We start from the raw sequence: 72,089 nt of genomic DNA on the forward strand, positions 1-72,089 counted from the left end.
AGGCTGCAGCAAAGGAAAACAACCACGACACCACAGCAAAATTTAGAGTCAACTTAATACTTGACCAGTATTCATTAAGCAACTGACAAATTCTCAGAGCTGTGAAAATGCTATAGGAAAGGGAATGACATTACTGCTGTTCCCAGTCAGCTTAGTCTAAGTGTGAAAGAGAAAACTAAAGCACATGAAGGTGTCTTTAGGTTGTGCACTCAATTCCAATTCATGGGTGTGGAGGGAGTTTCCCCCACACCACCAACAAGCAAGTCTTGGACTCCAGCTGGGTGTCCTAAAATCCAACTCAATTCTGACACTATCTACCAAGAGAGGGTGTCAGATCCCATAGGGTGAGGGCTCAGTCCTACAAGACTGCCCCTGCCCTCCACTTCAGAGACCAGTCCAGAATCACCTGTGCTTCTGACCAACTGGCTATATATTCGGAGGTTCTAACAAGTCCCTCCTTGGGTTTGATTAATTTGCTGGAGCAGCTCATGGAACTCAGAGAAACATTTTACTTACCAGATTATCAATTTATGATAAGAGGATGTAACTCAGGAAGAGCCAGATGAAAGAAATGCAAAGGGCAAGGTATGGGGAAAGAACCTGGAGCTTCTGTGCCCTCTCCAGGCAAGTGACTCCCCCCAAATCTCCATGTGTTCACCAACCCAGAAGCTCTCCAAATAGTCCTTTTGGGTTTTTATGGAGGCTTTATTATGTACTCATGATTGATTAAATCATTAGCCACTGGCAATTGATTCAACATCCAGCCCCTCTCCCCTTCCCAGAGGTCTGGGTATGGGACTGAAAGTTTCAACCTTCTAATCACAAGGTTGGTTTTCCTGGCAACCAGCCCCCATCCTTAGGTGCTTTCCAAAAGTCACCTCATTAGCATAACAAAAGACACCTTTATCTCTCTCACTACCTAGGAAATTCCAAGGGTTTTAGAAGCTCTCTGCTAGAACCAGGGGTGAAGAACAAATATATATTTTTTATTATAAATCACAATATCACAGTGTGTCAAGTTGGACTGTAAATGTCGATTTTATCAGTGTCAGGACAATTGCTTTGCTCCAGTTAACTTAGTATGTATGAATATGTGTATCAGAGTGTGTGTGACTATGGGGGAGGGGGCCTAGTTCTCTGTGTGCTCAGACCCCACTAGGCGGTAAGGGAAGATACCAGGAAATCAGAGACAAAGCCCCTCCCCTCAAGGTTCTTACATACAATAGGGATTTGAAGACAGGAAAATACTTAGAAAACTACTCATCACAAACAACAACAAAAAATTGAATACATTTATAATCAACAGCAGCTGGACACAGTTATATACAAAAAAAGTCAATTAACTAATCAAATTACTTAATAGTCAGGTTTTTATCACATTCTACGTTTAATGAAAAGGCAATGACAAAAGAAGCTAATACAGAAAATTTCAATAATAATATCTGTTAGGTCAAGAGCCAAAAGAGACCTCTTTCATTTAATTAACAATCCTGCATAAGTTATTGAGAACAATAAAGTATCTTTTCAGATCACTATACTGTTGGCAAAGTACTATTCATATATACTATGTCCTTTAAATCTTACACCAGCCAGTGAAATAGGTATTTTTTTGACTCACATATTACAAATAAGGAAATCGAAACTCTGGTAATCTTAAATCAGTTAAAAGATCCTCAGTCATCAAAAATAATTTCCATTTTACCTGGTGTATTATAGTTATATAGAGGAGGAAGATAATTCCTCTACCTTCCAGGTCCTTCTGGCTGGTCTAAGAATTAAATTGACATGAGATAGAATAACATGATAAAATCAAGCAAAATTTAATAAAATGTATACATGAGAGAAACCCAGGAAAACTGAGTAACTCAGTCAGAATGGACCAAGCCACCACCTTAAATGCCATCTTCAGCTAAAGAAAAAGGAGGATGTTGGGGGTAGTGGTTTGGGGCTTCAAAGGGGAGGAAGGCAATTTACATGCAGAGAGAAATGCAAATGGGCCAACTATGGACAATGTGACCTAAGAGACACATTTTACATTACACTGCAGTTATCTTATGGTATTAGCTCCTTCCTGGAACAGGCCTCCTATCTTAAATTCTTTTAGGCAGTTAGGGGGAAGGTCAAAGTTTCTTTCAGAGTCTTTTGTTCTTAAAAATAATCAAGGCAAAGAGACACATTTTGGAGTGGCCAATTCTGATCCCCCAAAGTTACTAAGATGAAAAAGTCATCCTAGATACTTTAAAAGGATTTTAAATAAGAATTGAAACAAATAAAAACATTTAAAAATTTTTTGGTTAATTTGAAATTTTAAACTCAGAACATTCATACAGGTATACAATGACCAAATATCATGGATAATCAAGATCAATCAAGATCTTACTGTACATAATATTTGGGGAGTATTCCATTGTGTGGAGTGATTATTACTGCACAAAATGTAGTTCTCCTATCTGATGTGTGTAAAAAAGCCAATTAATTATGGTATCAGTTTTTGGGAAAAGCAATCAACTTTATTCTGGGAGATTGATCTTCAGGGAGACAGGGGGCATGTGCCCTCAGATCTATCTCCCCAATTCAGGATTTGGGGCAGAATTTAAGAGATTAATGAGAACAGGCTGGCAGGTGGAAACACTGGAGGGATAGGTTTTGATTGGTGGGCTTCAAGCATTTATGGTAAGGTTCTAAACATTTACAGTAATGTACTAAACATTAATGATAAGGTTCTAAACATTTATGGTAAGGTTTTAAACATTTATGGTAAGGTGGGGAAGGAATTTTAACACCAGATCTTCCTGAATGACAGACCTCTTGCTTCTGATAAGAATCCAACTTTTAAGTTCCAGTCATGTCCCAGTCCTTTGGTTCCATGGAGAGGAGACACTTTGGTTCTATGGTCATTTCAGGTCAAGATTTATTCTTCTGCACATGCTCTGGCTACGTGACTTTGCAAATTTTCTGAAAGACAATTTTTAGTCATTCTGTTGATAAGAGATGGGGTTTGTTCAAATTGGCTCTAAACAGGCCCATGGTTACAAATCTGCCTTTTTTTGTTTTTCATTCCTTAATCTTGAGGGAATGGAGTGATGACCACTACAGCTGCTTCCTGCTGGTAAGGGGCATAGGCCTAACAAGGATTTAAGGAATGACCAGTTTTTACTTGTAACTGCTGACAAGTTTTGGAGCATTGTTCTCAGGAGGAATTGATATCCTTGGGTCTCTGGAAATAGATTTGACAAGAGAATTGAGAATCTCGAGCCCTAACAGAAAGTGTAATGAGACCATCACCAAAGGACCTACCAGTAAGTACAGCCATGCCTCAATGGGAAGAAATTCTTATTTATAGAGAGATGCCAGTGTGGAAGGGAAGGCAACATCCTATCTTGGCTTTGGGACATTGTAAATCTTTAAAGCAGATGTACAGTGCATGCCATTAGGCCATGTCATGCCCCTTTATAAAAACAAGGTTAGGCCAAATTAATTTTAAATCAGGGCCGCCCCGTGGCTTGGTGGTTAAGTGAGCGCGCTCCACTGCTGGCGACCCGGGTTCGGATCCCGGGCTCGCACCGACGCGCTGCTTCTCCGGCCATGCTGAGGCCGCGTCCCACATACAGCAACTAGAAGGATGTGCAGCTATGACACACAACTATCTACTGGGGCTTTGGGGGAAAAAATAAATAAATAAAATCTTTAAATCAAATGGCTCCCTCATATATTCTAATATATCCTATTGCTTTCCATTTATTTATCATTTTCCCCCTTTTTGTTTGATAATCTTTCAGTAGGAATCATTAATGATCAAAATATCATCCCTCAGCACCAGGGTGGTTGCTGCCTACCCTGGGTCCATCAAGTCCTTCAGTGTGAGACCATTATCCCATTGATTTGCCTAGTTATCCATGTTGGGGGGAAATAGTGGACAAGCATAGATATATACACATTAGCAGAGGAAGCTTTTCATATGTTTTTCAACTAACTTTAGATTGCTGCACCACCATCGTACATGTGCTTTTTATGACTCTTAATGCTTACATCGTTTACAATTATAGAAAAGACTAGTTTTAAAATAAGTTCTTAAGCTTTATCAGAAATAGTCTTTATCAGAAAGGGAAATTCGTCCATAGTCATAAAATTGACTGACCATCTCAAGTTGTTGAGCCATCGTTACTTTAGCTTGCATACCAGTCTTACAACACTGAGTAAAGAAAACAGCAATGAATTTGAATACTATGACTAATACAAGAATTACAAGGAGTAACAGAAATAGGAATTGTAATCTGGATTGCAAAAAGGAACCGATACCTGAGGTTGGTTCCTGAGGGAAGCCAACCAAATAAATCAAGACCGGGTGTGGGATCACTCAAGGTATTCACTTGTTTTCTCATGTGCTCTAACAGGGATGACACATTGGAAGATTCATCAGGTATATAGAAACAACATTTAGTTTGAATAATTGAACAGGTACCACCTCGAGAGGCTCTTAGAATATCTAAGGTCATTCTGTTTTGAAGGACAGCCTTCCTCATGAAAGACACTTCAATATTTAACAAAGGTATTCCTGCTTAACTATCATTAAGGCCTTGTTGAGTAAATTTAGTCAGAGCTTCTGTATGTGATATGACATCTTCTAGCCCCAAGGGAGCAACAAATGTAGCCACTAGATGGTCACACCAGTGGAACATTGAACGAGCCCATCTGGCCTTAAAGAGAGGAACATTGGCAACGGATGTTAACTCAGGGCGAATCTTTCCCTGCACCCAAGGGAAACTCAGGGTGCAGCATCCTAGCCATCCGAGTGATAGCCAAGGTGAGAGGTGTGTTCCCCATAACCACTGAGTTCCATTAGGAGCCACCCAGTAAATGCCTGACCATCAAGACCAGTCTGTTCCAAGCCAATCACTTTCTTTCACTATCATACGATAGTATTTTGACGTGACTCAGGGGGTGTCCATTCCATATTTTGAGTGCAATTCAGAAAATTTTGTTTGGAATGATTTCTTTGTTCCCAAACATAAGGGTGCCAGTGCATTTAAAGATCCATAACTAGGAGTAGGCCGAATATATCCATCCTAAAAGTGTATAAAACCTCGCATAGTTCTCACAGTATTATCTATCTTCTTTTGTTCCATTTGCAAGTTGTTGGGATAATTGTATGGTCCAAGTAAGAGAGAAAGAGTAGCCATGCCCTGTATCATTAACAGTATGGGCTATTGGCCATGTTTCAGGATCATAACTAGTAATACTGGACATACTACCAACACTAGATCTTTCCATCACAATAAATTGCTTTAAAGTTTTCCAATCTGTACCTTGTAAGGGAGAAACCCGCCAAGGTAACCTAGGTGTACTAGAAAGGGGAAGTTAGCCACATATGCAACAATTGGACTGATTTTTGTGTGTGGCAAAGGAATGTACCCATTGTAAAAAAACATTGCCATCAGAGGCCCATTCAGATGCGGATTGGAAAAACAAATATAGTATCAGGAAAATCTTAAATGGTATTTTTGTGATTAATCAAAAAGGGTTTTGTAATCAGGTTTAATCTACCTTTTAGAATTGGAGGGGTAGGGTATTTGGGTAGGTAAAAAGTAAAGCAATCTAGAAATTAATTGTTCAACAATTATATAGAGTCTAAATTTCACAAGGATTTAAATGAAGAGCTATAAGGTTAAGAATACAGGCCTGGGGCCGGCCCCATGGCTTAGCAGTTAAGTGTGCGCGCTCTGCTACTGGTGGCCCGGGTTCGGATCCCAGGCGCGCACCGACGCACCACTTCTCCAGCCATGCTGAGGCCGCGTCCCACATACAGCAACTAGAAGGATGTGCAACTATGACATACAACTATCTACTGGGGCTTTGGGGGAAAAATAAATAAATAAATAAAATTATAAAAAAAAAAGAATATAGGCCTGGTCCAGAGACTTGGGACAGCTGTCTACAAGAGATGTTGTCTTCTTCTCATCCTGGTTTGGAGATATTTGTATTGGTCAGTCAAAGTCGGGTGTCAGAAAGGGAGTTGAAACCCACTCAGCCTGGTACCTGGAGACTCAAGAGTTTCCTCAGTTTTTATTACTTTTTCTGAAAAGTAACTTAAGATCAGTTAGAGATTGACAAGAAAACTCTCAAGTAGAACTGCTGGCTGTAGGCCTCCACAGCCACCCAATGTTTGGATGATTTGTTCTTTCCATTTCCTGTTGCCCATGAAGGGCATTACCTATTTGAGAATTATAAAGTGGTTGAGGGAGGTCCTGGCTGGAAATGGGTACTATTTTTGCTCTTGAGTGGTATATCCAAGGTTTAACTCCCTGTAATTTTACTGAAGAATGTGTAACCAGAAGGACTTCATAGGGTCCATTCCACTTAGGTTGCAGTTGGTCCTCAGGGTGTTGACTTTTCCAAGTCTTGAGGAGGACTCAATCCCCCAGCCTTATGCAATGCAGGGGAATGTTGGTAGGAAACATTAATCAACTAGAAGTGTATTTATGTGTAGCAGATAAAGTAGCACCTAGAGACGGTACACATTTTATAGCATCCAGTTCTTTTACAATATGACCATTTTCAAGATTGCGATAATACCTAGTCTTAAGGAAGGGTCTCCCACATAACATTTCATAAGGGCTTAATTGAAGCCTACTTCTAGGGGCTACTCTTACCTTAAGCTGGGCAACTGGCAAGACCTTATCTCATGTTAGGTTGGTTTCCTGACATATTTTGGCAACTGTTTTCTTTAAGGTATGATTCATCTTTTCAGTCCTTCCTGTAGCCTGAGATCTCCATGAAGCATGTAATTCCCACTGTATCCTGAGGGCTCCAGACACCTCTTGTGTTACTTTGGCTATGAAAGCTCCTCCATTATCACTTTGAATTGAAAGAGGCAGCCCAAAACTAGGGATACTTTCTTTTAGTAAGGCCTTTGTTACTTTGGAAGCCTTTTCTGTCCTGCATGGAAAGGCTTCAACCCATCCTGTGAAGGTGTCAGCAAATATCCATAATTTCCCATAGCTCTTGGCATAACAGTAAAGTCTATTTGCCAATCATCTCCTGGTTCTGTCTCTCGGGTTTGCACCCCCTTGATTACCGGTTTTGGGATTGTATCTGGCACAATTCCAAGCAATTTTGTACTACCTTTTGGATACTCCTTTGCATTTGTGGACCAACAATAAACTTTTGTAGCCAATGCATATCTCCCATAATGGGTTCCCTGATGTAGGTGAGTAATGACTTTTTCCATTAACTGCTCGGGTATGAACACTAGTCCCTGTTCCTTATAAATCTAGCCTTCTTTAGTTGTTTGGTACTGATTACCATCTGAGCTTCAAGAGTCTGTATGAAATCCCCATTCACCTGCTCAGTTTAAATCTGTTTCTGAATACTGAGGCTTAAACAGGTATAGATCCACACTCAGGATGAGTGCTAGGGCCTTAGGATTTGGGTTTTTGGTTCTGGCTGCCTGACCAGCCAAATTATTTCCTTTAGCTATATAACTATCAGCCTTTTGGTAGCCCAGGCAATGTACTATGGCCACTTTTTCTGGCATCATAATAGAATCTAATAAGGCCAGTATTTCTTCTGCGTGTTTAATTTCTCTTCTTTCTGAGGTTAGTAGACCTCTGTCTTTCCGTATAGCCCCATGTGCATGCATGATAGAGAAGGTATATGTGGGAGATCAAGATTTGACCTTGATCTTGAAATATATCTCTTTACCTTGATTGTCTTCTCTGACGGACATTTGACCTCCCCCACTAACTGCCTAAAGAATTTGACGTAGTAACTCCTTCCTGGAACAGATCTTCTATGTGATCGCTGTAATATAATGTAAAATAGATGTTACAATAGGAAAGGCACCAACAAGCACATCTTATCAGAAGTTCTGTCTCTCTGGCCACATTCTCTGGATGGCCCTGCGAGGAGTTGCCAAACAAACATTTACATTTATAAGGGAAATCTCCATTTGTAAAGGTATCTCCCTCTCTGTATTGGGAAGAGGGGGGATGACCTCATTTCTAGAAACTTATCAATGTGGAAAGTGAGGCCTTAAATCTGCATAGTAACCTTACTCTTGTTTACAGTGCTTTAGTGGTAATCTCCTGTAACTGACTCCCCCGCCCCAACATCCTCCTTTGTCATTGGCTGAACATGGTATTTAAGACGAGAATTTCTGCTATTGTGTTGAGAAACGCAGTGTCCCTGCTTTCTCCCATGTATACATGTTATTAAACTTGGTATTATTTTCTCCTGCTAACCTGTCTTGTTAATTATTTGGCCAGCCATAAGAACCTTAGGGGAAGGGGCAGAGGGGGATTCTCCCTCTTCCCCCAACACATACTTAGAATCAGTATAAATGGTTACCTTTCTCTTAGCTCCAAGATGCATGGTTCTCATGAGGACTATGAGCTCCGTCTTCTGGGCAGACATACCCAGTGGGAGTGCTTCTGCTTCTAGGACTTCCTGATGAGTTACTATTGCATACCCGGCCTTTCAAAGTCCATGGTCCACGAAGCTGCTCCCATCAGTAAACATTTCCACATCTGGATTCTCCAAAGGCTGGTCATTCAGGTTGGGTCTGCTAGAATAAACTTCTTCAATTATCTGTATACAATCACGGACAAGCTCTCCTGTCATAGTGGGAAGCAAAGTGGCTAGATTTAGGGTGGATACTGCCTTTAATTTTACATTCGGGTTGTCCAGTAGTATGGCCTGATATTTACCCAGTATCCCTGAAGTAAGCCAATATCCACCACTTTGTTCAAGTAGAGGTAGCACACAACATGGAGTGTACACAGTAGTAGGCTGGCCCAGAGTAAGTCTTTTAGCCTCTTCCAAAAGGTCACAAGTAGCGGCTACAGCCCTGAGGCAAACTGGCCACCCTTGAGTTACGATATCCAATTGTTTGGAAAAGCAAGCTACTGGCCTTCTGGCAGCACCTAAATTCTGAGTGAGTACTCCAAGACTTACACCCTGTCACTCACATACAAAAAGATCCAATGGCTTTCTAATGTCTGGGAGACCAAGTGCTGGGGGTGTTAAAAGTTTTCCCTTGATGGTATGAAATGCCTTATGGCATTCTGCAGTCCAGTTTAATGGCTCATTGTCATTTCCTCTAAGAGCCTCATATAGGGTTTTGGCCATGAGTCCAAAGTTAGAAATCCAAATACAACAAAACCCAGCCATTCCTAAAAAGTCTCGCAATTGTCTTCTGGTGGTGGGCACAGCTACCCTAGCTAACGTCTCCCTTTGATCTGGCAATAAGTTTCGTTGTCCTTTAGATAACTCAAATCCTAGGTACTTTACAGTTGTTTGAGAAATTTGTGCTTTTCTCTTAGAGACTATATATCCCCTTTCTGCCAGAAAGTTTAAAGTAAGGATTGTATTTTGGTCTGAAGCTTTCTTAGTTTCACTAACAATCAGTATGTCAGCCACATATTGGAGTAAGATTCCTTCACTTAACTGAAGATCCCTTAAGTCCTTGGCTAAGGCTTCCCTGAAGATGGTGGGGGCATTTTTAAATCCTTGTTGAAGTACCATCCAACAATATTGTTGTTTTACATTGGTCTCTGGATCATCTCATTCAAAGGTGAACAGTGTCTGGGACTCAGGACTTAGGGGTATGCAATAAAAGGCATCCTTTAAGTCCAGAACTGTAAACCAGCAGAAGTCTCCGGATAAAGTTGCAAGCAATGTATAAGGATTTGGGACCACTGGATGTATGTCCTCTACAATTTGGTTAATGGCTCTCAAATCATGTACAAAATGATAGTCTTTGGTTCCAGGTTTTTGTACTGGCAGGATAGGAGTGTTATACGGAGATTGACATGGTCGGATTAATTGACATTTAAGAAAGGTGGCTATCAGAGGCTTTATACTCTCTTTCGCATGTCTCTTTAAAGGGTATTTGCTTCAAATTTGGAGCCTTGGCATCTGGGCGGAGTTTAACTACTATTGGATCAACTGTCTTGACTCTTTCTGGCTTCCCGTCAGCCCAAACATCCACTCTTAACTTTTGCAGAATTTCTTCAGGGATTTCTGATTGAGGCTCTTCTCCCAATTATAACAGCACTGCTTGGAAGGCACAGGCTTGATATGGGAGGACTTTAATGTCTATTTTTTTTCTGGTGAAAAAGACAATTGGGAATTTAATTTTGTTAGTAGATCTCATCCTGACAGTGGGATAGGGCACTCAAGCATATATAGAAAGCTGTGCTTTAGATATGTTTTCCCTATGTGACACTCAAGTGGTTGTAGGAAAGGCTTATGAGAGACTTCTTTAGATACACCAGTAATGGATGTGGTCTTAGGGGAGAGGGGTCCCTGCCTGATGTTTAGCACATAATAAGTAGCTCCAGTGTCAACTAGAAAATCTATCAGTTTCTTTCCCACGGCTATTGTTACCCAGGGTTCCTTGTGGGAAATGTTGATGGAGCTAATAGAGTTTAAAGAAGCCCCCAGGCCCCGTCATTCCTAGTTATTATCTGTGAGCTGTGGCATTTGGCGGGAGGCTTTGAGGCAGGCCTCCTTCCCTTCCAGCCAAGGAAGGTTGGGATATTCTCATTTCCAGTGTCCCTCCTGCCTAAAAACAGCACATTGCCTTGGCCCCAGGCCTGAGTATCTCTTGCGATTGGAAGGTGGGGGCCCCAAGGGTCTTACCTGTGGCTGTCTGTCTTTTCTCACTGGCCTTGGGGGATTGCAACTGAGGGCTGTAGCGAGTAGGGTGGCTTGCTTCCTCATCTCCTGCTGTCTTTGTTTCTCTTGTTCCTGGTTGCAGCTGTTAAACACCTTAAACGCAATCTCAACAAGCTGTGAGATGGGCATCCCTAACCCCCCTTCCAATTTTTGCAGGTTTTTCCTTATATTAAGGGCACTCTGGCTGATAAAGTTCATATTGATCAGCCTTATGTTATCCGGATGCTCTGGGTCAATGTCAGGATACTTTCTGTAGGCTTCAAAAGCTCTCTCTAGGGCCGGTCCCGTGGCTTAGCTCTTAAGTGCGCGCACTCCGCTGCTGGCGGCCCGGGTTCGGATCCTAGGCACGCACCGATGCACCGCTTCTCTGGTCATGCTGAGGCTGCGTCCCACATACAGCAACTAGAAGGATGTACAGCTATGACATACAACTATGTACTGGGGCTTTGGGGGGAAATAAAAAAACAAAATAGTAGTTATTAAAAAAAAAAAACTTCAATTTAGAAAAAAAAAAAAAAAGGTCTCTCTAGAAGATGCCCTATGATCCAGCCATCCCACTACTGGGAATCTATCCAACGAACCTGAAATCAACAATCCAAAGAGGCTTATGCACCCCTATGTTCATTGCAGCATTATTCACCATAGCCAAGAAGTGGAAGCAACCTAAGTGTCCCTCGACTGACGATTGGATTAAGAAAATGTGGTATATATATACAATGGAATACTACTCAGCCATAAAAAAAGACAAATTCGTCCCATTTGCAACAACATGGATGGGCCTGGAGCGTATTATGTTAAGTCAAATAAGCCAGAAAGAGAAAGACAAACACTGTATGATCTCACTCATATGTGGAATATAAACCAACACATGGACAGAGAAAACTGGACTGTGGTTACCAGGGGCAATGGGGGTGGGGGGTGGGCACAAGGGGTGAAGGGAGTCATATATATGGTGATGGACAAACAAAAATGTACAACCCAAAATTTCACAATGTTAGAAACCATTAAAACATCAATAAAAAAAAATGGAACAACAACAAAAAAAAGTAATAATTATTGAACAAATTCAAGGGAATGTTTATACAATGTTTCTAAAATATGTTTATAAAAAATTGTAAAGTATAAAGAACAATAATTAAAAAAAAAAAAAAAGCTCTCTGTAGAAAGGTTGAAGGAATTTCTTTTGGCCCTTATTGTACCTCCTGGACTTTATTTAAGCTCTTCAGTTTTGGGAACCCTCTCTGCATTCCAGTTATTAAACATGCTTTATAATGATTTAACCTTGCCCGGCCTCCGGGGTCATTGGGGTCCCAGCCTGGGTCAACTCCTGGGTATGGCCTCTACCACTGGAGCCCTGATTGGATTGCTAGATTGTAACTCATGGAGTCTCTGGGCTTCCTGATGAGCTTTGTCCAGTATCACCCTATGCTCCTCTGGGGTAAGGAGGGTGTTCACAGGGCCTGCATGTCGGCCCAGTTGGGGTCATGAGTAGCAAAGATGGACATAAATAAATTTTCCATCTTTTTGGGATCATCTCAATAAGTAGGTACGTTGTTCTTCCAGTTATATAAGTCCAAAGTTGAAAAGGGAGTGTACACATGCAAAAACCTTCTGGGTTGTCCTTCGTCATTGAGACCTGCAGGGACTTGTCTTAAGGGGAATTGCCCTGCCTGGGGTGGAGTGTTTCCCGGGCCAAATTGAGTACCCTGATGGGTATGAGGAGGGGAGACCATTCCCATCTGACTGTTGGGTAAAGAGGGGTATAAAGCCAAGCCAGTGGCTTCAGGGGGGTCATTATGCCCTTCCTGGTTATCTCTAATTGCACCTCTGGCTTATGGTGGGGACGCTGTAGGAGACAGTACACACGGAAAGACAAGGTCATCATCTGACTTTGATTCTGGGAGAACAGATTTTTTTCTGTGGATCCTCCCTCGGAATCATTATCCTACATCTTTTTTCCAAATTCTTATTCTGATATGAAGACATAAAAGACTGCACATAAGGGATCTCGTCCCATTTCTTTTCTCTTTTACAGAATTGGTCTAATTGCAAGATGGTATTATAGTTCAGAGACTCATTCTGGGGCCATACCTCATCTGACCCCAATGAGTATTGGGGCCAGCTTGTATTACAAAAGAAAATCATTTTCTTTTTCTTCAATGTTATAACTGAACATTGCCCAGTTTTGAAGAATGTATTTTAGTGGGCTACATTCTGGTATACCATTTTTATTTCCCACTTTAGGGGGGCTTTTATCAAGGTGGCTGCAACAAACAAAGTCTTTCTAGGGAAACGTTTTTAAGGTCTGATAGTGTGCTTTGTAGGAACAGCTCCCCCAAGAATAACCAAGGGGGTGGTTTTTTTCCCTTATGTGTTCTGACACCCACAAAGTTCGGGAGGTTGAGCCCCGGACAAGCTGCCACTGCTGACTCACCACGAATGATGGGGGCTCAATAAGATATATTCTTCAGGAGGGGTCCCTATGAGGCCGTTACACATCATGGGCAAATGCCCTGACACCTCCGTGAAATGCCCGGTCACCTGGGAACGTCCCGATGGACTGGAGGGAACAGTGCCTCTTTTCTTTGGGGTCAGAAGACCCTCATAAGATTAATCTAAAAAGGGAGTTTGTTACTGTCACCAAGAAATTCAGTCTTCAAGCAGCCACTTTTAACAAATAACATAGACAAACATGAACAGACACAGAAATCCAATACTTTGGGACTCTAACCCAGGGTATTCTGGGACCCTACCCCAAAGTTTGGGTCTCTAACCTCATCCTTTGAGTGCCACAGCAGCTGTAACCCTTGTATATTGTCTCTCTTGAGACCACAGTTCTAGCCTTGGGACTTTAACCCAACAAAAAATCTCCCCAGTGGGGACTCTTAACCCACAATCCTGATGAGATATTAGACAATTTTAGGCACAGGCACATTTTAACGAGGTCGGTCACACAAAAGATGTTTGATCCTGGAGCTGTTTCTTCTCCCAAAAGAAAAAAGAGTGCTGAGGGGGCCTGGGGCACAATGGTTGGAAACGGGAATCCAATCAGCCAAGCCTCCAGACAAAAATGTCTAGGCAGCTGCTTAGGGTCAGTGAAAAGACCCCTCATCCCACCCGGGGCTCCAGAGCCTTGGGCAGGTGGTCATAGGACCTGGTCCCTTTGTGGTCACCAAATAGTTACTGCACAAAATTGGGGTTCTCTTGCCTGATGGACATATACAAGCCAATTAATTATGGCATCAGCCTTTGGGAAAAGAGATCAGCTTCTTTATTCTGCAAGATCAATTGGCAGGGATACAGGAGGCGTGTGCCCTCAGATCTGTCTCCCCAATTCAGGATTTTATGTTAGGGAGAAGGGGCTGGCACACAGAAACGCTGGTGGGACAGGTTTTGGTTGGTGGGCTTCAAGCATTTATGGTAAGGTTCTAGATACTTATGACAGGGTTCTAAACATTTATGATGAGGTGGGGAAGGAATTTTAGCACCGGATCTTCCTGAGTGAGGGACCCCTTGCTTCTGATAAGAGTCTAACTTTTAAGTTCCGGTCGTGTTCCCGTCCTTTGGTTCCGTGGAGAGGAGAATCTTTGGTTCCGTGATCATTTCAGGTCAAGATTTCTTCTTCTGCGCATGCTCTGGCTATGTGACTTTGCAAATTTTCTGAAAGACAATTCTTAATCACTCTGTTGATAAGAGATGGGGTCAGTTGAACTGGTCCTGGAGGGCCTGTGGTTACATTACTGTACATAATCTTTGGGCAATATTCCAACATATGATGTGATCAGAAGAGTGGAGTTAGTCAGGGATGCTAGCGGGAAGAGTCTGGAGGAGGTCCAACAACAGAGGTGAGATGGTGAAGAGCAATTTCACAGATAGGAAGGGGGAGTAAAATCCAGGGACGGGTGATGACAATTAGACAAGTATGGGACTAAGAAAACCAAAGTTAAATATGGACAGGTTTGTTTGGTTGAGGACGAATATGAATTAGGGGATAAAAGTGGATAATGGCAATGTAATGAAGCCTGCTTAAAATTTCCAGCTAAACGTTATTGACAAGGCCACATTTACTCTTTATTTCAGAGTAAAAAGCCCAGAGATTTTCCATTTTGAGCTGTTCTATTGAGCTGTGTGTAACCTATTCACTTTACAGTGGTAAGAACATGAGGTTCGGAACCTGATATACTTAGGTAGAAAATATAGGTCTGACGCTTACTATCCAAGTGGTCTTGGACAAGTCACTGTACTTTTGTGGATTTCTGTAGAGCAGAATGGTTAGAGTCTGGGGTCTATAGTAAGACCTTGTCTGAATTCTAGTTCTTCCACTGACAAGCTGTCTGGTTTTAGGCAAGTTAAATAACCTCTCTGTGCCTCAGTTTCCCCATCCATAAACTTCACAGGGTTGTTATTAGGAATAAATAACATAGTTTATGCATCCAACACAATACTGAGCACCCATGAGAACCCGATAAACAGCAGTAATTATTATTTCTCTTAGTCTGCGAGCCAATGGGAGTTGGCAATTATTAGACAAACACAGATTGCAGGCTCGGCTGGTAAATTCAACCAACATACTTGCATTTATTGTGCCACAAATCCCTGCCACAAAAGGCAAGATTCACACCACAATGCATAGAAAACCTCACTTCAACCTCAGTCAATAGTATATTTCTACAACAGTACATTTCTACTGAAATGTCTTCCTGGAACAGTTTGGATTTGCTAATAAGGAACACCTATCTCAGCCTAGAAAATGGATCTGGCACTCTCCCTTCAAAAGTGTGGTACCAATTAAAACACATAATAAGTGAGGCTGACCTCAGCTGAACTCAATAACTGGAGAGACGCTAACTGCCAACCAACTGCTGTTTGGTTAGCCCAGCAAGCTAGCACAGGAAAAAGGGATATGATTTGGGGCCACAGAGACCTCAGTTGGAGTTTTGGCTATTAGCTTGAATAATGTCTCTGAATCTCAGACGCCTCATCTGTAAAATATGGATAATATCTGCCATTCAGGAATTTGGGTGGGGATTAGAGATACCTAATGCACCTAGCTAGGGCCAATAGTAGATGCTCCATGAAGAAAGTCTTTACTATTATAAACTGTATTTACCTTTTGGTCTCCAAGTTAACTGAGGTGGCAGGTAGTTTGTTTTATTCTTAATCACACTTTTTGATGGTCCCTTAATGAGAACTGTTCCAACAAACTGAGGATAGCCAACCAACATTCAACCACCTTAGTTTAAAACAGTACAATGTGTAATCACCTTATTTTTAAAATAATATTATATAAGTATGTATAACGGAATCACTGATAATTCTTAAATTTGTTTTAGCCAATGCTTTCAAATTCTTCAATGAGTCTCTTGATTTGTTTTTTTTTTTGGTGAGGAAGATTGGCCTTGAGCTAACATCTGTGCCAATCTTCCTCTATTTTCTATATGGGATGTTGCCACAGCATGGCCCAATGAGTGATGTGCAGGTCTGCACCCAGGGTCCAAACTCATGAACCCCGGGCTGCTGAAGCAGAGCATGCGAACTCAACCACTAGGCGACACAACCAGCCCTGAATCTCTTGATTTTTGCAACGCAGAAACAGCAAAAAAAAAAATTACTGTCAGTTTCTATCATTTTTATTTCTTTTCCCTACAATCTGAAGATGGTGAAACTAAATAAAAATATTCGGAGGCAATAGAAAAAAATAAAAGAAATTAACATTTATTAGCTCCAACTATGTGCCAGGCTAGTTGGAGGCGTTTATATACATCATCTCATTTTAACAGTACAATATCCCAAAAAGCATAGAAATTCAGAATTCTTTTTATCCCCATTTTACAGATGGTGAACTGAGCTTAAATATCTCGCCCAAGTCACACAGCTAGTAAGTGGCTAAGACAGAAATTGAAACGAATGCTTTGCTCTTTTCATTACAAGAGTCTGAATTGGAATTGCTGACCGCTCTTAGATCTGAGATAATCAGCCTCAGGTTACCAAGGCAACAGCAGTGGCAATTTCACTTCTAGAGCAAGGTGCATTCTGTGTCCAGCCATAGTGTTATCAGACCTAACTCCTAAAGATGTGGGTCCATTGCCTTTCCTAGTTCCTGTTAACGTTCGTAAGTCAGTCAGAGCTGTGCTGCCCATGGTTCCCTTTAGCTTATTTGTCCTGAGGATTTGTTAATTCAATTATTTTATTCTTCCAATATTGATCCTCACATCATGCTCTAAGCTTTTGCTGGTCCTGTTCCCTGAAGCTCAATGATTTCCTGTCAAGTTTTAATTCTGCAGTGCACTCAACTAGATCAACATCACCTTCTCCTTGGTATTCATCAGCCCAGATTTCCTTATTAGACTTTAAAATTAGATTTCTCTGCTGCCTGAAGCAGAGCCTTCTACTTCACTGAAATGGTGGAATTATTTCAACACCTTCTCAAGGAAGCTGTATATGGAGCTACAGCTCAATTTTTAAAGAAAGGGATCATATGACCTAAGTTTGATGCAGTTCAGCGGTTTCAAATGCAGACCTACCCCACAAAAAAGTCATATCATAATGATTATTAATTCAAGAATCCTCAACTTTTTGTAGAATATTATGAAATAGTTTATTTTTAAAATTTCTTAGGAGAGCATAAAGTAGATGAAGGGTGATAAGATTGACAAGAGTGGGAGAGTGAATGAGAATGATCTGAAATCAGGTCAGAAGCATTGGATTATAGTACTTCAAGGAATGACACTTGAGAAATTAAATGTCACTTTTTCTGTTGAAGGCCTATCTTGTCTTTTCTGATAACCTACATAATGACAACTGAAAGACCCATCTTTTAGACCCAGATAGATCATGTATAATTGAAAAAATATGCCATGGAATCAGCCAACATATGTGACAGGAGGCATTATGGTATAGGTGATTGAGCATTGGACTAGGAATAGAAAGATTCAACCTCGTCGTGAAAGCAGTTTTAGTCAAACAGTGAGAACAGAAGTCTGTGGTTTTAAGGATGGGTTGCTGGGAATAGGCAGCCTTCTTTCAGTCAGAGTTGTGATTAAAGGTAACTTGAGGAGATATCAGGGGTGAGAGAGAGTTGTTCTAGGACAGGGGAAACTGAGCTTCCTTATTTTGGTCAACATCATTATTTTTAGCATAATCTCTAACAATTTAGTTCTTACTATATGCCAGGCATTCTGCTAAGCATTTTATGTAAATTTTCTCACTTAATCCTTTGAAACAACCCTGTTTGTTTACAGATAGGTAAATAAAGCTCAGAAAGGCTAGGTGACTTATTCAAACTCACACAGCACTTAAGAAGTGGAATTGAGGTTCAAGTCTAGGTATTCTGACCCCAGAGTCTGTGCTTGTAAACACTATGTTATATTGGCTTTCAAGTGTAAACAGGAGGAAAGAAACCAGGAAGGAAGGGCCTAAAAATGCTTGGAGAAAGTTATAATTGATGGAGTATGGTCCCAGAGGAGGAATGAAGGGAAAGACGGGGGATATTTGTCTTGGAAATGACAAGGAAACTTTTTTCTCTCTTCTAGAACAAGAAGGAGAGAAGCAAAGCAAACGAAAAGAAAGAGCTTTTGAAATGGAGAGAATAGACCTTGAGGGAGCACACAATGTACAAGTCAAGTAGGAGGCCATAATCTAAAAAGTCTAGAATGGTAATGGGGTACTGGGATAGAGAGTCTATAAAAATACAAGCATTCTTAAGTATAATGAGGGCCCTCTAAGACTAGAGAAGATGGATTTGCAATGAACCCCATGAGCATTGTTTGATAATTTTCTCAATGTAAATCCCTATAGCCCATGATATAGTCTGTGGAAGGCAACAGGTGTTAGCCAGGACAGGATAAAAAAATAAATAAATTCAAAGTGACTAGAGATTCTTGGAAGGGAACATGGGGAGAGGGGGCCTATGGCATCTACTAGCTCAAGCCGCTGCTTCTGTTCTCCCTTGGAGGCTACACTGTACTGGACCTTCAGACCTCCAAGACTAGCAAGACAAGTACTAGTTTTTTGGGCAGCCCCTGAGAAATTGGGACACTGGACATGGGGATCAACTTTCCCTCCACAAGGGGAAGCTGAGAGCTGGGATTTTTCATCTTCTCACTCTGTGCTGAGCAGGAATGAGGATCAATGGCACCTAACAGCCTAAGCTACTGCCTCCATTATCCCCTGGGCAGCTAATCTGTGCTGGACTCGTCAGATCTTCAAGACTAGCAAGACAGGAGCTAGTCCTCAGGGAGCCCCCTCAGAGTAGTTGGGCCACTAGATGAGGTTGGGAGCTAGGGAGTCTCTTCCTGATCTTATGGTGCTGAACTTATGGGCAGGGTCTCCAGTGTAAGGGTGTCACAAATCTCCCTACCAGCTTCAGTGAGTCTGGTTTCACATTCTGCTGGGGTGTAAGAGACTTTCAGTTGGTTTCTGATCCCTCACAAACTGAGCGTGCTTGTGAATTATTGCTCAATCAATGTGTTTGTGGAGGGACAAAGGGTCTAGGACCTCCTACTCTGCCATCTTGCTGATGTCAACTCCCTCCCAACTTATTTTTTTAAATTACTTTTTGCTATCCTTTCACAGTATTCCTTGTTTTGCTGGAACATATCTTTCAGTAGATTCCTACAAAAAGGTGCATGCAAGTTAAATTTTTCAACTTGACATATCCAACACATGTTTATTTTACTTTCTTGCTTGATTGACATTTTTTCACTGGCTATAGAATTCTAAGTGGAAAATAATTTTCTCTCAGAATTTTGAAGGAATTGCTACATGGTCTTGTAGCTGTCAGTGTTGCTATTGAAAAGTCAGATGTCATTTTGATTCTTGATCCTTTGTAAGTAACCTACTTTTTCCTACCCAGAAGCTCTTAAACTGTCTCTTTGTCCTTGTTCTGAAATTTTACTATGATGTGCTCTTTGTGGGTCTTTTCTCACATATTGTTCTCAGTGGGCCCATTCAATCTGGATACTCATGTCCTTTAGTTCTGGGAAATGAAAATCATCTTGAATCACTTCTTTGAATTAATTCCTCTCCATTTCACATTTTTCTCTCCCTATGGAATTCCTGTTATTCAAATATTTCACTTCCTAGGGTGATACTCTAATTTTCTTATATTTTCCATCTTTGTATCTTTTTTATCCAGTTTGGTTTTGTGTGCAAGTTTCTCAACTTTGTCTTCCATCCATTCATGAATTGTTTTATTTCTGCTAACATGAGTTTAAGAGCTAGTTTTTATAACTTTGATATTAAAATTGTACAAGAAAAAAATAAGATACAATTATAGATTAATTTTACTTATGAGTATACATGTCATATAGCTTCAAGATTTCTTAAAAAATGTTTGGTCAATTGAATCTAGCAATAGTTAAAAAAATAGTAATAATAATATATCATGGCCAAGTAGAATTTATCCCAGGAATGCAAGAATTGTCCAACATCAAAAGTTCTATTGGGGTTAGTGATTACATTGTTAGATTAAACAAGAAAAGACATTATCGTCTCAAAGTATGAAGGAAAAACATTTGAATCAATTTAACAGTCATAATTTTTTAAATATATGCATATATTATTATTAGCAAACTAGGAAGAGAACTTTCTGACACTGATTAGTCAAACATCATCCTTAAGCATGAAACTAAGGAAGCATGTTCATTAAAGTAAAAAAACACAAGTATTCCTGCCAACACTGCAGTTACTCAACACTGTGCTAGAAGGCTTAACTAATGTAATGAGAAAAAAATAAATAAATAAGACATGAGGATTGAAAAAGAAGAGAAATTCTTAAGCTAAATTATTGGAGACAATAAACTTAGCAAGTTTTTTGGGTACAATATCTATATACAGGAATAAATAGCAGTGATAGCACAGTAGAAAGTGTAAATGAAGAAACAATTCTATTCAGGATAGCATTAAAATATTTTAATAATTCACCTTGCGACCTTGAACTAAAACAAGCAAAAGCTATAGAGAGCCCTTAAAAAGAGAATTATGAAACAGCACTGAAGAACATAAAAGATGTCTTGATAGAGAAACACAGTGGTCATGAATGGGAAGACTCAATTCTGTAAAGATGTGAGGTAACCCAAAATTAAGCAATCCATCGTTCTTTCAATCCCAATAGGATTTTAGTATAAAGTGATTAGAAAACCCACATGGAAGAACAAACATAAAGAAGAACAAGTATAATTCTTGGGGATAAAAAGAACAAGTAAGGAGAATTTTCCCTACAGAACACAAAACTTACTATTATGCTACAGTATTTAGTTATTCTATTTCCGGTTGTATAGTGAACTAGAAACCCACCCAGTACAAAATAACAAAATATATCTTAAAAAATAATTTCTGCTATATTATTTGTATTATAGGAAACACGAAAAGTCATATAAAAGAAAAACACATTAAAAGAAAAATTTTGTTTTAATGAGTACTGAAATGGTAGCTATAAGGAGTAAGTATACAAGAAGGATAATTGGCCTGAGAGGAAATGCATTTTGACACTATGATCTGGAACTCAAAGTTTGGCCTAGTTATAAAGTAGTTGTTAGGTTGAGTGACTATCAGATTAACTTGAAGAGTGGAAGAGGGCTGAAGTCCCTCTTGGTCTCAAGTCAGTAGTGTTCCTGAGACTACTTGCAGAAAAAACATCAAATTTCCTGTGAAAGAAAGAGCCTTAAGTTTAGAACCTCAGTATTTCTGGAGATTAAATTCAATTAAATTTGTTCACAATGAAAAATAACCAATTAATAAAAGAAAATGATCCAGGTGATATAACAAATATCAAATTTAGATAGCCCTCATATAAGGAGTTTATGTCCTGAAATTAGGTTCAAAATATAAAATACCAATAGATTTTTGAAATGAAGGAGTATATCAGTCAGAGCTGAACAAAAGAAGCAGAACCAGTAGGATATATATCCCTCCCCTCCACTCCTGAGTGCCTGTCTATGGATTTTGGACTTTCTTAATCAGTCCCCATGGCTGCAAGTCCAAAATCAATAGGGCAGGCACACAGGAAGTGAACTTCATGGGCTGGCTCAAATTCCACAGTCATGGGTTGAAGCTGTAGTCCACAGATAGTATTTCTTCTTTTTCTCTCAAGGAAATGTTAGCCCTGCTTTTAAGCTCTTCCAACAAATTCCGTCAGGTCCACCAAGATTATCCTAGATAATCTCCCTGATATAAAGTCAACTGATTAGGGACTTCAATTGTATCTGCAAGATGCTTTCAATCCAACACATAGATTAGTGTTTTATTGAATAATTGGGTACTGTAGCCTAGCCAAGTTGACATATCAATAAAGCCATTACATAAACGCTAGATAAAATACAAAACTCAACCACTTGAAGGCTCTGGAGAATGAATAAAAAACAGCCGATTTTAAATAGGAATTGAAATTTGAAAGAAGAGACTAGCATGGGTTAGTTTACAGTTTTTACAAATTTTGCCTAAGTATAAGTCACAGTTGAGGAATAACGTGAGGTCACAAAAATTGTACTTTATAAAATGCACCTATTTTCTCTCCTGAAGAACCACAGAACGTAGCCACTAAAGAACAACAACCACTGGGAAGTGAGGAGGGAATCCCAGAGAAGAGAGAACCCGTGAAAGGGAACTTTAAATTATGTGTATAAACTCTGCCTAAGTTTCTGTCTGATGGGTGAACCAAGCATGTGTAGGACATCTAAAAGCACCTTGCAACTAATACTAAAAGAATAGACCTGGGATTCGAATTTCTGGCCACTACAAGCAAGACAAAAATTGTAGTTTGAGCCTAAAGAAGGTAATTGCTTGCTAAAATAAAAATGTTAACACTCTTCAAAAGATGTTAAATGAGGTAACAGAACAGATACTTGTAATCAACAAAAAGATAGCGAATCTAAACAGAAAAATATGAGCAACAAATTGAACAAAACTTTACCTAAGTTTCACTCTTTAATCTTGACCTAAGTCTTGCACATTATACAAAAATTAACTCAAAATGGATCATTGACTTAAGTGTAAAATGTAAAATTATGACATAGAAAAAAACAGAAGAAAATATTTAGAATATAGGGCTAAGCAGCAAGTTTTTAGATTTGACACCAAAAGTACAATTCATAAAAGGAAAAATTGATTATCGAATTTCATCAAAATTGAAAACTTTTGCTTTGCAAAAAACCCTGTAGAGAGAATTAAAAGACAAGCTATAGACTGGCAGAAAATATTTGCAAAACAGATATCTAGCAAAGGATTAGTATCAAGAATATATAAGAAACTCTTAATACTTGGCAGTAAGAAAACAAATGATGCACTGGGAAAATAGGGAAAGTACATGAAGAGATATTTCACCAAAGAGGATATACAGATGGCAAATTAGCACACAAAAAGATGTTCAACAACAATACCATCAGAGAAATGTAAATAAAAAAAAAACACAATGAAATATCACTATATACATCAGATTGGCAAAACTACAAAATAATAAAAATACCAAATGCTAATGAAGATGTGGGGAAACTGTGTTAATCATACATTCCTGGTTGTAATGTAAAATTGCCAGTCTGGAAAACATTTTGGCCACTTCTCTAAAAACTGAAAATGCAACTACTATACAGACTAGCAATTGTATTCCTTGGCATTTATGCTATAGAAACAAAAATTCATGTTCACATAAAAACTTGTACATGAATGTTTATAGCAGAGTTGTTTGTATTAGCCAAAAACTGGAAACAACTGAGATGTTCTTCAATGGGTGAATGGTTAAAAAAATGTGTTATATACATACCATGGAACATACTCAGCAATATAAAGAATAAGCAAATAAAGTGATGTCAGCATCATGGTGGCATAAGACACCCTTGCTTTTTGTCTTCCCTTTTTAACAACTAATTTGGCATCCATCCACAAACAAAAGTACATCTGTGGGAGTTGTGGGATCCAACACCATATGTCAAGTGACCCGGGAGGAGTCTGAACCACCTGTACATCAGGTAATAGGCAGAAAGACCTTGGAATGGGCTGCTTGAAGCTTGAAAGGAGCTTGAAAAATGGCCATAGCTCCTCTCAGTCACAGTCTGGGAAAACCAGGCGAGTGCTGACTTGAGCAGACACTCAAGGATGAAAAGCCTTTGTAAAGTCCAGCCTTTCTGAAGAGAGATTCCAGTAATCCATTGGAGCAAAAAGAATGTGAATTTGGATGCATTGGAGAGGGTGGGAGGAACTTTGCCAGCAATACCACTCCCTCTAAGTAGCACAGCAGGGGGCTGAACTAGCCAACAGTGGCTTCCTCACTGGGGAAAGGGGAGAACAGTGAATGAGTGCTGGCTTTCCAAGAGCTGGTTTTTTGAAAAATAAACAAAATTAACAAATCTTTAGCTAGACTAAGAAAAAAAGAGATAAGACACAAATAAAATAAAAAATGTGGGGCTGGCCTCGTGGCTTAGCAGTTAAGTGCGTGTGCTCCGCTACCGGTGGTCCAGGTTCAGATTCTGGGCGGGCACCAATGCACCACTTGTCCGGCCATGCTGAGGTGGTGTCCCACATACAGCAACTGGAAGGATGTGCAACTATAACATACAACTATCTACTGGGGCTTTGGGGAGAAAAAGGGAAAAAAGGGAGGAGGATTGGTAATAGATGTTAGCTCAGGGCTGATCTTCCTCACAAAAATAATAAATAAATAAATAAAATAAAAAATGAAAGAGGAGACATTACAACTGATATTGCAAAATTACATAGGGTCATAGAATCATAAGAGACTAGTATGAACAATTATATGGCAACAAACTGGATAACCTAGAAGAAATGAATAAATTCCTAGAAATACAACCTACCAAAACTGAATCATGAATAAATAGAACATCTGAAGAGATCAATAATGAGTAAAGAGATTGCATGGGTAATCAGAAACCTCCCAACACAGAAAAACTCAGAACCACATAGCAACACTGGTGAATTCTACCCAATATTTAAAGAATTAATCCTAATCCTTCTCAACTCATCCAAAAAATTGAAGAGGGGGGAACACATTCAAGTTCATTTTGCAAGGCCAGTATTACCCTGACACCAAAGTCAGATAAGGACACTACAAGAAAAAACTATAGACCAATAACCTTGATAAATATAGATGCAAATATTCTCAACAAACTATTAGCAAACTGAATTCAACAACACATTAGAAGGATCATACACCACGACTAAGTGAGATTTATCCCTGGGATGCAAGGATGGTTGATCATATGTAAACCAGTAAAAAGGTGATACATCACATTAATAGAATGAAAGATAAAAATCATGTGATCATCTCAATAGATGCAGAAAAAGCATTTGACAAAATATAACATCCTTTCATGATAAAAAACCCTGGGCAAATTGGGTATAGAAGAAACATATCTCAACACAATAAAGGCCATATATTGTCACATATGTGTGTCATATCTGTGGGTTTGTCAACCCACAGCCAACATCATACTCATTGGAGAAAAACTAAAAGCTATTCCTCCGGGAAGAGGAACAAGACAAGGATGCCCACTCTCACCACTCTTATTCAACATAGTACTGGAAATTTTGGCTAGAGCAATTAGGCAAGAAAAAGAAATAAAAGGGATCCAAATCGGAAAAGAAGAAATGAAACTCACTATTTGCAGATGATGTGATTCTATATATAGAAAACCCTAAAGAGTCCATCAGAAAACTATTAGAAATATCAAATACAGTAAAGTTACAGGATACAAAATAAATATACAAAAATCAGTTGCATTCCTATACACTAATAATGAACTAGCAGAAAGAGAAGTCAAGAATACAATCCCATTTACAATCACAACAAAAAGAATAAAATCATAGCAATAAATTTAACCAAGGAGGTGAAAGACCTATACCCTGAACTATAAGACATTATTGAAAGAAATTGAAGAAGACAAAGAAATGGAAAGATATTCCATGCACATGGATTGGAAGAATAAGCATAGTTAAAATGTCCATATTACCTAAAGCACTCTACAGATTCAATGCAATCTCAATAAGAATCCCAATAACATTCTTTATGGAAATAGAACAAAGAATCCTAAAATTTACATAGAACAACAAAAGACCCTGAATAGCCAAAACAATCCTGAGGAAAAGGACAAAGTTGGAGGTATCACACTCCCTGAATTCGAATTATACTACAAAGCTGTAGTAATCAAAACAGCATCGTACTGGGAGAAAAACAGACACATAGATCAATAGAACAGAACTGAAAGCCCAGAAATAAAATTACACATCTATGGACAGCTAACCTTTGACAAAGGAGCCAAGAACATATAATCGAGAAAGGAAAGTCTCTTAAATAAGTGGTGCTGGGAAAACTGGACAGCCACATGTGAAAGAATTAAAGCAGATCATTATCTTTTACCATACACAAAAATTAACTCAAAATGGATTAAAGACTTGAATGTAAGATGTGAAACCATAAAAACTCCTAGAAGAAAATATAGGCAGTACTCTCTTTGACATCAGACTTAGCAGTATCTTTTCGAATACCATGTCTACTCAGGCAAGAGAAACAAAAGGAAAAATAAACAAATAGGACTCCATCAGATTAAAAAGCTTCTGCACAGCAAAGGAAACCATCAACAAGATGAAAAGACAACTCACCAACTGGGAGAAAATATCTTCTACTCATATATCCGACAAGGGGTTAATTTCCAAAATATATAAAAACTCATACAACTCAACAACAACAAACAAACAATCCGATCAAAAAAAGGGTAGAGGATATGAACATATATTTTTCCAAAGAAGATATACAGATGGCCAACAGTTACATGAAAAGATGTTCAACATCACTAATTATTAGGGAAATGCAAATCAAAACTACAATGAGATATCACCTTACACTGGTCAGAATGGCCATAATTAACAAGATAAGAAATAAATGTTGGAGAGGATGTGAAGAAAAAGGAACCCTCTTGCACTGCTGGTGGGAATGCAAACTGGTGCAGCCACTATGGAAAACAATATTTTTTGAGAGTTCTCAAAAAATTAAAACTAGAAATTCTATATGATCCAGCTATCCCACTACTGGGTATTTATGCAAAGAAAATGAAATCAACAATTCAAAGAGATTTATGCATCTCTTTGTTCATCACAGCATTATTCACAGTAGCCAAGATGTGGAAGCAACCCAAGTGCCCATCAAAGGATAAATAGATAAAGAAGATGTGGTATATATATACAATGGAATACTACTCAGCCATAAAAAAAGAAAATCCTGCCATTTGTGACGACATGGATGGACCTTGAGGGCATGATGCTAAGCGAAATAAGTCAGACAGAGCAAGAGAAATACCATGTGATTTCATTTATATGTGGAAGATTAACAAACTCATAGATAAAGAGAACAGATTAGCAGCTACCAGAGGAGAAGGGGCTAGGGGGTGGGCAAAAGGGATAAAGGGGCACATATGTATGGTGATGGATAAAAACTACACTATTGGTGGTGAACATGATGCAGTCTATACAGAAACTGAAATATAATGATGTACTCCTGAAATTTACACAATGTTATAAGCCAATACGACCTCAATTAAAAAAAATCAACAAAATGAAAAAGCAAAGTACAGTATGGGAGAAAAACATTTAAAAACCATATATTGGATAAGGGGTTAATATCCAAAATATATAAAGAATTCATACAACTCGATAACAAAAAAAAAAAATCTGATTAAAAAATGGGCAGAGGAAATGAATAGTTTTCCAAAGAAGATATCCAAATGGCTAACAGGTGCATGAAAAGATGCTCCACATTACTAATCATCAGGGAAATGCAAATCAAAATCACAATGAGATATCACCTCACACCTGTCTGAATGGCTAGGATCAACAAGACAAGAGAGAACAGGTGTTGGCGAGAATGTGGAGTAATGGGAACCCTCGTGCACCGTTAGTGGGAATGTAAATTGGTGCAGCCGCTATGGAAAACAATGTGGCAGTTCCTCAAAAAATTGGAACTACAACTACCATATGATCCAGCAATCTCACTTCTGGGTTTATATCCAAATAAAATGAAATGAAAACAGGATATTGAAAAGATATTTACACTCCCATGTTTTTACAGCATTATTCACAATAACCAAGATATAGAAACAACCTTAGTCCCGTGAATGGATGAATGGATGAAGAAAATGTGGTATCTATAGATATGATGGAATATTATTCAGCCATGAGAAAAAAGGAAATCCTGCCATTTGTGACAACACGGATGGACCTTGAGGGTATTATGCTTAGTGAGATAAAACAAAGAAAGACAAATATTGTATGTTATCAGTTATAAGTGAAATTTTAAAAAGTCAAACTCGTAGACACAGATAGTAGACTGGTGGTTACCAGGGACTGGAGGGTGGGGGAATTGGGGACATGTTGTTTAAGAGTAAAAACTTGCAACTAGAAGGTAAATAAGTTCTGGAGATCTATAGCACAGCATAGTGATTATAGTCAACAACACTGTATACTTCAAAATTGCTAAGAGACTAGATTTTAAACATTCTTACCACAAAAAAAGAAATGATGATTATGTGATGTCATAGAGGTGTTAGCTAAAGCTTCAGTGTAATCATATCGCAATATACAAATGTATCAAATCAACACATTATACACCTTAAAATTACACAATGTTATATGTGAATTATGTCTCAATAAAAAAAAGGAGTGCATCTTTGCCAATTCTTTTCAGAAAGGAAAAATAGTGGTATGGTATACCAAGTTCCCTTAAGTATATTTCAAATGGTATTATCATTTTTAAAAAGTGTTTACAGATGCTTTTAGAAACATATAGTAAAAAAAATATGATACTCATATAATCATCTGTTTAGGAGAAATGGGACTTTCAGGGCAAATAGAATCATTTCCTAATTAAGGATAACACAATCCACTATCATGTATCATAGTCAGTTAATACAGATAATGAAGGGCCCTGTCTTGCATGATATGTGTACACTTGTGGACACACACATGTAAATCCTAAGAGCCTAAGAGACCATGCTGGACTAGATTTCTCAGTCTCAGTTCTCTGATTCCAAAAGTTATTTCCATTGCTTTTCAGGCAAATTTAAGGCCTCTCTATAATTTAACTCTGTGGGAGTCTGGAGATTTGATGGTAAAGTCATTACTCATTAGACAGATTTGTAAGGAATAATTTTAAATTATGTAGAATGGATGTAGGAATGAAAACATTGCAAGCAGAATAGTAGAAAAAATTAAATTACTTGGTATAGACTAGTGGGAACAGTTGGAGATAAGTACCTTCCTCTTTCCCCACTCCGACCCACACCTCTTAGATATAAACAAACAAATCTGCAAACACATCTACAGAATTTACAGAAATAATAATAATAAAAATCCCAAACAACTTGAAGTCTTTACAGATCTGCAAATTTCAACAGGTTAAATATACACTATGTTAAATATACACTATGAACCACTTAAAGAAGTGTTAAATATACACTATGCACCATCCTTATGGTTTGCTTCAAGTAGTGTGGCAATCTTTCTTAAAAACACTCTTGGATGTGAACGTTAGTTTCTTAGTAGCAGACCTTGTTGCTCTAGGAAGACAAGGAGGTCTTGAAATGATCACTCCAGAAAATTTCGCTTTGCAATCTCTCTTCTCTCCCAACACATTCTCATCACCACTATTATGGGAAGAAAGCAGCCAGCAGATACCACATTTTGATTGCTACGTAGCTTAAGGAACCCCCAGTAAATGTTAAGTAGCCCAGCCTCAAGTCAGATCACATGAAAGCAGATCTACTTTAAGAATAGACTAGAATTTTATGCTAAACTGGGATTATTCCCAGGCTATGTGAACACTGAGCAGGTTAAGATCTCCGTACATTTGGCTTTCCTTTCTACACTCTCCTTACTATCTCTCTTCCAACGCCTGAAACTGCTCTAAATTATTGTTACTATAAGCTTAAATTAATCCCTTATCAAAGAAGGCCTGTTGAAGGACTTTTAAGCAGCCAGTGAGGAAAGTCCACTCTTTTGCTTTGCTTCTGCTCTCACGCTGTGCTATTATAGGCTACCTAAGCAATCTAAATTGAGTGAGGTTGAAGTGAAATGTCTCCTCTGATCAAATGATACAGAGTATTTGTATCACTTCCCTTGAGAAGTCATCTCATTTGCCAGAGAGACATACATCATGCCTGAAATGCCCACCCCTGACATTTGAGAGAAATATCTCTCCAAATGGAATTTGAACCTTTTCAAATTGTCACCATACACCTTCAGAAGCCAAAATGATTTCCGATTACTGCTATTTCATGAGTCCCTGGAGATTTTCTGTCCAACATACCCTCACCTGAGGCAAATTTTTGCCTCCTATCTCATCATTTAGAGCCCTGAGAATTGTTGACTACATGGACTGAAACAATATACAGAATTATATTTTTGATACAATATCTATAGTGCCTCTCATGGGAACAACTTTTCTCCACCATTTGCTAAGATAAACAGAGGAAAGAACAGCCTACACTGTTTCTTGAGTGTTCTAAATAGCAAAGCTGAATCAGAGCAATCTTTAGGCTCCTCTGCCATCATAGTATCCACAATTCCCTAAGTCTAGTTCAGTCTCTGTGGCTCTGAACAATCATACTTTGGGAAGAAACTTCCATTCTTTAATTGAAACATTAGTGAGTACATTTCTAAACAAAAAAGCTCTTGTTTAGAAATTGTCCTTTTTCCACAAACCATGCAATTAGGCCCTAAACATAGTAACAAATTTAACTCAGAATTTAACTCTAAACTTATCCATTGACATTTTTTAAATGAACTTTTAATTTTAAAATCACTCTAGATTTACAAAAAAGTTGTGAAGATAGCACAGACAGTTCCATTGTGTCTCACATCCAGTTTCCCCTATTATTAACATCTTAGATCACTTTGGTATATTTGCCATAATTAATGAACCAATATCAACACATCATTATTAACTAAAGTCCACACTTTCCTTCATTTTTACCTAACATTCTTTTCTTTCTGTTCAAGATTCCCATCCAGGATACCACATTACACTTAGTCATCACATATCCTTAGCTATTATAGTGTCTTAGATTTTTCCTTTTTATGACTTTGACAGTTTCAAGAAGTACCAGTCAGATATTTTATAGAATGCCCATTAATTGTGATTTGTTTGATGTTTTTCTCTAGATTGGACTGGGGTTATGGGGTTTGGGGAGGAAGGCCACAGAAGTAATGTGCCATTTTCATCATACCACGTCAAGAGTATGTAGTATCTACATAACTTATCACTGTTGATATTAACTTTGATCACCTAGGTTGAGGTAGTGTTAGTCAGGTTTCTCCACTATAAAGTTACATTCTTTTTTCCCCCTTTCCATACTGGTAAGAAGTCACTGTGCACAGGGCACACTTAAGGAGTGGACAGTCACTCTACCTTCTTACAGGCAGAGTATCTACACAAATTACTTGGAATTCTTCTTCATGGAAATTTGTCTCTTTTCTTCAATTTATTTATTAATTAAATCATTTAGTTATATAAGTATGGATTTTAATACACTACAACTTTAATACACTACAACTTTAATACACATTCTAGCCTTCTCCCCTTGCTTGCTCCTCTGTGAACTCTTAACTTAACCATGGGAATTCTAGTTCCTGCCATATGCCCTCTATTTACTTAACTGTATAGTTCTTGTATACTCACACAGTGGTTTCAAAATTGTTAACTCATACTTCTGTGGGAGCAACATTATCAACTAGAGCACAGTTCTTATGTACAGTTCCTTTTGCCTTTGTATTACAGCTCATTTCCAAACTTACTTAGGTCAGCACTTATTTTCCCTCACACCCTCCAGTGAAATTGTTTCATACATTTGAAATACAGTAAGATTGTTTTGTCACAGTCTGTATTCCACCCTGGGAATGGAACCTCCTAAATGATTTTCTAATTTGCACACATTAATATTCACTCTTTCTGCTGTAAAGTTCTATGAGTTTTGACAAATAATGTCATGTATCCACAATTACAGTATCATACAAAATAGTTATGTTTCCCTAAAATATCACCTGCGCTTCACCTATTCAACCCTCCTCTTCTCCCCACAAACCCCTAGCAACCACTTATCTGTTTACCATCTCTAGTTTTGCTTATCCAGAATGTCATATAAATGTAATCATATAGTACGTAGCCTTTTCAGACTGGCTTCTTTCACTTAGCAATATGCATTTAATATTTACCCATGTTTTTACATGGCTTAATAGATCCCATATGCACTTTACAGCTTCCCTCAATGGTAACATATTGCAAAATTATAATATAATATCACAACCACATACTGACATTCGTGCATTCAAGATACAGAAGATTTCCAATGCCAGAAGGATTCCTCATGTTGCCATTTATAACCAGATCCACTTTTCTCCTGCCCCCTCCTAAACCCCTGGAAACCACTAATCTCTTCTTCATTTTTATAATTTTATTATTTTAAGAATATAAATAGAATCATAGAATATGTAACATTTTGAGATTGGCTTTTTTTATTCAGTGTAAATCTGTGAAGTTTCATCCAGACTGTTGCATAGATTAATAGTTTGTTCTTTTTATTGCTAAGTAGTATTCCACAGTATGGATGCACCATGCTTTTTTTTTTTTAATTAATACTATAGGTTTATTTGTGATTTGTAAATTTTGTATTGTGGTTATGATTACACAGTTCAAATATAAACAAATTTAGTAGAAAATTAACTCTTTTTAGAAAATTCTTGTTGTAGCTAAAAATCATATAACAACAGTTTCTTTAACCATTCACCTGTTGAAGGACATCTGGTTTATTTTTAGTTTTTGGTTATTACAAAAAAATGCTATAGAGATTGAAACATTGGCCTTAAATGACACATTAGACCAGATGGACTTAGTAGATATATAGAGAACCTTGCATCCAAGACCACAGAATACACATTCTTTTTGAATGCACATGGAAAATTCTCCAGGATAGATAACATAGTAGGCCAAAAAACAAGTCTAAATACATTTAAAAAGATTGAAATAGTACCAAGCATCTTTTCTGACCACAACAGTATGAAACTAGGAATCAACTACAGAAAGAAAATTGGAAAAGCCACAAATATGTAGAGATTAAACAAAATGCTACTGAACAACAATTGGGACAATGAAGAAATCAAAGGAGAAAAAAAATATCTGCAGACAAATGAAAATGAAAATATGATGTGCCCAAATTTATGGGATACAGCAAAAGTGATTCTAAGAGGGAAGTTTATAGCAATACAGGCCTATCTCAACAAACAAGAAAAATCTCAAACAATCTAACAGTGCACCTAAAGGAAATAGAAAAAGAAGAACAAAGCCAAAAATCAATAATAAACATCATAGTGGAAATAAATGAAATAGACATTAAAAAAATAGAAAAAATCGGGTCAGGCCGGCCCAATGGTGCAAGGGGTTAAGTGCGTATTCCGCTGCGGCAGCCCGGGGTTCGCCGGTTCGGATCCCGGGTGCGCACCAACGCACTGCTTGGCAAGCCGTTCTGTGGTGGCATCCCATATAAAGTGGAGGAAGATGGGCATGGATGTTAGCCCAGGGCCAGTCTTCCTCAGCAAAAAGAGGAGAATTGGCAGATGTTAGCTCAGGGCCGATCTTCTTCACACACACACAAAAAATAGAAAAAATCAATAAAACTAAGAGCTGGTTCTTTGAAAAGATAAACAAAATTGACAAACCTTTAGCTAGACTCACCAAGAAAAAAAGAGAGAAAGCTCAAAAATTAAAATTAGAAATGAAAGAGGAGAAATTACAATGGACACTTCAGAAATACAAAAGATTATAAGAGAATACTATGAAAAGATGTATGTCAACAAACAGGATAATATAGAAGAAATGGATAAATTCTTAAAATCATATAACCTTCCAAAACTGAATTAAGAAGAAATAGAGAATTTGAATAGACCAATCATCAGTAAGGAGATCGAAACAGTAATCAAAAACCTCCCCCAAAATAAAAGCCCAGGATCAGATGGCTTCCCTGGTGAATTCTACCAAACATTCAAAGAAGATTTAGTACCTATCCTTCTCAAACTCTTCCAAAAAGTTGAAGAGGAGGGAAAGCTTCCTAACTCATTCTACAAGGCCAACATTACCCTGATACCAAAACCAGACAAGGCTAACCCAAAAAAAGAAAATTACAGGGGAATATCAGTTATGAACATCCATGCAAAAATCTTCAACAAAATACTAGCAAATCGAATACAACAGTACATTAAAAAGATCACACACCATGATCAGGTTGGATTTATTCCAGGGATGCAGGGATGGTTCAACATCCACAAATCAGTCAATGTAATACACCACATTAACAAAATGAAGAATGAAAATCACATGATCATCTCAATAGATGCAAGGAAACATTTGACAAGATATAACACCTATTTATGATAAAAACTGAATAAAATGGATGTAGAAGAAAAGTACCTCAACATAATGAAGGTCATATATAATAAACCCACAGCTAATATAACACTCAATGGAGAAAAACTGAAAGCTATCCCTTTAAGAACAGGAACCAAACAAAGATGCCCACTTTTGCCACTCTTATTTAACATAGTATTGGAAATCCTAGGAAGAGCAATCAGGCAAGAAAAAGAAGTAAAAGGGACCCAAATTGGAAAAGAAGTGAAAATGTCACTATTTGCAGGCAACAGGATTTTGTATATAGAAACCCTGAAAGAATCCACCAAAAAACTTTTAGAAACAGTAAATGAATTCAATAAATTTGCACGATACAAAATCAACATACAAAAATCAGTTGTATTTCTATACACTAACAATGAAGTAGCAGAAAGAGAAATTAAAAATAAAATCCTATTTACAATTGCAATAAAAAACAAAATACATAGGAATAAATTTAACCAAAGAGGTGAAAGATCTGTACATTGAAAACTGTAAAACATTGTTGAAAGAATTGAAGAAGACACAAAGGGATGGAAAGATATTCCGTGCTCTTGGATTGGAAGAATTAACATAGCTAAGATGTCCATACTTCCTAAAGCAATCTATAGATTCAATGCAATCCCTATCAAAGTCCCAATGACATTTTTCACAGAAATAGAACAAAGAATCCTAAAATTTATATGGAACAAGAAAAAACACAAATAGCCAAAGCAATCCTGAGAAAAAAGAACAAAGCTGGAGGTATCATACTCTCTGATTTTAAAATATACTACAAAGCTATAGAAATAAAAACAGCATGATACTGGCAGAAAAACAGACACACAGATCAATGGAACAGAATCAAGAGCCCAAAAATAAACCCACACATCTATGAAGAGCTAATTTTTGAAAAGGGAGCCAAGAACATACACTGGAGAAAGGAAAGTCTCTTCAATAAATTGTGTTGGGAAAACTGGACAGCCACATGCAAAAGAATGAAAGTAGACCATTATCTTACAGCATCCACAAAAATTAACTGAAAATGGATTAAAAACTTGAACGTAAGACCTGAAACCATGAAACTTCCAGAAGAAAACATAGGCAGTATGCTCTTTGACATTGGTCTCAGCAGCACCTTTTCAAATACCATGTCTGACCAGGAAAAGGGAAACAAAAGGAAAAATAAACAATTGGAATTACATCAAACTAAAAAGTTTCTGCACAGCAAAGGAAACCATCAACAAAACAAAAAGACAACCTAACAATTGGGAGAAGATATTTGCAAACCATGTATCTGATAAGGCATTAATATCCAAAATATGTAAAGAACTCATACATCTCAACAACAACAAAACAAACAACTCAATTAAAAATACGCAAAAGATCTGAACAGACATTTTTCCAAAGAAGATATACAGATGGCCAACAGGCACAGGAAGAAATGTTCAACATCAGTAATTATTAGGGAAACGCAAATCAAACCTACAATGAGATATCACCTCACACCCATCAGAATGGCTATAATTAACAAGACAAGAAATAACTTTTGGAGAAGATGTGAAGAGAAGGGAACGCTCATACACTGCTGGTGGGAATGCAAACTGGTGCAGCCACTATGGAAAACAGTATGGAGATTCCTCAAAAAATTAAGATTAGAACTACCATATGATCCAGCTATTTCACTACTGGGTATTCATCCAAAGTACATGAAAATGTGAAAGAGTAAAGATATATGAACCCCTATGTTCATTGCAGCATTATTAACAATAGCCAAGACTTGGAAATAACCTAAGTGCCCATCAAGGGATGAACGGATAAAGAAGATGTGGTATAGATACACAATGGAATACTACTCAGCTGTTAAAAAAGATGAAATCTTGCCATTTATGACAACATGGATGGACTGTGAGGGTATTCTGCTATGTGTAATAAGTCAGACGGAGAAAGTCAAATACTGTATGATCTCACTCATAAATAGAAGATAAAAACAACAACAAACACATAGAAACAGAGATTAGCTTGATGGTTACTGGAGGGGGGGGAGGGAGGAGGGCAAAAGGGGTGACTGGGCACATGTGTATGGTGATGAATAGTAATTAGTCTTTGGGTGGTGAACATGATGCAGTCTACACAGAAATGAAAATATAATGATGTACCTGAAATTTGTATAACGTTATAATCCAATGTACCTCAATAAAAAAAAAAGACACTAAAAGAACAAAAACAAATGAGGCTAGGGTGAACAGGCTGGTACGCAGAAATGTTGGTAGGACAAGTTTTGATTGGTGGGTCAAGCATTTGTGGTAAGGTTCTAAACATTTATGATGAGGTTTTAAACATTTATGGTGAGATGGGGAAGGAACTGTAACACCAGATCTTCTTCTTTTTTTTTTTTTTTGTGAGGAAATCAGCCCTGTGCTAACATCTGCCAATCCTCCTCTTTTTTTGCTGAGGAAGACTGGCCCTGGGCTAACATCCGTGCCCATCTTCCTCCACTTTATATAGGACGCCGCCACAGCATGGCTTGCCAAGTGGTGCATCGGTGCGAGCCCGGGATCTGAACCAGCGAACCCCGGGCCGCCGCAGTGGAGCGTGCGCACTTAACCACTTGCGCCACTGGGCCAGCCCCAACACCAGATCTTGAATGACGGACCCCTCACTTATGATAAGAGTTCTACTTTTAAGTTCTGGTCATGTCCCCGTCATTTGGCTCCATGGGGAGGAGAATCTTTGATTCGGCAGTATTTCAGGTCAAGATTTCTTCTTCTGTACATGCTGTGGCTAAGTGACTTTGCAAATTTTCTGAAAAATAATTTCTTAATTACTCTATTGATAAGATGGGGTCAGTTGAACTGATCCTGGGGGGCCCACGGGTACAAGGGTTCTTCCTAACCATTCCTGGGCATGATGTGTCTCTTTACCAGTAACCTCAAGTAGGTCTGATTGGCACACCCTCTCGGGGGCAGCCTGGCTGAAAGGGAAGCTAGGAGATTCAAAAGTAATTCTGGTTCAGCCACCTGGATTCTAGCAACATGGATGCCTGTGCAGGCAATCTATCAGGGCACTCTGCATCACCCCTGGAGAACATGAGGGCAAGGGAATGAGACATCCATTGATGCTCATATGATGCTTGCTGTATCCTAAGTAGTAAAGTCCTTTGCCTCTGAAATATTGTTAGTAATTTAGTCCTTTGCCTCTGAGAACAAAAATCATCTTCAGCTAAAACAAAAGTAGGGTGTGAGGGAGGCCAGTTATGAGAAGGTGACCCAGAAAAGTACAGTAAACAAGGATAAGGGTTGTTATGCAGATTTAAGTTGGGCCTCCTCCATTGATAAGATTCTCTTGTGATTTAGAGGCATCCTTCTCTTCCTGGTACAGAAGGAGACACTCTTATAAATGGAGATTTCCTTTATAAATGTAAATTTTCCTTACAAAAGGGTAACTTCTACTCTGTTTTCAGAGCTTCTTCCGTGTCTGCTGTTTCTCAAAATAATCCTTATGTTACCGAGCCCTAAAGGACTGGTGACCTGCAAGTGGGTCCTTTTGCCCAAAGTGGTCCTATTCGCGCCAATAGAATGAGACCAGGTTTGGAATAGCAGAGTAGAAACATTATTCACTGATCAATGAATGGAGGAGGCAGAGCTCACGCTCTAAACCACCTTCTCCCTGAAGGGAAGGTGAGCAGGGTTCTTATGTGATGTGAAGAGGGAGGGGTCCCCGTGTCATCATTCAGGGCAGGGGCATTTCAGGCATGCACAGATCTTCCCTTCTTGCACATGGCACCTTTTGCACATGTTTCCTCTTGTGCATGACACCCCATAGCCGTCTTGGACCTTTCTGGTTTGGAACGGTTCTGTGGTTTGGCTATTTGGTGATGTTCTGCCTTGGTTCCTATAAGCAAGCACAACTTAAAAACAAAGCATTAGACATGGAAAAAGTTTTAGAGATTTCTCTGGGTGACACTTATGCCAAAGAAACATATTTAGGGTGGTATATTCTGATCTCATACAGTCATATTTTGGGGTGGCATATTCTGGTCTCCTGTAAGTACTTGTAATCATCCCTAAATGATTTTTATACACATGAGGAGATTAAACTCAATGATAGTTAAAAGAATTGAAAAAAAAGGTACTTAGAAATGTAGTGGAATCACCTTCATTGCCAGATTTAATTACTGGGAGACATTCCAAAAACTAATCTCTGCTGCTTAGAATTCTGGGTTTGGGTTAATTGACCCCTGAGGCTGTTCCAGTGCTAATTCTTTGGTATTATATTGCACATACCAAGGGAGTAAATCACTTTTATATGGATGTGGATGGATCATAAAGCAATAAAAATGCTAATGCTCTGGAGACAAATCCAGATCTTTCTAGTGGTCAGGTTGCTTTTGAACCTCAGTGGGAGCTGCTCACCCATGGTGCGTGAATCAAGCATTTCCAGCTGCTGGTTGCTTGATTCCACCATGAAGCTGGCTTCTGGAGAAGATTTAAATGACTCATTTTCAGTAGAATCAGTTACATTCATTGCAGGAAGGACCATCAAACGAGACTCTTTCTTTCTTGTACCTTTATTCACAACTGTTTCATACATAGGGAGTTTTCTTATTTAAAAAGTTATGCAAGGAAGATTCCCAATGCTTCTTCCAGTATAGCTGTAATACTTTGGAAGGTTTTTCTCACACCAAGCCCTAACTCCTTATGCTGGAGTTTAAAGGCTTTTTATTTTGTTCCTTTCTCAGTAGAAGTTGGAGTACAAATCATGGAATCTGATAAAAGATACACGGAGGCATATTAAAATTTTAAGAATTTCTTTCAGCAAAAATCACTTTGAATTGGGCAGCACCAGACTGGAAGCAGTTAGAAGTCCTCCGCTGAGGGGAGCTAGGGAAAAATTTTTATAGAAAAAAGGCAGAAGCCAAGTAAGGAAATTATTGATTAGCTATAGCTTAAAACCTAGTTGGCTATTTATGATTGTTTGGCCTTAGGTTTCAATTTCATAATTGAGGCATTGATAGTCTTAGATTTTGGTTTGCTTAGGTAGGTGCCATTAGAGCCACCTCAGTCTAATAGCCTCCTTGTTTAATTAATTTAACAAATCCAACACTTTTGTTACACAAATAAGGAAATTGAGGCCCGGAGGGGTTAACTCGGGGCATTACCCTAGGTTACCTAGCTAACAGGATTGAAAAGGCTGAACTTAGAATCTTGAGCTCTGTGCTTTTTCTCCTGCTTCAAGCTGTCCCTGTAGAATCCTGTTAGGCATTGTGGCTTTGCCCTTCAATTCACCGTGTCCGTATTAGCACACAATTCTACACAAATCTGGTCTTTTCATCAAAGATTTTACCTTTTCCGTCTTCAATCAAGTAATTTAAATAGATGAAAACACAAATATTTCATGGAGTACTTAACAGAATGATTCAAGTGACCTTGGGTTCGGGGCACCTGATACTTGATGAAAACCTGGAGTGACAGCAGGAAAATAAAAACAAACCTCTCTGAGATACATTTAACTTATTTTCCTCTTTGTATTTTTCAGAGATAACCCTGTTCGATCTCTCACATTTATAAAAGAAGTCTTAGACAAAATAGAAAGATCTCTGTCAAAACTACTTGGCTTTAACACATCCTACAGAGTTCCCCTTTATCAGCTACAGAGCCTTGGATAGCTTGGAAATGTAAGGCCTCTGATGACGACTGAAGCATATTTTGGTTATATGAATCAGAGCAAATTCAAATAAATCGTTGGCAATGTCTGTTATAATCTTCCTCATCGGAGGATGATGATTAGAGGAATGCTGCTGTTAATTGCATCCTCTTGAAATGTGCCAGCACGGGACTGTGACTATTGAAAGTGCGCTCAGTCCCTGGAGATGGTGCTAATGGAAGAACTCTGTATATCCTAGAGGAGGAAGACAGGTAACTCCCCTCCCTCCATAAAATCATATGTCTGCATCTTCACTCTCTCATTTCAGAGAAAGAAGTATCCTTCCTTTTTGCCCAAACTTACCATTTCACTTAGATTTTTGATGTCACTGCTTCTTTCCTGTCCTGGAAACTTTCTCCATTAATACCTCTGTTCTCTTGTATAATCAATGTCCCTTTCTTGCATGGATTTTTATCCTCAGCTCGCAAACTTCTTCACATTTTTCCATGTAAAAATAGTGAAGAGGAGCAGAATAGGCCACCCCAAAATATGCCTCTTTGGCATAAAGATTATCATGAGCTGATTATTTTTGAGAAATAGCAGACACATGAGAAGCTCTGAAAATTCAGTAGAAATTACCCTTTTGTAAGTGACATTTACATTTATAAGGAAAATCTCCATTTGTAAGGGTGTCTCCCTCTCTGTACCAGGAAGAGCAGAATGACTAAATCTGTAGAAACTCTTATCAATGGAGAAGCCATGGACTTAGATCTGTATAACAACTGTGGGAGATCAAGATTTGGCCACCCTGCAATCTATCTCTCTACCTTGATTGTTTTCTCTGAGGGACATTTGACCTCCCCCACTAACTGCCTAAAGAATTTGACACAGTAACTCCTTCCTGGAACAGATCTTCTATCTGATCGCTGAAATATAATGTAAAATATATGTTACAATAGAAAAGGCACCAGCAAGCCCATCTTATGTCTCTCTGGCCACATTCTCTGGATGGCCCTGCGAGGAGTTGCCAAACAAACATTTACATTTATAAGGGAAATCTCCATTTGTAAATGTATCTCCCTCTCTATATTAGGAAGAGGGGAGATGGCCTCATTTCTAGAAACTTATCAATGTGGAAGGTGAGGCCTTAAATCTGCATAATAACCTTACTCTTGTTTACTGTGCTTTAGTGGTAATCTCCTGTAACTGACTGCCCCCACCCCCAACATCCTCCTTTGTCGTTGGCTGAACATGGTATTTAAGATGAGAATTTCTGCTATTGTGTTGAGAAACGCAGTGTCCCTGCTTTCTCCCATGTATACATGTTATTAAACTTGGTATTATTTTCTCCTGCTAACCTGTCTTGTTAATTATTTGGCCAGCCATAAGAACCTTAAGGGAAAGGGCAGAGGGGGATTCTCCCTCTTCCCTGACACAACTGATAAATAAATGAAAAGCAATAGGATATATTGGAGTATATGAGAAGCTATTTGGTTTAAAACTAATTTGGCCTGACCTTGTTTTTCCAAAAGGGCCTGACGTGGCCTGTTGAACATGCATTGTACATCTGCTTTAAACATTTACAATGTCCCAAAGACAAGAATGATGCCCTTAAAGATAGGGATGTATCTTCTCCCATATCAGCATTTCCTTAAGGATGAGCATCTCTTCCTAGAAACTAAGGATTAGTTACCTACTTGCTGTGCTCACCTTGTGACCACAGATCTGCTGTGCCAGCAAAGCAATCTCATGACTATTGTAAAAGGGACATTCCTATCATATGGAATATGTGTTCTTTGTTCCAAGACGGTATATAACCACTCTGTACACCCCACTTCTTTGGTGCCCTTCCTTCCTTGGGACTACACCAGGATATAGTCCTCAGATGTAGCTCATAATAAACTCACCCCAATTTTGATTTACAGATTGAATATAGATTATTTGTATCAATACAACCTTACTCTTGTTTACTGTGCTTTTCCTGACAGACCCCCATAATTACCGCCCCCCCCCAACATCTTCTTTGGCCTTTAGCTGGAGATGGTATGTAAGGTGGCAGCTTGCGGCATTTTGGTGAGTTACTCAGTTTTCCTGGGTCTCTCCCATGTATAGAGGGGGTATACATGTTATTAAACTTCTGTTTGGTTTTCTCCTGTTAATCTGTCTTTTATTGCAGGGGGCAGGGCTCTGCCAAGCACCTTGAAGGGTAGAGGGAAAACTATTTTTCTTCCCATACAGTAGAAAAGAAAAGAAAGTCTCCTTAGTTCTGATATCTCCTGCAAGGGTAGATACAAATTAAAAATAAGAGGCTTAATTCTCCCTGTTGAAAATAAAGGAACAGACTTCTCCCTCCCCTTTTGTTTCAGAAATTCTTTCTCTGTCCTTTTCAAATATATATAAATTTTTATAATGATTAAATAAGCCTCTCACCAGTCTCACAACTCAGGAACGTTCCCTCAAGGACCTGGGAGCCATCTGTCTGAGATGCAAACATCAAGGGAGATAGCACCCCTATCTCCCATTTCAGTGTAAGGGTAAGACACTGTTAAAAAACAAAATTCAGGGCCGGTCCAGTGGCTTAGCAGTTGGGTGGGTGTTCTCTGCTACTGGCGGCCCGTGTTCAGATCCTGGGCATGAACCAACGCACCGCTTGTCAAGCTATGCTGAGGCAGTGATGGTGCTCAGGGCAAGCTACCCCAGGAAGCACCACTCTGGTATGCGGATTATTTCCAGCTGAGGGCAATAAGGACTCAGAGAACTCAGGAAAAATATTTGAGTTTCCCCTCCCAAACTGCCTAAAGAATTTAAAACAAAAGATCTGTTTTAGGAAGGAGTTATTATCATGACTGCTATAAAAGATAATTTAGGATAGAGGTTACAATAGAAAAGGCACCAACAAGCCCATCTTATCGGGAGTTCTGTCTCTCTGGCCACATTCTTTGGATGGCCCTGCGAGGAGTTGTCAGACAATCATTTACAAGGGAAGTCTCCATTTGTAAAAGTATCTCCCTCTCTGTATTGGGAAAAGGGGGGATGAGCTCATTTCTAATGACTTATCAATGTGGAAAGTGAGGCCTTGGGGCTGCATAATAAACCTTACTCTTGTTTACTGTGCTTTAGTGGTAATCTCCTGTAACTGACTCCCCCCACCCCCAAAATCCTCCTTTGTCATTGGCTGAAAATGATATTTAAGACGAGAGTTTCTGCTATTGTGTTGAGAAACGCACTGTCCCTGCTTTCTCCCATGTATACATGTTATTAAACTTGGTATTATTTTCTCCTGCTAACCTGTCTTGTTGATTATTTGGCCAGCCATAAGAACCTTAAGGGAAAGGGCAGAGGGAGATTCTCCCTCTTCTCCCGACAGCGGCATCCCACATACAGCAACTAGAAGGATGTGAAACTATGACATGCAGCTATCTACTGGGGCTTTGGGGAAAAAAAAGGAGGTGGATTGGCAATAGATGTTAGCTCAGAACCGGTCTTCCTCAGCAAAAAGAGGAGGATTGGTGTGGATTAGCTCAGGGCTGATCTTCCTCACAAAAAAAAATAAATAAATAAAATAAAAAATAAAAACAAAATTCAAGTGAGTAAAATCTAAAGATCTTATTGGCTTTATTCAGTGATTCATGAATCAGGCAGCATCCCATCTAGTAGATAGAAAGGAGCTCCGAGGAGCTGTACAAAATAAAAGACTTTTATAGGCAGAAGGAAGCAGAAACAAAGAAGTTATACTAGCAAAAAGTGGATTGGTTGTGGCAAGGTCACTTCCCTTTAGGTGATGGCAGGGGTCTATCAGGCAGACTACCCTGCTAGTGCTGACCGGGTGATGCCTGATTGACTGGTTTAAGATTCTATTTCTGGGAGAGGCCAAAACTAATTAAGTCTCTGTTTGGTGATGTAGGCTTGACACAAGCAACTCCATTTGGGGCCTGTTGTCTTGTTTTTTTGTTTTTTATTATTTTATCGAGGTCACATTGGCTTATAACATTGTGTAAATTTCAGGAGTACATCATTATATTTCAGTTTCTGTATAGACTGCATCATGTTCACCATCAATAGTCTAGTTTTTATCCGTCAACATAGATATGTGCCCCTTTACCCCTGTCACCCTCACCTCACCCCCTTCCTCTCTGGTAACCACTAATCTGTTCTCCTTATCCGTGTGTTTGTTTATCTTCCACATATGAGTAAAGTCATGCAGTCTTTGTCTTTGTCGGACTTATTATGCTTAGCATAATATCTTCAAGGTCCATCCATGTTGTTGCAAATGGCACAATTTCATCGTTTTTATGACAGTAGTATTCCATTGTATATATATTGTTGTCTTGTTTTTAACAACCCTAATTTTGGTGGGCATCTTGCTCTAATTTGCAAAACTACTGTCTGTCATTAAGACATGAGAAGTTTGTTTCTCTACCGGATAAAACCCATCAACTAATATAGATGGTCTCCCCAATTTCCATGATAAAGTTAGGATGATTTATGCGTGTCAAAAGGTACTGTCAATTCCTCTTACTTAAGCACTAAATATTGTTTATCTTGAAAAGATGTCCATAATGGATTTTACCTGTTTAACTATGTAAAAGGGTGAAATTTCTTTCCGTTTTTGTGATCTCATAGTGGATTGCCTGTGATGTGCATCACATTCTGGTTTAATGCTTATTCAATGATAAAACTGTTTTCTGTCTCTACTGCCTTTGTGGAGAGGTTCTAGGTTAGGAGATTTTGTTTCTTTTAATTATATTTCCCCAACACTCCTAACTTGTCTAGCTTAAGTCCCTTCTTTTTAACAGCAAATTGCTCGAAGGCATAATCTGCTCTGCTTTCTGCTTCCTCTTGGCCTACTTACTCATTAGTCCAGTGGTTCCCAAACATTGCTGCACATTGGAATCACCTGGGGACTCTTTAAAAAATACTGATACCAGACATCCTGATTTAATTGGTATGGCGTTATGACTTGTGCATTGAGATTTTTAAAAGATCACCAGTTGTTTCTCATGTGAAGCAAAGTTTGGGAACTGCTGGTTTCTGCTTATACTGACTAAAACTCTTTATTCTGAGGTTAAAAAGGAGACGAATCTAGGATCAGACTCAGCTGAGATTAAACTTCTGCTCTACTATTTCCCTTCAGGAAGCAAGTTAACCACTGAGCCTAACACTGTCTCCTTGACCAAACTTTAGATAGGCTCCTCTGAGTCTCTTTTTGACTAGGCTTTGTGCTTGGGGCTTGTCTTTGACCTGCCTAGTTCATTTGTAGCAAGAATCCTGCCAAGTCAGTTTAGCAAGAATCCCTTGCCCTTGATATCTGCTTATCCTTGATATCTGATCAAATTCCTTACCCCCACCCTTGATATCTGATCACCTTGACCTGCCTTTGGCAATAATCTGCTTAAATCAATTTAACAAGAATCCCCCTACTCTTGATGTTTTCTCTATTCACTCATCCCACCCCCCCATCCCACCCTTGTCCTTGGCTATAAATCCTCACTTGTCCTTGTATTCAGAATTGAGCCCAGTTCTATACTGAGGTCTCTTTTTCCCTATTGCAATAGTTCCTGAATAATATCTGTTTTACTGCTTTAACTACTGCCAGGCTCTGGTTTTCTTCAACAAGCCTCAGTTTCTTCAATCTATGAAATATAGATAATAATGCCCCTTCTTACAGAATTGCAGTGAGGATAAAATGACATCACGCATGCAAAGCACTTAGTGTTCGATAAATATTAACTATTATTCTTACAAGTTATCTCCCACACACAAAACCCAGTATTCTTTTTTTTTCCAGTTCCTTCAAACTAAGCCCTTTCTTGCTGTTTATCATCCCTTCCTTGAAATTCTCTCCTCCTTTGGCTTCTGATGAATTGCATTCTTCTGCTTCTTCTGTTACATCTTTGACTTTTCCTTCTCCCGCTTCCCTTTTCGCATATCCTAAGTGTAAGAGGGACATAAGCATGTGGCTTTGGCTCTTCTCCTCTCCTCATACTCACCCTTACAATCTCATCCAGTGTTAAGGACTGCAAGTCTACTTTCTGTGCAAATGCACCCCGCAGCAGAGAACAGAATCCGCCATCTAATAGCTAGTCAATCAACTTTTGTGAAAGGTATGAATTCTATCTTTCTGACCCTAACCTCTCCCCAGTTTCACAAAGGCCTGATGAGCCAATGTCTCTACCTGGATGTTCTGCCCTATTTCCGTTCCTTTAGCTTTTTTTTTCATGTTTCCATTTCTTTTAATAGTGCGAACACATCTCAGCCAGCTAGATTTGAAAACTTGAAATCTTTAACTTCTTGCACCCCCTTGCCTATCATAGCCAACCACTTGCCAGTTTGGGTCAATTCTAACTCCAGGTAATTTGTAGGAAATTACCTGTTAACTAGTCTTACAGCTTTTCGTTTTCTGGAAGCGAACTATTAAAGCAATTACAACCTCCCACAATCTCTCTCTTTATTTTTTTGTGAGGAAGATCAGCCCTGAGCTAACATCTGTGCCAATCCTCCTCTTTTTGCTGAGGAAGACCAGCCCTGAGCTAACATCTGTTGCCAATCCTCCTCCTTTTTCTCCCCAAAGCCCCGGTAGATAGTTGTATGTCATAGTTGCACGTCCTTCTAGTTGCTGTATGCGGGACGCTGCCTCAGCATGGCTGGACAAGCGGTGTGTTGGTGCGTGCCCGGATCTGAACCCGGGCCCCCAGTAGTGAAGCACGCACACTTAACTGCTAAGCCATGGGGCCAGTCCCCCCACCATGTCTTTTAAACCAACACTTGTAAGCATTTTCAAAAAGACTAGCAAAATGGTTTTTAATTGGCCACAACTGTCAAATTGTACTTTAGGAACAAATGCAGGCAAGGGAAGGGTTTAGCAAGCCTAATTTTTATATATAAATTATACTTTTTACTATGAAATACTGGGAGGTTCAGAAAATCTACAAGAGAAATGTTAAAAGGCAAAATTTAGTTTATTTAGCAATTGAACAAGGATATGAATGGCAGATACAGCAATATCTAACGAGCACAAAAAGATATACTACTTTTCATTGAAATGTTTTTAGTGACACCATGGTAACTCCTGCCTGTTAATAGATTTATTCATTTTCAAGGAAAAAAAGATCATAGTCAAATCATTGTTAGGTTATTGGTATACAATTTTGTTGTTGAACACATTTGTTGGTATTTGGTTCTCCTATACCTTAAGAGTAGGGCCACTGTGTAGTACATCGCCAATGGGCACTTTTCTCATTGAACACTTTGGTGCTCCCTGGAGTTGTGTAATGTGGTGACAACCCTGGGTGAGAGAAATGTATAGATCTCAAGTCAATAGCATAAGTTCCTCCCTCAAGAAACTAGAAAAAGGAGAGGAAAATAAACAACACAAACAGGAGGAAGGAAACAATAAACATGAGTGCAAATCAATGGAAATAAAAACAGGAAAATCAGGCAGGCACTTAATTTTTTTTAAAAAAAAGCAAGTTCTTCAATTAAAAGGATCAATAAAACTAGCAAACCTCTAGGAATACTGACAAAAAAAGAAAAAATCCTACAAATCACCAATGTTAGAAATGAATAGGAAATTTAACTACAGACCCTGCAGATACCAAAAGGATAATAAGCGAATGTTATGAACAACTCTACACATATAAATCTGATAACTTAGAAGAAATAGAGCAATCCTTTGAAAAACATAAACTACCACAAGTCACTGAATGTGAAATAGATAATTTGAATAGCTCTATAAGTATTAAAGGAATTGATTTTGCAATTTAAAAACTGCCAAAAATGCTATCTCCAGTCCCAGATGATTTGACTGGAGAATTCTGTCAGACATTTGAGGAAGAATTAACATCAATAGTGCACAATCTCTTCCAGAAAATAGAAAAGGAAAGATCACTTCATAACTCATTTGATGAGGCCTGTATTAATTGATACCAACCTGAAAAACACAGTGCAAAAAAGCAAACTACAAACCAAAGTCCTTCATGAATATAGATGCAAAAATCCTTAATAAATATTAACAAATATAAATCAGCAATATACAAAAAGAATTATACAGTATGGTAATTGTTTATAATAATAAACAAGTATTGTTTATTTTAGTGATAAAGACTATATCAATATTAAAAAAATTATTTAATATAATATACTATATTAACAGACTAAAGAAGAAAAATTACATGATCAAATCAATCAATGAAGAAAAAGCATTGAAAAAATTCAATACCTTTTCATGATAAAACCTCAGAAAAATAGGAATACAGGGAAACCTCCTAAACTTGAAAAAGAGCATCCATAAAAAACCTGCAGCTAACATTATACTTAAATGTGAAACACAGAATGGTTTCCTTTAAGATGTGACACAAACCAAGGGTATCTGCTCTCACTGCCCTTATTCAAAATAATGTTGGAAGCCAATACGGTAACCAAGGAAAGAAAAGAAAAGGCATACAGTTCAAAAAGGAAGAAATAAAACTGTCCCTATTTTTAGATGACATGATTATCTATGTAAAAAACCCCAAAGAATCTGCAAAAATCAAAAGCTCCTGGAACTAATAAATGAGTTCAGCAGGCTTGTAGGATACACAAAAACATACAAAAATCAAATGTATTTCTATATACTAGCAATGAACGTTTAGACACCAAAATTAAAAATACAATACCATTTTAAGTCACAAAAAATGGTGAATTACTTAGGTATAAACCTACCAAAACGTGTACAGACATTTATGATGAAAACTACAAAGTACTGACAAGAGAAATCAAAGAATATCCAAATAAATGGAGAGACACATCATGTTCAAGAAATGGAAGACCAACATAGTAAAGATGTTAATTTTTCAAATTTATATACAAGTTTAACTCAATTCCTATCAAAATCCTAGAAAATTTTTTTGTAGATTTAAACAAAATTATTCTAAGATTTTTATGGAAAGGCAAAGGAACTAGAATGGCTAAAACAAATTTAAGAAATAAGAATAAATTGGGAGGAATCAGTCTACCCAATTTTGAAAACTTACTGTTAGCTAGAATAATTAAGATAGACTTTTCAACAACTTGTGCTGGAATAATTGGACATTCAAAGACAAAAAACCCCTTCAACCTAAACCTCACATCTTACACAAAAATTAACTGAAAATGGATCACCAACTTAAATGTAAAACATTAAACCATAAAACTTTTAGACCAAAAAACACAGGAGAAAATCTTGGGAATCTAGAGCTTGGCAGAGTTCTCAGGCTTGACATGATCCAGTAAAGGAAAAAAATCCATTAATTGGACTTCATCAAAAGTTAAAAGTTTTACTCTACAAAACGCCCTGTTAAGAGAATGAAAAAACAAGCTACACACTTGGAGAAAATATTTGCAAACCACACATCCATCAAAGGATTAGAATATATAAAGAACTTTCAAAACTCAATAGTAAAAAAACAATACAATTAGAAAATAAGCAAATGACATAAACAGAAATGTCACTGAAGAGGATATACAGCTGACAAATAATCAAATGAAAAGATGCTCAACATCACTAGCCATTAGGGAAACGCTGATTAAAACCACAGTGAGATATCACTACACACCTATCAGAATGACTAAAATAAAAAATAGTGACAACACCAAATGCTGGCTAGGATGCAGAAAAATTGTATCATTCATACATTGTTAATGGAACAGTGAAATGGTACAGCTGTGATGGAGCAGTCTGATAGTTTCTTTAAAAACTACATTTGCAACTACCATGTGAACTAGTAATTACAGACCTGGACATTTAGCTCAGAGAAATAAAAATTTATTTTCTCACAAAAAACCTGTACATGAATGTTTATAGCAGTTTTTTAATTTTATTTTTTAAATTATTTTATTGAGGTCATAATAGTTTATAATACTGTGAAATTTCAGGCTTGCATTATTATTTATCGGTCACCATATATATATATATGTGCCCCTTTACCCCTTTTGCCAACCTCCCAACCTCCTTCCCCTTTGGTAACCACTAATCTGTTCTCTTTGTCCATGTGTTTGTTTATCTTCCACATATGAGTGAAATCGTGCAGTGTTTTGCGTTTCTGTGTCTGGCTTCTTTCGCTTAACATAATAGCCTCAAGGTCCATCCATGTTGGGATGATTTTTGCCTTTTTTTTATGGCTGACTAGTACTCCATTGTGTATATATACCACATCTTCTTTACCCATTCATCAGTTCATGGGCACTTGGGTTGCCTCCATGTCTTGGCTATTGTGCATAATGCTGCAATGAACATAGGGGAGCATAAGTCTCTTTGAACTGTTGATTTCAAATTCTTTGGATAAACACCCAGTAGTGGGATAGCTGGGTCACATGGTATTTCTATTTTTAATTTTTTGAGAAATCTCCATACTGTTTTCCATAGTGGCTGCACCAGTTTGCATTCTCACCGGCAGTGTATGAGGGTTCCCTTTTCTCCACATCCTCTCCAACATTAGTTGTTTTCTGTCATTGTAATTATAGCCATTCTAACAGGTGTAAGGTGATATCTCATTGTAGTTTTGATTTGCGTTTCCCTAATGATTAGTGACGTTGAACATCTTTTCCTGTACCTGTTGGCCATCTGTATATCTTCTTTGGAAAAATATCTGCTCATATCCTCTACCTCTTTTTTAATCGGGATGTTTGTTTGTTTGTTGTTGAATTGTATGAGTTCTTTATATATTTTGGAAATTAACCCCTTGTTGGATAAATGATTTGCAAATATTTTCTTCCAGTTGGTGGGTTGTCTTTTCATTTTGTTCCTGGTTTCCCTTGCCTTGCAGAAGCTCTTTAGTCTGATGTAGTCCCATTTGTTTATTTTTTCTTTTGTTTCCCTTGCCCCAGTAGACATGGTATTTGAAAAGATGCTGCTAAGACCAATGTCAAAGAGTGTACTGCCTATATCTTCTTCTAGGAGTTTTATGGTTTCACATATTACCTTCAAGTCTTTAATCCATTCTGAGTTAATTTTTGTGTATGGTGAAAGATAATGGTCTGCTTTCATTCTTTTGCATGTGGCTGTCCAGTTTTCCCAACATCATTTATTGAAGAGACTTTCCTTTCTCCATTGTACGTTCTTGGCTCCTTTGTGGAAGATTACCTTTCCATAGATGTGTGGTTTTATTCCTAGGCTTTCAATTCTGTTCCATTGATCTGTGTATATGTTTTTGTACTGGTACCATGCTGTTTTGATTACTATGGCTTTGTGGTATATTTTGAAGTCAGGTATTGTGATGCCTCCAGCTTTGTTCTTTTTTCTCGGGATTCCTTTGGCTATTCGGAGTCTTTTGTTGTTCCTTATAAATTTTAGGATTCTTTGTTCTATTTCTGTGAAGAATGTCATTGGGATTCTGATTTAGATTGCATTGAATCTGTAGATTGCTTTATGTTATATGGACATTTTAAGTATGTTTATTCTTCCAATCCATGTGCATGGAATATCTTTCCATTTCTTTATGTCACCATCGATTTCTTTCACTAATGTCTTATAGTTTTCATTGTATAGGTCTTTCATCTCCTTGCTTAAATTGATTCCTAGATATTTTATTCTTTTTGTTATGATTATAAAAGGGATTATATTCTTGAGTTCTCTTTCTGTTACAGTATATAGAAATGCAACTGATTTTTGTAAGTTGGTTTTGTACCCTGCAACTTTGCTGCAGTTGTTGATTATTTCTAACAGTTTTCCAATGAATTCTTTAGGGTTTTCTATGTATAGAATTCAGCAAATAGTCAGAGTTTCACTTCTTCATTGTCAATTTGGATACCTTTTATTTCTTTTTCTTGCCTAATTGCTCTGGCCAAAACCTCCAGTCCTATGTTGAATAAGAGTGGTGAGAGTGGGCATCCCTGTCTTGTTCCTGTTCTCAGAGGAATGGCTTTCAGTTTTTCACCATTAACTATCATGCTGGCTGTGGGTTTGTCGTATATGGCCTTTATTATGTTGAGGTCCTTTCCTTCTATACCCATTTTATTGAGAGTTATTTTTCATAAATGGATGTTGGATCTTGTCAAATGCTTTGTCTGCATCTATTGACATGATCATGTGGTTTTTATTCCTCATCATGTTAATGTGGGGTATCACATTGATTGATTTGCAGATGTTGTACCATCCTTGCGTCCCCTGGTATAAATCCTACTTGATCCTTTTAATGTATTGCTGTATTCAATTTGCCAATATTTTGTTGAGGATTTTTGCATCTACATTCATCAGTGATACTGGTCTGTAATTTTCCTGCTTTTTGTGTTGTCCTTGTCTGGCTTTTGGATCAGAGTGATGTTGGCCTCATAGAATTTGTTGGGAAGTGGTCCATCTTCTTCAATATTTTGGAATAGTTTGAGAAGAATATGTATTAAATCTTCTTTTGATGTTTGGTAGAATTCTCCAAAGAAGCCATCTGGTCCTGGACTTTTACATTTTTGGAGGTTTTTGATTACTATTTCAATCTCTTTACTTGTGATTGTTCTATTCAAATTCTCTCTCTCTTCTTGATTCAGTTTTGGGAGTTGTATGAGTCTAAGAATTTATCCATTTCTTCTAGATTTTCCAATTTGTTGGCATACAGTTTTTCATAGTATTCTCTTATAATCCTTTGTATTTCTGTGGTATCCATTATAATTTCTCCTCTTTCATTTCTAATTTTATTAATATGAGCCTTCTCTCTTCCTTTCTTAGTGAGTCTGGCTAAAGGTTTGTCAATTTTGTTTATCTTATCAAAGAATTAGCTCTTAGTTTCATTGATCCTTTCTACTGTTTTTTGGTTTCTATTTCATTTATTTCTGTTCTAATTTTTATTATTTCCCTCCTTCTGCTGACTTTGGGCTTTGCTCTTCTTTTTCTAGTTCTGTTAGGTGTAGTTTAAGATGACTTATTTGAATTTTTTCTTCTTTGTTAAGGTGGGACCATATTGCTAGGTATTTCCCTCTTACGACTGCTTTTGCTGCATCCTATATAAGTTGATGTGGTGTGTTTTCATTTTCATTTGTCTCCAGATATTTTTTGATTTCTCATTTATTCATTGGTTGTTCAGCAGCATGTTGATTAATCTCCACGTTTGTCACTTTACCAGCTTTTTTCTTGTATCTGGTTTCTAGTTTCATAGCTTTATGGTCAGAAAAGATGCTTGATATGGTTTCAATCTTCTTACATTTATTGAGGTTTGCCTTGTTTCCCAACATATGGTCTATCTTTGAGAATGTTCCATGTACACTTGAGAAGACTATGCATTCTGCTGTTTTTGGATGGAGTGTTCTGTATATATCTACTAAGTCCACCTGGTCTAGTTTTTCATTTAATTCCACTATTTCCTTATTAACTTTCTGTCTGGATCATCTTTCCATTAATGTCAGTGGGGTGTTGAGGTCCCCTACTATTATTGTGTTGCTCTTAATTTCTCCCTTTAGGTCTATTAATAGTTGCTTTATGTACTTTGGTGCTCCTGTGTTAAGTGCATATATATTCATAAGTATTATGTCCTCTTGGTGGAGTGTCCATTTTATCATATATACTGTCCCTCTTTGTCTCACATTGTCTTTTTTATCTTGAAGTCTACCTTGTCTGATATAAGCATGGCAACACCTGCTTTCTTTTGTTTGCATTTTCTTGGAGCATCATCCCCCACCCCTTCTCTCTGAGCTTGTGTTTATCTTTAGAGCTGGGATGTTTTTCCTAGAGGCAGCATATTTTTGGGTCTTGTTTTTTTAATCCATCCAGCCACTCTGTGTCTTTTGATTGGAGAATTCAATCCATTTACATTTAGAGTGATTATTGATATATGATGGCTTAATACTGACATTTTATATCTTGTTTTCCGGTTGTTCTGTATTTCCCTTGTTTCTCGTCCTGTGTATTTCCAACTGACATTTCAGTTTGGTGATCTTCTGTGATGGTTTTCTCAGTTTTCTCTATTTATCATTCGCATCTGTGTTCTGATTTTTTGTTTAGTGGTTACCGTGAGGTTTGTATAAAAGATCTCTTAGATGAGATAGTCCATTTTCTAATTTCTTATATATATTTCTTATTTCCTTATATTTCTTATATTTCTTATTTCCTTAGTCTAAGCAGGTTCCAACTTTTTCCTCTTCCCTATCTAAGTTGTTGCTTTCACAACTTATTCCGTTTTGTCTTGTGAGATTGTGGTTAAAATGAAGTGATTATAGTTATTGCTTCTCTTTACCTTTAACATTATAATTATGTGATAGCTAACCTGTTCTGATAGAGAGCTACAATTTTCTGATTATGTCTGCCTATTTATCTCCTTGCTCAAGGCTTTGGAAAGCCTTTCTCTTTTTTTCAGGTATGAGGGCCTTCTTGAGCATTTCTTGTCAGGGATCTTGTGGCAGTTAATTCCCTCAGCTTTTGTTTATCTGGGAAAGCTTTTATTTCTCCATCATATCTGAAGGATATTTTTGCTGGATAGAGTATTCTTGGCTGAAAGTTTTTAATCTTTCTGTATTTTGAATATATCATTCCACTTTCTCCTAGCCTCTAAGGTTTCTGCTGAGAAATCCCCTGAAAGCCTGATAGGGGTTCCTTTGTAGGTTATTTTCTTCTGCCTTGCTGACCTTAATATTTTTCCTTTGTCCTTGACTTGTGCCAGTTTTACTAATATATGCCTTGGAGAAGGTCCTTTCGCATTGGTGTAATTAGGAGTTCTATTGGCTTCATGTAGTTTTATGTTCTATTCCTTATCCAGGTTTGGGAAGTTCTCAGCTATTATTCCTTTGAACAAGCTCTCTGCTCCTTTCTCCCTCTCTTGTCCCTCTGGAATACCTATAATCCTTATGTTGCATTTCCTAATTGAGTCAGATATTTCTCAGAGAATTTCTTCACTTCTTTTTAGTCTTAGTTCTCTCTCCTCCTCCAACTGAAGCATTTCTATATTTCTGTCCTCTAATTTACTAATTCTGTCTTCCATAATATCAGCTTTGTTTTTCAAGGATTCTAGATTGTCTTTTATCTCAATCCTTATGTTCTTCATCTCCAGCATTTCTGTTTGTTTTTTATTATAGTTTCAGTCTCTTTTCTGAAGAATTCCCTCTGCTCATTAATTTTATTCCTGAGTTCATTAACTCTCTTTCTGAGTTTTCTTGTAACTCATTGAATTTCTTTGTGATAACTATTTTGAATTCTCTGTCATTCAGATTGTAAATTTCTTTGACTTCAGGACTGGTTTCTGGACACTTGTCAGTTTCCCTCTGGTCTGGAGTGTTAGTGTATTTTTTCCTTTTGTTGGGTGTGATGGACCTTTGCCAGTGCTTAGTGATAGTATCTGGTTGCAGATTCCTCCTGCCACCACTGGACGGGGACAGGACCTGTGTTTTCTGAGCCCACTGTGTCCCCTGGCAGTTGTGCCCATTCCTTGAAAGTTGTACCGATAGGGCAGTCTGCATCTGGCCACTGCTGCTTCACTTACACAGGCGCAGGTGCTCTGGCAGGGATCACCTGCCTTGGTGACTGACTGAGATGGTGTGCCAGGCAGTATGGTGGGGAGGGGGCGCTTTCTTTCCTGCCTACTCTCCTGCTCTGCACTCACTGGTGGTCTGCCTGGGGTGCTTGGCTTGGTGGGGCCTCCCCCGCAGTGGCTGAACTGCCTCAGTGTGGAGCATTCCTGCAGGCTGAGAAGCAACTCTGAGAGCAAAAGCATTCCTGCAGAGGGCTGCCTTTTTCCCCATCTCCTCTCAGGGTTGTGCCCTAGATTACCGTTGCTGGAGAGGGGGAGGAAATCCACTTACCTCCTTCCACTGCTTCCCCGGGGATCCAGTACATTCAGCTTCAGGTGTATGGCTGCGTGGATCTCTCAGATGTCTATTGCGTTATGTGGATGTCCTCTGTTGGTTAATTAATTTCCTTTTTATTGTATCTTAGCAGGGAAAGACTAAGGGAAGAGCTCACTCCACTGTGATGCTGACGTCACTATCAATCTTCTGTTTTGATGATCTATCCATTGATGTAAGTGGAGTGTTAAAGTCTCCTACTATTATTGTGTTACTGTCTATTTCTCCTTTTATGTCTGTTAATAATTGCTTTGTATATTTAGGTGCTCCTATGTTGGATGCATAGATATTTACAAGGATTATATCCTCTTGTTGGATTATTCCCTTTATCATTACAGAGTGCCCTTCTTTGTCTCTTGTTACAGTTTTTGTTTTAAAGTCTATTTTGTCTGATATAAGTATGGCTACCTCAGCTTTCTTTTCATTGCCATTTGCATGGATTATCTTTTTCTATCACTTCACTTTCAGTTTGTGAGTCTCTTTAGGTCTGAAGTGTGTCTCTTGTAATGCAGCATATATATGGGTCTTGCTTTTTTTATCCAATCAGCCATCCTATGTATTTTGATTGGAGCGTTTAGTCCATTGACATGTAAAGTAGGTGTTGATAAGTATGTACTTATTGCCATTTTTTAACTTTTTTTCTGGATATTTTAATAGTTCTTCTCTGTTCCTTTCTTCTTCTCTTGCTGTCTTCCCTTTTGGTTTGATGGCTTTCTTTAGTACTATGTTTGGATTCCTTTCTCTTAATTTTTTGTGTATTTATTACAGGTTTCTGGTTTGTGATTACCATGAGGTTCATATACAATAACTTGCATATATAACAATCTATATTAAGTTGATGATCTCTTAAGTTTAACCTCTTGCTAAAAGCTCTACTCTTCTACTCCCCTCCTCCCACATTTTATGTTTTTGGTATCATATTTAATGTCTTTGTTGTGTGTGTGTGTCCGTTAACCTCTTATCTTGGAAATAGATAATTTTAGTACTTTTGTTTTTTGATCTTCGTATAAGCTTCATAGGTGGTTGATCTACTATCTTTATTGTATATTTGCCTTTACCAGTGATTCTTTTTTTGGTAATCTTCTTATTCCTATTTGTGGTCTTTTCTTTTCCACTTAAATAAGTCCCTTTAGCATTTCTTGTAAGGCTAGTTTGTTGGTGATAAACTCCTTTAGGTTCTGCTTCTCTAGAAAATTCTATCTTTCCTTCCATTCTGAGTGAGAATCTTGCTTTGTAGAGCATTCTTGGTTCCAGGTTTTTTCCTTTTAGTACTTTAAATATATCATTCCACTCCCTTCTAGCCTGGAAGGTTTCTGCTGAAAAGTCAGCTGATAGCTGTATGGGGTTTCCTTTGTATGTAACTTGTTGCCTTTCTCTTGAAGCTTTTAGGATTGTTTCTTTGTCTTCAGTTCTTGACATTTTAACTACAATGTATTTTGGTGTGGGCCTCTTTCAGTTCTTGTTTGGTGCTCTCTGTGCTTCTTGTACCTGGATGTCTGTTTCCTTCCTTAGGTTAGGAAAGTTTTCAGCTATGATTTCTTCAAATAGATTCTCTGACCCTTTATCTCTCTCTTCTCCTTCTGGGATGCCTATAATATGGATGTTAGTGTGCTTGATGTTATCTGTTCAGCTTGGGTGATTTCCTCTAATCTTTTGTCCAGCTCGCTGATCTGTTTTTCTGTATCATCTACTCTGCTATTGATTCCCTCTAGTGAATTTTTCATTTCCATCATTTAATTCTTTGGTTTCATTGGTTCTTTTTTATATTTTCCAATTATTTGTTGAAGTTCTAATTGTATTCATCTATTCTTCTCCCAAGATCACTGAGCATCCTTATGACTATTAGTTCATGCTCTTTATCAGGTAGATTGTTTATCTCTGTTTCGTTTAGTTCTTTTTCTGAAGATTTGTTCTGTTCCCTTATTTGGAACATATTCCTTTGTCTCATTTTGCCTATTTCTTTGTGCTTATATCTATGTTTTAGGTAGGTCAGCTACATCTCCTGATCTTGGAGGAGTGGCCTAATGTAAGAGATGCCTTATGAGGACCAGCAATGTGCTTCCTTCTCTTCACCAGTTCCAAACATTCCGGGAGTGTCCTTTGTGTGGGCTATGTGTGTCCTTCTGTTGTGGCAGGGTTGCTCTTACTGCAAGTGCATAGGAAGGCTAGGTTGTCCCCCTGGCTGGCTGGTTGTATGGCTCAGCTGTGTGTAGCTGCTATGGTCCCTTCAGTCACTTTATTGGGTGCGGGGAGCCCCAGCACAGTTGGCTTCAATGTCTAATAGCACATTCCTGTTGCAGTTTTTTTGTTAAGTGAGTAGGCCCCCAGCGTGGCTGGCTGGTTGCTAGGCTGAGGGGCTCACAGCTGCTGTAGGTCTCTGGCCTGCAAGGCTGTTGTCAGCTGTCTCAGTAATGCAGCTGGGTGGGGCCAGCCCCAGGCATGGCAGCACACAATTGTTTCAGGTATTGGAAGGTGGGGAAGATCCCCTCTACGGCTTAAGATTGCTCATGGCCATGAAGTGCCAAAGCTAGAATGTGGCTTTTTTTCCTCTCCAGAAAGGTATTTCTGCCTCTTCTACCTCAGTCAGCACTGTCCCTTATCTTGGGGGGTTCTTTATATCTGGTTTTTGATTCCCTTTCAGAGGTAATTGTTCCAAGAGTAGTTGTAAATTTGTTGTATGTGTGGGAGGAGGTGAGTTCAGAGTCCTCCTAGGCCGCCATCTTCCCAGCCTCCCCAACTTCTTAAATTTTGCCCCAAATCCTGAATCAGGGAGACAAGTCTGAGGCAACACGCCCCCTGTCTCCCTGCAGATCAATCTCACAGAATAAAGCTAGTTTCTCTCCCAAAAGTTGATGCAGTAATTAATTGGCTTTCTTTTATGTGCATCAGGCAAGAGAACCCCAATTTTATGTGGTAATATCCTGAATTTTTGGAATGGTTTTATATATTTCCCCTCTCCTTTCCTCCGATTACTACCCAGAAGGAAGCCACAAGGAGATCAACCAATTCTGGGATGGCCACATTCAGTGACCAAATTGTCTTATTAAAGGATGTGGGCCAGGAATAGATAAAGTAGGTAGATTCAGAAATAATTTTTAGATGATTTTTTAAAAACCATTCCACTTGTCAATGATGTCAGCAAGCTGAAGATGATAAGGGATGTGAATGTCCATCAAATACCAATATCATCAGCCCATTTTTGGTGGCCTTTTTGACAAAAGCAAACCACTGTCAAACTAGATGGTTTGGAGAGCAAAATGTGTCACAGTTTCCATTTAAGGGTCATCAATGGGTGGCCAGAGTTATCTGATTGGACTAGAACAGCAACATCATGACCAGAAAAAATGTTGATAGTAATGAAGTACTGCGGATAGCCTTAAGAGAGGGATCAAAGGTTCCATGTAGTCAATTTGCCAGAAGGTGGGAGCAATGACTCCTGCAACATGTCCTCCCACTGTGAGTCAAATGGGTTAGCTTTTGGCAAGAGTCACAAGTTTGGCATGAAGCAGTGACTTCTGCACCGGAAACATATTGTCCTTTACTTTTTGCCCTGTCTATGAAAGTGGATGTCTTGCCATGTCCAGCATGATGACAAATTTAGGTAGTGATGGTGGCCATTTGAGCAGGCTTGATCAGCAGCTTGATTCCAGTTGGTCTCCTGAGAGAATGAGCCCTAACTGTAGACATCTACTTGAGTGCCTCAGTTTGTCCAATTGTCAGCTGAGATTTGTTTCCACAGTTCATGGCTCCAAAGAGGAGTATATTCAATCCACCAGTCTGTAGTCTTCCAAGTTGTAGACCAGTCACCTGGGACATTGGCAACAGCCCAAGTTAGAAAAAGTGTAAAAGATTCATCAAGGGTAGTATTGGCCAGGGCTATTAAGACTGCCTTAAGTTCTGCCCACTGACTGGATTAATCACATTCACTTTTGTTTACAAATAGCTGGCACGAAGACTGAATATCTGTAGTGGCCCAACGGACATCATGAAGTTTTAATTTAGTTGAGCCATCAGTAAATCAGGTCTAGAAATTTAGAACATCTGTGAATCAAGGACCCCATTGAGCCAGCAGCATTGCTTCATGACAGCAATGGAGTTGAGGATAATGATTCCTCTAAACTGCCTCTTTTTGATATAGAGACAAAATGCTGTCCTGGCCAATTCACCTGTGCTCTTGACTATACCATTTCCATTCGACTAGTGAGGCTTGTTGGGTTCTTTCCTTGTTAATGAGCCTGGACATCTTTTCATGTGTTTATTGGCTTTTTCTATTTATTTTCTGTGAATTGTCTGTTCACATTATTTACCCACTCTGTTGCTTTGTTGAAGTTCTTCTTACATTATGTTTTTCAATGAAGGTGATATTTGAGCCTAAATTTTAAGCCACCTCTTGGAGAGTTACTCCTTTCCCTGGGTGTCACCCATGTATATATGAGATATATATGTTAATAAACTTCTTTTTCTCTGGTTAATCTGTCTTGTGTTACAGGGGCCCCCACCTGAGAACTTAGAAGGGTAAATGGAAATTTGTTTTTTCTTCCCCTACAATATCCATAGAAGTATTATTGGAGATTAATTGTCTCTGTGCTTCTCCAAGACTCCCAGAAGGAACTATGACTTCCACAGTGATTTTTACCTTTGGTTGAGGCTCAGGTAAGAACCCTCCACCCTACAGATTAGATAAAACATTTTAATCAGAAAAAAGTGCTTAAATCCCAGTTTTAGCCTATGTGTGACTGTGTATATGCTAGTATATGCTAATGAACAACAGGAGCTATTAACTATGGAAATAAACATGGATGTTTCAACCAGGCTGAGAACAAAGAAATCAAGGGTGATAAAGAAACTGCCCAGTTTTTATAAGTCATGGAGGACCAGAGGACCTAAAATGTAGAAAGACAGGCACTGGTGGCTAGGAGACAGTCTCTAATATCCCTGCTCTTTGATCATTTATTACCTAGAGTGAAACACACTTTTGCAAAGCTAATACTGCCCTGTCATAAGCAGCTGGTATTGCTGAGGAGGACTCCCTCTGCAAAGTTGAAGGGACAAAGTTTCTCAAAGAAAGATGAATCAGAATCAGATTGAAGTGGTCAATTAGGGGAGTTACAGGATCATAGTGTTGAGAAGGGACCGAAGAAATTAGACCAAACTTCTTATCCAATGTAGAACCCCTTCTACAACACCTGAGCCTGGTAAGCACTCGATTCCTGCTTGACTACTTCCAGCGACTGGAAGTTCTTTGGAGAAGGAGAATGTGAGACTAGTCTTCCTTTGGCTGAGCAGGAATCTGCCTTCTATAATTCATATTTATTGACTTTACTTCTGCCTACAGACGCTACAAAGGATACACATGTAACCCCACTTTCATGTGACAGTTCTTCAAATATTTAAAGATAGACTTATTTACACCTTGTTGAGGCCCAGGGCAGGCTGCTCCCAAATATCCCTCAATAGCATATTGATTATTTTGAATTAAAGTTACTTGAGAAGCAGCTGATGCAAAAATGGCATTTTGACCTTCTCTGTTCCCCCTGAAAGCAGGAAATAAATCTCCCATGTGAAAGGTACTTTTCCCACACCAGGAGATAGAGAGGCATCTTTATCACTAGAGCTAGGGAATTCAGGGCTGAGAAGCAAGTACAAACAAACCTCGTTATTTTTTTTTACTAATTTACTATCCCAAGCCCCAACTCTGCTTAGGTTCCTTACTAATTAAGCACTAAAACTTGTGATTCTTTGTCCTGTAAAATCCTTACAAATTTATTGTTTCTTTGTATAAAAAGTATAAAACCTGCCTGCTTTGGTCATTTCTCTGACCATCACTTTTATGATCTCTTGTGCATATATATTAAATTGTTTTTTTTTTTCCTGTTAATCTATCTTATGTTAATTTTATTCTTGTCCAACCACAAGAACTTAAGAGAGGTAAGGGGAAAATTTCCCCCTCCCTGACAACCTTATAAAGAGATTATGTAAGAATTAAATGTATAATCTATGTAAAACACTGCAACATGCATATAAAGAACTAAACATATTGCTCTAGATATATTTTGACCAGCACAGTCCACAATAGACTATTAACCTTTTCCCTTGATAGACTTCTATTAATGTAGCCTAAAATTGCCCCCCACCCACCCACCATACATCGCATTGATGGCACATACCAACTAAAATCTCTTGGCACTTTCCATATAACCTTACTGTTAAGCCAAAAGGCCTCCATCCTATCCTTAATACCTTAATTCCTTGACCTTTAATGAAACACATTATAGACAATGTTGAATTTTACCTGAGCCCTATTCTCCTGGAAAACAGAGAAGGTTAAATGAACTGTGGGGGAGGAAGAAATTTTCCTCTGCCCTTCTAGGTTCTTCTGGCTGGTCTAAGAATTAAATTGACATGAGACATATTAACAGGAGAAAATAAAATTTAATTTCATATGTACAGAAAACCTACATACATGAGAGGGTCAGAGGCAAAAAGAAAATGAGGTATATATGTCATCTTGAGCTAAGGAATGGGATAGGGCCCCGAGGCTTCAGAAGGGAGGAGGATAACTCACAGGACTATAGGAAGAACAGATGTTCAGTAATTAGAGGTTTTCCCTGACATACAGATATGTCATAAAAATTTATTTCTAGTAATAACTTTTATTATGGGCAAGGCCTCCAATTTAAATTCTTTAAGGAAGAGGTAAAAGTTTCTCTTGAGCCTGCAGGGTCTCAATTGCCTTTAGCTCAAAATATTTCATGTGCCAAAGTGGCACATCTTGGGGAGGCCTATTCTGAATCCCTTCAGTCCCACCTTGGAAACTTCATGAGAAGTTTTACATTCTAGAAGTTGGGTTGGTAGATTGTTCCATCTTATTGAACAAGTCTCTCAGTTTAGAAAATAGGTCAGTCCAATTAAACAGTTGTGTCCAATCTCAGGAGGCAGTAATGTAATGCAGAGCTTCTCCTGTGTCTGCTCTTTTTTAAAAATAACCAGCCTAAAATAATCCTCATGCCAAAAAGGCATATTTTGGGGTGACAAATTCTGCTCCCCTTCAGGCCCCAATTCCTATGTTCACTTCAATTGCATGCTGATCTGAATAGGTCATGGTACTGATACTGCTGTGCTAATGGCGAAGTATCTGCAAACTATCTGTCCTTATAGTCACCCCCTCTCAAAGTACACATACATATAGACAGACTATTAATCTAAAACATAAACTGTCATCAGTTTTCAAAAGTGATATTACCATGCATTCAAGTTTTCAGATGAATTAAAAAAATAATCCATCCATTGGGGTCTGGCCTGGTGGCATAGCGGTTAAGTGTGTGTGCTCCGTTGCGGCGGCCCGGGATCAGATCCCGGGCGCACACTGATGCACTGCTTGTCAAGCCATGCTGTGGCGGCGTCCCGTATAAAGTGGAGGAAGATGGGCACAGATGTTAGCCCAGGGCCAGTCTCCGCCAGCAAAAAGAGGAGGATTGGCAGATGTTAGCTCAGGGCTGATCTTCCTCGCAAAAAATAAAAAAATAACCGATTCATTAAAATTACTGCTTGAAGCTGAACTTTACTGGTACTCAGGTACTGCAGATCACTTATTTATATGGGCACTAAGATAAAAATAAATAAAAAAAAATTAGTAATCTTTCCTTATTAGGATAAAAACAAAACAGCAATTTTAAAAAGCGAGTAAAGTATCCAGGTAAAATTGCATTTATTTACCCCCATCCTGACCCTATAGTTCTTTCAATTGTTTATTCAGATCTCTTGTTAAAAAAAAAATGCGGTGGCTCAATGCCTGTGTATTGAGTCCATTTTTTCAAATTAACAGACTACAACTTATAATAAGCAATGATAGACAAATAAGAAATTCGATTCCAGCATAATTATTGTTAAAGGAATTCAGAAATGTTTCACTGAGTAATAATATAAAAGTAAAGTTTCATTTTCCAAGCTCAAAATGAATCATTTTATAGGATTTACATGGCGGCCAGAGAATCAGCCAAACACGAATTTCCAGAACTTCAACCTCTTCTTATTAAGTGTGATTAAGTGCCAATTTCCTGCTCTGGACGTTCCTGCTCTGGATGAGGCTCATAATAAAATGCTCATAATAAAAGGCATATGGAACATCTGATGTATAGACAAAACTCTTTGCTTCCTCCACATCTACTTAGTAAGGAGATGAGGTGTGATGTCAAATGACTCACTAAATTCCAAATGTTCTACCAATTTTAAACTTGCTACCTCAAATTTTTGTGACTTCCAGAAAGATGCAGGACAGCCGGTTACCTAGGTAAAAAGGTGCGTGCTGGTGTAATTTTAAGCAATTCACAATATTTGGCTACACTAACATAGATTTGATTTAATGGAAAATATCTAGAATGTTAAAGCTTAAATCAAAGATGTGTTAAATTAATTAAACAAAGAAGCCATTAGACTGAGGTGACTCTAATGCTGTGGGGGCCTATGTAAGCAAACCAAAACCTAAGCCTATACATGCCTCAAGTTTCGGAAAGCAAAATGCTAAAGGCAAACAATCACACACAGACAACTAGGCTTTAAGCTATAACCAATCACATCATTTCCATTTTTGCTTCTGCACTTTCTCTATGTAAGTCTTTCCCCTGGTCCTATTGGCGAGCACTCCTAACGACTTTCACTTTGACGCAGCCCCATTTGAATCGATTTTTCTCAATCTCTTAAAATTTTTGGTATGCCTCAGTTTACCTTTTAGTAGGTGTGTGTATTTGGTGATGGGGGAGAGGATTGCTTCATTTTCATTAGACAGAAGGAAAGGGCCTAGTTTTAAAGCCAGCACACTGACGTCTCATCCAACATGTTCTTAGGTGCAAAAAGTTACAATATCCATTGAAGTTCTTAAGTAAATTGTTGGGATCTTGTTCTCAGGCATGGTAGCAATACAGGACATATTTATGTTCTAATGCCTAAAAGAAAAGAGTTGACGGTAGAACAAAGAGCTGATTTTTATTGCTTTTCTGAGTTAAATATGGCCAGAGGCTTCTTTTCTCTCTCTGGAGCACAGATCCACAAATACTGGCTAGAAAAGATTCCAAATACATAAGCTTGCTTTAGAAATACACAAATTGAAAGATTTAAAATGAAATCTGTTTCAACCTTTTGCATTCTTCGGCTTTGTCCTTTTGTGATGTGTTATTTATAGCCAAAGCTTCGGGAAAAAAATTTCAAGTCAACTCACGGTGTAGATTAAGCCACTGAAAAATGGTAATTGTGAGACATATTCAATAGTGTTCTGTAAAAGAACTCATTTCACCACCATAACGATGAGACACTGATATTTGGCAAAGCGATTCCATAGATTTATAGCTTCATCATCTGCTTTGCTGATTGCTAGTCTCTCAAGGACAAATGGGCTCTCAGACACAATTGTAAATATCCAGGATAAAGCAACGTTATGTCTACTCTGAACAGTTATGCCATAATTAGGAAAAAGTTGCTAAATAAACTTAATTGAGCATTTAGAGGGCTACATAAAACATTCCTTTTTATTTCTTCCCTGGAGGACCATGCTGGATTTTTATTTCAAAATATCATCCACTCTTTCATTGGCCATCTCTCTCCGTATGTGCTAATTGCCTGGGTTGTGTTTGGTAAGGTGTCACCATTTTCACAGAGATGTGTAACTCCACCATTCCAAAGCCCCCAGCGTTCTTATTTTAATTCTTCTTGTAATACTGGAGGAGTTTGACAATGACTAAGCCCTTTGGGTATGACATGAAGGACAGTCAGAGTTTGAGAGAAACGCAAGAAGCTTCAGAGAGAAAAATCTATTTGGAAAAGAAGATATGATTCTGCTAAACCCTTAGGGTAAGGGAAATAGCCTAGAAATGAGAGTGAGCAATGATTAAACACTAAAAATGGTTCCTTTCAATCACCTCTTGACATTTATATGGTATCATAACACCTCTGGTAACTCTTCTCGGGTTTATGAAAACAACAATAGAACCACTGAAATTACTCAGCGATTTATTCAAAAAGCAATAGACAAGTCCATTGAATAGAAAGCATTTTTTTTAGTTACTAAAGCAGAGAAATTTAGTTGTAGGGATGCCTGTTAGGAAAGCACTGCACATATTCATAGCAGTATTGAGGGCTTGATGGACATTTAAGCTGTTTCTAGTTTTTTTGCAAATACAAACAATGCTACAAACAGCCTTGTACGTGCATCTTTGCTCAATTGGGCGAGCATTGCTGCAAGATACATTTCTAGGAATGGAATAGCTGGGTTAAGGGGATGTATTTTAAAAATATTGATAGATACCATTAAATTGTTCACCAAAAAGGTTATGCAGTGTATGAATGTGCTCACAGTGGGGAATTGTCAGTGTTTTAATATGCTTTAATCTGATAGGGGGAAATGGTAGCTGCTTGCTGCTTTATTTTGCATTTCTTAACTAATGAGTGAAATTTATCCTTTTCATATTTACATTGGTCTTGCAAAATATATCTTTTAAAAGATTTTTAAAGCATCTTATGAAGCCAGTTTTAAATAAAACTAAATCTAATGTAGAATTTTTAATTTCAACAACTTATTCTAAACCTAATTTAATATGAAGCCACTGATTAGACTGATGAGAACATTTCTGTGACTCACCTTGGCATGTCCTAGTTTGAGGCTGAAGTCCTTCCAACTTTCAGACAGGCTTCATGTTAAAGGCCTCTGGCTACTTCTCTCTCAGAGGTAAGTTTTGGATAACATCTAATACTCTCCCTTCAGCTGTCAGTGATGGAAAGACCAGGAATGGGAGAGACAGAAATAGTAATAATATCAACAAAAACACCACCACCCCTACTACTAGCTAGCATGCACTGAGTGCTTGCTTTGTGTCTGGCATTATTCTAAGTCCTTTATCTGTGGTATCTTATTTCATCCTTGAAGCAATATATTTTGCTATTGAGGAAACTCTGATTCGAAAAAGTTAAGCAACTTGCCTCAAGTTTCCTAGATAATAAGTAGCAAATCCAGGACTCAAATCTAGAAGAAAAAAGTATTAAAAATATATACTCTAGAGACTGGGGGCCCAGCCTGGTGGCGTAGTGGTTAAGCTCAGCGTGCTCCGCTTTGGCAGCCTGGGTTCGTGGGTTCGGATCCCGGGCATGGACATATACCACTCATCAAGCCATGCTGTGGCAGCGACCCACATACAAAATAGAGGAAGATTGGCACAGATGTTAGCTCAGGGCCAATCTTCCTCAAGCAAAAAGAGGAAGATTGGCAACAGATGTTAGCCTAGGGCCAATCTTCCTCACCAAATATATACATATATTTGAGTATATATATATATATTTGAGGGTGAGTATATATATATATATATATATATATTTGAGTATATTTGAGTATATATATATATACTCTAGAGGCTGATTACCTAAGATTTACTGGGTGTGTGACCATAGTCAAGTTGCCTAACCTCCCTGTGCCTCTGGTTCCTAATATGAATATTGGGACAATGGTAATACTCACTTCATGGAATTGTCATGAGAATTAAACTAGTTGAGATATTTAAAAGGCTTGAAGATTATCTGTCTGACACATAGTAAACATCAGGGAAGTGTTAACCATTATTATCCAGAGCCCATGCCTCCCAAAGAAATATCCCAGAGCATTAGCTTTTCTCATCCTCCATTCTAGCACTGCTTGAGCTATCTGCTACAGTCAAAGGAATCTTCACTTACCATCTTCATATAAACTGTGTATCACTCTTGCCTCGGGGTCCAAAAAACACTCCTCTTTCTTTATTTACCAACCCTTGTTTCATTCTTTCTATCAAACTCCAGCTATTTCTAAGTATACCCATAATGAGATAAGATGCCAAGGAATCATTTGAACTTTCTCATATAGCACCGCCTGTCTTCCTAGTCGTGTAAGCACCATGAAGGCAGATACCCTAATACTACCATTCAGTAGCAAATCAGAACTATGAACTCAATTAATTGTAACCCAGTTAATACCCTGCTCAGAACTTAAGTTCTTCATCAAAATCTTCCAAGGAAGCAGTAAATATTGTCATTTTGGTAGGTAAAACCCACAATATCTCAGCAGCTGGTATCAGAATTCTTGGCGATAAAATGTCTTCATGAAAACAATTTGCAAGGCCCTAGTAACGGAGGGTAAGATACAGAGCCAAGACAATGAAAGATAATGGCCAATTTTTTCTATACGATACAAAGAAATAAATGTTTTTTTCTGTGTTTGTTTGTGATTCTAAAAAGGAGAAGAAGAGAAGGGAAGGAGGAAGGAGTGAGGTGCCACCAGTGATTGAAGATTGGGTACTATGTGGGCTGAAGGACCAGAAAGAAAACTTCTCAGCGGCAAAGTTGTCTGCCTTTTTTCCTTACTTTTAAAAAATTAAGATAATTGTAGGTTCACATGCAATTGTAAAAAGTAATATAGAGAGATGTCTTGTGTACTTTGCCCAGTTTAACCCAATGGTAAATTTTGCAAAACTATAGTATAATATCACAGCCAAGATATTGACATTGATCTCATTCAGATTTCCCCACATTTACTTGTATTCATTTGTGTGCATCTGAAAGACTTTTAAAAAACAGAGTGTCTAATATTCAATTTAAAAATAGTTTCATTTCTTCAATGTAAACATTCTTACCAAGTCTCCGCAGATTTTTTATGTCAATAGCTTTTTGTTTTGTTTAATTGTTTGTGTAAATAAAGCAAAAGAACAATATAGAAGATGGACAACACACATAGAAATAGGAGTCTAGAAGTAAAGGGAATCATGGGAATGTAAGCCACCTAAAATTCATAGAAATCTTCAGGAAGTATTTGAACTTCCCAATGGTATGGCATGGAGTTCAAGTGAATCTTATATAAGTGGAAGAACCCAGTTGATAAGGGGTTACATATGTCATTGCAGTGTCCATCTTGGAAGAAGGTCAGTGTTTATGTGATATGGTTTAAGGAACCACACAAAGACTCTTTCCCTAAATCCCTAAACCATAAGCCATGCTGCTTTAAAAGTCACTGTTGTGAATTTATATTCTTTAAGGCATGTATTCTTAAATAATCTCTATTAAATACCAATACTTCTGGAAAGAGATCTCTGGTGGAGATGGTGTAGTGAGTTCATGTTTCAATTACTTCTCTGTTCCAAACACAAAGTTAAGATTTTTAAAATATAAAGAGAGAAAAACCGAAAAGATGTGGCTGGAATAAAAAATAATATGGCTATCTCTGAGGACCAGAAATAGAACAAACGCATAAAATGGTAAATGAGCCTGAAGCTCCTTCTAGGTTGTCTGTTTAGAAGCAGGCAGAGGCTGCTGGAAGTCCAGCTGCTGTGGGGTAAAGAAACTAAAAGTGCTTTATGCAAGATGTGCAGCCTGATCTGGCCTTGAGCCTAGGGGCTTGGTGGGATCTCACTCGTTTCGTTAGTCATTAAAATAAAAGATGCTCTTGACTTGACAGAGTTGAATAAAGAATTAATGAATTGGAAAACATTTCTGAGAAAATCAACCCAGGACATGGCACTAAAGGACAGAGATTTTAAAATATATGAATGATAAATTGTAGAGACATGGATAGACCAAGAATTTCCAATGTTTGTTTCAAAAGTCCAGGAAAAGGGAGTGGATGGAATGCAGACATGAACTCTTTGAGGATATAATGGCTGAAAATTTTCCAGAACTAAAGACATAATTCTTCAGATTGAAACTGCACTCCAAAGACCAAACAGGCTAAATAAACATAAATTTATATCTAGTCATATCTTGTAAGACTGCTGAGCATCAAGGTTAAAAAAAGAATCTTAAAAGATATCAGAAATAAAAGACCAATGATATACAGGCAGAACGAGCTGATTTTTCAATTTAAAAAAAAAAAAAAAGAGGCCATAGATAATGAAACAATACCTTCAAAGTACTCAAGGTGGGAAGAGACTGTGAGCTTGGAATTTTATACTCAACTAAATTATTTATAAGCAAGGGCAAAATAAAAGCATTTTCAGACTAATAAAATTTATCAGAGATTCTCACTAAAAGAATTATTGAAATATGTATTTTAGAAAGAAGGAAAGTAAACACAGAGGGAAGGTGTGACTTCTGAAAACAACTGGTAAGTAGAGAAATTGATTAAATAAATGAGTATATTTAATTTTCCACTGTAAAAAAGAATAGCTATTTTTAAGGGTAAAACCACAATTTAAAACTAGAGGCTGGCAAACTTTTTCAGTAAAAGGCCAGGTAGAAAATACTTTAGGTTCAAGGGGCATATGGTTTCTGTTGCAACTACTCATCTCTGCCATTGTAGAGCAACAGCAGCCGTAGACAATATGTAAATGAATGAGCATGGCTGTATGCCAATAAAACCTTATTCGTAAAAACACCTGGCTGGTCAGCAGGTTGTAGTTTGCCAACCTCTTTTCTAATAATGGTATAAGTTATCATTAAAGCATGCTAAGTTCCTTTTTATAGTTGAGAGAAGGACACAAAGATTGGGTAATTGTAGACTTGTTTAGACTATCTCTGGATGGAGAAATGTCTTGAACTTCTATCAGCTACTACCACAGCGTGGCTCAGTTGAGAGCGAGGTCCTTTGGAAACAGGATGCAAGATAGAAATCTATCAGAGACACTTATAGGAAAAAGGTGAAGGTGGGGAAGGAGTTTTATCTATATCACCTTTTTCCTAGGGCTGGCTCTGGGGTTTTACTGCAGTAGTGATTAAGCATAAGCTCTTTTCCACTAATTAACTGCCATTCATCCTTCAGGTTCAGCATAGATTTTCCTTACTCTCAAGCCTGGGTGAAGCTTTCTCCCTATTTGCCTCCCATGGCACCTTAATACTTATACCTAATGTAGCACTTAACACACTTGATCGTATTTGCCAGTCTGTTTGTACTTGTTCCTCTTAGAAAGTGAGTTCTGTGAGGGGAGATACCATGTTTTTTCTCATTCACTATTATATCTCTCGTGCCAAGACAATGTCTGTCACATGGTAGATTCTGTACAAATGTTTGTTAAATTAATAAATGAATGAATAATTACTTCTGTTGAATTAATGACACATGAGCATATGCCTAGCTATAGAACCTTCATTTCTGGGGTTAGAGTATCCTCTTCATCTTTCAAATTCATTCAGCCAACAAATAATAAATTAGGACTCACTATAGGCAGGGCACCATTCTAACTGCTGAGGATATAGCAGTGAACCAAATGGGCAAAGTCCCTGCTTCATGTAGCTTATATTCTAATGGAGGTGGGAGATAAATGTATAGAAATGTTTGCTAGTGAAAAACCTTGATTATCAGTAAAAGACTTGCTCTTTGATGATTCAGGACTTTAGAGCTTCAGAGTTAACATCAGCCATCTCTAAGTAAGAAAAGTGGTGGAGATAGGCAAAGAAATAGGGCTGAAATTGAGCTCATTCAGTCCTGGCATGTTACACTGCTCAATAAATCCCTAATGTCAGCTTATTTACTTGTCATTGAATGCAATATGTTCTAAAATATCCCGGCAATTGACGCTTCTGCTTAAATAGTAAAGTAGGAAAGAAAGCACTGCAATGAACATTGGAAGAATTAGGTTCTAAACTCAGGTTTGCCACACTCACTTACTACATGATCTTAAGCAAATTATTTCCCCTCCCTGAGCCTCAGTTCTTCCCATGTAAGGATTGGGTTCAGTCAATGTTTCTAAAACTTCAGTCATTTTCATGTCATTGCCATGACTTTTACCATATTTGTATACCACCTCTGTTATCATTTACCTAATAACTTCCTTTAAATTAAAACATGACTCTCTTGTGTAAGCTTTGTCTTCAGTAGCAAGTAATATTGGTGAAATCACGAGTGTGATGTACTAGCTATAGTATTTCCTAATGAATTTTATTAAATTCATAATTATTAAAATGTTTTTAAGTACCATCCAAAAGCATTCCACATGCCATAGGTGGTATTTCTATTTCATTTGGAAACTTTGGATTCGATGCTTTTCAAGTCCTCTTTGAGCTCTAAATATTATTATTTTATGAGGTTCTTCTGTATGATCATTTTTATCTCAAAAGGCTCCAGATATTTTCTTCTTTCAAGATGCAAAACACCTGCATTTAAATAACAAATATAGAAGAGAATGCTTTAATATTTGAAAATGAATAAGGCCTGTGCTTTGCTTGAATATCTTTTTCTCTCTCTCTCTCTCTCTCAATTTAACATCCTAGAATATTTGCCAGGGTAAATTTCTGGTTCTTTCTCAGACACATTTGTAAAGCTTATTTTCTGCATGATGTATCTTTTTCCATCCTTTTACTTTCATCTTATCTGTGTCTTTCAATTTAAAGTATGCCTCTTGTAGATAGCATCTAGTTGGGTCTTGTTTCTTTAATCCATTCTGGCAAATCTCTGCCTTTTATATGGTGTGCTTAGTTAATTTATATTTAAATTAATTATTGATAGGTTAGTTTTAAGTCTATCATCATTTTTATTATTTTTGTGTGTGTCAGTTGCTACAGAGCTTACAATATACAACTTTAACTTAGATGTATTTCTAAGTAAAAGCTATGTAGGTAGAATGTTATTTAACAAGCTACA

This window comes from Ceratotherium simum, chromosome X, assembly GCF_057802395.1.
Source record: "Ceratotherium simum simum isolate JZ-2026a chromosome X, ASM5780239v1, whole genome shotgun sequence".
In the NCBI taxonomy this organism is placed as follows: domain Eukaryota; kingdom Metazoa; phylum Chordata; class Mammalia; order Perissodactyla; family Rhinocerotidae; genus Ceratotherium; species Ceratotherium simum.